Source organism: Pempheris klunzingeri, chromosome 19, assembly GCF_042242105.1.
Source record: "Pempheris klunzingeri isolate RE-2024b chromosome 19, fPemKlu1.hap1, whole genome shotgun sequence".
Taxonomy (NCBI): Eukaryota; Metazoa; Chordata; class Actinopteri; order Acropomatiformes; family Pempheridae; genus Pempheris; species Pempheris klunzingeri.
Window position 1 is genome coordinate 20,135,832 of NC_092030.1, and position 72,089 is coordinate 20,207,920.

General features: G+C 41.3%; 1 protein-coding gene across 1 annotated transcript; it reads left to right on the top strand.

Moving 5' to 3' along the window:
* Positions 1 to 243: 243 nt before the first annotated feature.
* On the top strand, positions 244 to 46,869 carry zswim6 (zinc finger, SWIM-type containing 6). The gene is made up of 14 exons (XM_070850861.1): positions 244 to 729; positions 26,654 to 27,010; positions 29,642 to 29,790; positions 29,880 to 30,030; positions 32,998 to 33,177; positions 34,227 to 34,403; positions 34,521 to 34,667; positions 35,347 to 35,493; positions 36,527 to 36,787; positions 39,042 to 39,177; positions 41,060 to 41,217; positions 41,781 to 41,944; positions 42,023 to 42,104; positions 43,975 to 46,869. The coding sequence occupies exons 1-14, from the start codon at positions 300 to 302 to the stop codon at positions 44,835 to 44,837; spliced, it is 3,402 nt and encodes a 1,133-aa protein (XP_070706962.1). The 5' UTR covers positions 244 to 299; the 3' UTR covers positions 44,838 to 46,869.
* Positions 46,870 to 72,089: the final 25,220 nt, after the last annotated feature.

The window sequence follows — 72,089 nt, forward strand, 5'->3', positions numbered from 1 at the left end:
CACAACCTGGACGCGGGGACGCCGGGCTCCCGCTTTTAAAGCTTTTTTTTTCCGGGTCTGACGAAGGATTTCCAGCCGCCCTCCGGTCCGCGCTCAGCGGGGAGCTAGCCTGGCGGACCCCGCCTTCCCTTAATTTGTCAACAAAGGGGTTTGACAAGCCAGCGGAGGCCCGGCCCCCATGTTTCCATAAAAGGATGATTTGGCCATAAACGGCCGACAGTCTCGCCGTGGGTCTTCCCTTCCCGGTCCCGTTCATATGGTGCGTTGACTTCCTCCGTCGCCGTTAAAGCGGAGCTATCATGGCGGAGCGCGTACAGCAGCCCCCGGCCAAGCGGCTCTGCTGTAGACCGGGCTACGGCGCGACATGTCGGCCAGGCCAGCGGGCCGCGGGGGCGACGTGTGGCGGCTCCTCGGCCACCCAGGGCGAATCCGGCAAAACCCAGAGCCCGGAAACCCTCCTGGACATCGCGGCGAGGAAAGTCGCGGAGAAGTGGCCGTTTCAGCGGGTGGAGGAGCGGTTCGAGCGGATCCCGGAGCCCGTTCAGAGGCGGATCGTTTACTGGTCTTTCCCGAGGAGCGAGCGGGAGATCTGCATGTACTCGTCGTTCAACACCGGCGGCGGGGAGGAGGTCGGGAGCTGCGGGGAGAGCAGCGACGAGACCCGGCTGCCGTTCCGCCGAGGCATCGCTCTGCTGGAGAGCGGCTGCGTGGACAACGTACTGCAAGTCGGTGAGTGCTGGGACTTGAGCGGGCATATCTGGCACAAATGTCACCAAATCTGAAAAATAACCACGCCGAATACAAGAAAACGACCTGAATTAACGATTTTGTGTGTAAATGAGTGGGATAATCCAGGTGGATAGAGTGACAGGGCTTGATAACAAAGGGGGAAGCGATCAGGCGACGCACACTCACACGGAGAGGCTACAATGGGACTTTAAATCTGCTGGGTGCATGAATGGGAATGTTTGACTGGGGCATTTAAATCCTGTTTTTTGCTCGGGGCAGTCTTGAATGTGAAATGTAGGCTACAAAAGCCTCAAAATCCGCTAATTGGGTTGAAAATCAAGCTGTGGCTTTATCTTAACAAAGAAGGAATCTCCTCATTTCCCCACCAGACTTCATTGAGAAACTTCACGGAATAAGAATTAGGCAACCGCGTCTACTGCCTGCAGCTGTTTTTTTGCTTTTTTTTTGGGAGGTGTCGATAATAAATTAGGCAAATGTGAAATTCAGCCGATTTGTTTTTGATGTGTGAAGCTGCTTTGGGGTCAGTGTCATGAGACTTTTCACCATCACATTAAAAAAAAAAAGCCTCTTAAAGTGCTTCATGTGTCCTAAATCTCAATGATAAATTTAATGAATTGATCTGATGGGACTTAAAGAGAACATTTGATGGCTTTAAAGCTCGTTTCTTTATAGTTAATATGGCAGTTTATGCTGGATGTGTCACATGAGGTCTGAGAAGACACTGAAAATAGAGTTTGACCTTTTTTTAAAATCACTTTTAACTGATTACATAAAAGTATTGAGTAATAAGGGAAGTGCTCAGTATTGGGTTGGGCCCCAACTGACACACATTGCATTTGAATGAGTTCTTCAGAATGGTTGTTGAATAATAATCGTACATGCATGATGTGTCTTTGTCAGCAGAAACATTGTGATAAATGTGAACTACTGAGTTGGAAAGCAGGCGAATATGCAGCCTCCCATTACTGTTGTCGTATATTTAGATCCAGTGTGTCCACGCTGTGTTATTACTGGGATGTTTTACTGCAGAATAAGCTTCGCAGGGGCAAATGTGCTCTGTTTTTTGAACTGGCAAAAATGAGAGTAGACCACCAGATATGTCTGCTTGACACATGTGAGCTGGACTGACAGCTGCTCGTGCAAGTTTTTCAGCGTGAATCATCGACAGTAACGTTTGATTTTATGTCATTTACTTTTATTATCTAAGTGGCTGGAGACATGGGCCTCTTTAGAGGGTTTAATCGCCCAGCATTCCCACTGTGAGTTTGGCACTTTGTCCCCATTTTCATGTTCATTTGTGTCTCTCAAGCTTCCCGTCGCCTCCAAAAGGAAGGCAAACAAAAGCATCTTTTCACTTCCTTGTTAAGTAGAGGAAATTTGGAAGGAGGAAGCGTATTGAGCATGGCGACTCTTTTAAAATGGGCAGTGATTCACACCGGTCCGCGGCCAGTTGGTTCAGTCTTTTGTGCGTATCTGTGATCGGAAAAGAAGTCGACTGTGAGCTCTGGGGGGAGGCGGGCGAGAGGTGTTGAGCTGAAGAGGCAGCGCGCTTTAATGAAGACGGTCTTCACTTTGCAGCCTTTATCAGCACGCAGTCAGGCAGGAGTCTGTCACCTGTGAGTTCACCAGGACCCGGGACGCCTTGGCGGGGAGCGCCGAGGACTGTAATCCCATTACTCTGCATGGTTAATTTGAATTGTAATGCAATCTGAACACTTGAGTTTCTGCATGACCCGTCCAGCTCCCCCCCCTCACACACACACACACACACACACACTTTTAAATGCAGGAGGTTCACGCTGGCTTTGTGAAGGGCCACAGAGAACACACACACACACACACACACACACACACTAGTCCCTGTCCTGCCAAAATAAGAAGCCTATATATTTCCAGATATTGGGAAATGTCTCTGTAGGGAAGAAACAGAATCTGGGTTGTTATGAGTGTGAGGGGGGGCTCGATCTGCTTACAAAGAGGAATAACAGTAACACACACATGCACACACACACACACACACATAAACACACACATGCACACATACACAGGGAGGGTTTCTTTCTTGGCTGATTGCACCCCAGCCTGGAATTTGCTGGAAAAATAGAGCCAAGAAGTGATAAATAAAAGATGTAATCTCCCGATGTGTGGGCTGTACCAGAGGAGGGAGGTTTTCTCGCAGCAGACCTTGAGGAAATGAATTGGCACACATTTGCTGTGGACCCTCGTACTCCACAACAAACCCTTGCTGTTAATCAGCAGAGCAAAGATAAAGGAAGCCATTTTTTTTTTCTTACGAGAACACAAACACTGCAGCCTCTCCAGTTTAGACTGGAGGGCTACTTTTATTCCCATGTCTGTAGCCAATATCATAGTTGGTGGTGATGTTATTGAGCTGCGGGCTGGACTACCAATGCCAGAGAAATAACTGAAGTGTGCTTCTGCTCCAAATACACTCTGGGCTGTAGGCAGCTTAATGGCAAACAATAAGAAAACAGTCTAGAGCTGAAATGATTAGTCCATAAGTCAACTATCTGGGCAAACAATTAATCTTTTAAGCTGTTTTTGAAGCAAAATGCCAATAATTTGATGGTGCCAGCGTCTCTAATGTCAGATTTCCTCGTGATAAAGATAATTAAGTGAGTATTTGGGTGTTTGTCAGACAAAATAAAGCTATTTTCTATTGATGGAAGCTTCTTACAATTGTTTTCTAAACCAAACTAGAGGATGATCCTCCGATTAATCAGTTATGATGATAATCTTTGGTTGCAGCGCTGAAAAATTCAATCCTCATTTCAGCTTGTTAACATGCACCAGCTCAAAAATCGTTAACAACATTAAAGATAGAAAAAATGCAAATGCAGGTTTTTGCAGTTTGAACTACTGCTGCGGCGCCAATACGGTAATTATTTCCTCATAACTGGTCATTAATTTGTTTGCTATGCTTGCCGTAAGCGATTCAATCACCTTAAACATTTCATCGAGTGTCTAATTGAAAGGAGGAAAGTCAAAGTCACGGCCCGTGCACATTGAATTTAAGGACCTTTACTGATTAATGCGTGGAATGAGATTAAAATCTGCCATTTTATGCAATCAATAAATAAAATATTTTTGGTAAATAAAACATGAGGCCCAGTGAAGATAGAAGTCATGCTGAATGTAGTTAAGTGCAAGTTCAAACTCAAAATTCATGATACGACCACTTGAATTAAAGCACTTCACAGGGTCCAAACCAAAGCAGACCTTCGGTAAACAACGTGCGGGCGGGCAGGCGGGCAGGCGGCCTCTTGTTGAACCTGACTCAACATCCTCCGCCGTCTTTTTACACTCAGAGGAAGACGAGCACCACTGGTGTGAAGTCATTTTGCAGAGAGTTTCATGCAGAGAAGCGGCTGAGAGCATGAAAGCCTTTTGTCTTAATTCAGTTTGCATTCAGGGTCAGAAAGCAGAAACAGAAGCTTTCTATGAAGATTTCTGGATATATTACACACAGAGTGGAGCAAAAAGGGGAAAATGTAACAGGCGACTACATCAGAGTGTATTATAATTAGCTTACAATGATAACAAGAGGGTAAAAATCTGGTCTGGGGTGCTAGGAAACGTCCAACTCTTGGTTTCCTTTAACTAAACCCACTATTTTAGGTCCATTTTCTCTAAAAAATAGCTGAAAACAGAGAAGCTAAATTAGTCTCATTGCCTTCGGTGGTGCATGATGTCATTTATCACCTTTTAATGCCACCTGTGTGTAATTCAGAACTGGTTTCAGTTGCACTAATGCACATAATTGTTGTTATGCACTAATTGTGCATGCTAACAGTCGCTAATTAGCACTAAACACAAAGTACAGCTAAGCATGATGGGTATTCTATCGTGTTTATTGGTAGTTTACAGCTAAATTATGTTCATAATTAAGTTTTGCTGACAAAGGTGATCGCTACCTGGATTATGCTCACAGATGAAGTGTGTTTGAGTGAATGAAGCTCCACATTTTTAATCCATGTGGATGATGAACGTAAAAAGACCAGGACACAGTCAGCACTTTGATTAAGGTTAGAAAGAGATCATCATTTTGGTTATTTTGGCAAATACAACATGTTTTCAGTGAGGATTTTACCGATTAGTTTAATATTTTAACATAATTTCCTCGTTATGTTAATAGAAAACTCGTCAGCATTACGTTTCCCTCAAAACAGACTATTTCAAATCGATCTTTAGGGGACGACTTTAGGGAAAGTGACCCAGCTGGTGGCGCTAAAGGAAAAGTCAGAGGCTCGCAAAACTCATTAGGGTTCATCATCTGGGGAACATGAAAGTCTGTGCAAAATTGATCAGCAATCCATTAAATGTTAAGTGGTCTACTGGCAGACATTAGCATCCCAAGAGCCAAGCTGCTAGCGTGGCTCAAAACAGCCTTTCACAATAAGACTTCCTGTATTTTAAAGACAACATTTCCATATAAAAGAGCCAAACTTCTTATTTAATCCAGTTTTATTTTGATTTTGACTCTAAAAAACCTTCATCTTCCTCTCGGGCCTCGCTGGACCCTAAATGTTTAACCATGACACACCAGTGGACGGGGAAGTATAGGCTTCGGTGGCATGCTAAAGTATAGGCTGCGGTGTTTATGTGCACGCTGAGGGCGGTTATCGTCAAAACAACTCCAAAATGGAGGTGGAGGGGAAAAAAAAATCAAAGACGTAAAGTAATGTACATCATTACAATTTACCCTACGTAAGGAAATAAGTGGTTTCTATATATGGTGGAAAAACATATGCTGTAATTTGTTTTCTGCTTGTTAAACCAGTGATTTGGTCACATTTAAGCTGTGTGCATTTCACAGGAGGTCAGGTTGACACCTCTGCACACTTCTCTCTCCGTCTGATCTCTTGTTGATGTGCTCCCATAGCAGCACGAGGTAAAAGGTCATTTAAACATCAATGCTGTTAATATGTAGAGTGTGTTGTTGGTGGGGGAGGGAGGGAAATCTCTTCCTTTTTGTCTTTCCTCTTGATACTCACCTGCTCAGTCAAGAGTTCAAGGAAACGGGCTGAAAACTGAATTCTCTGGTCTATAAAATGTCAGAAAATTGTGAAAGATGTCCCAGAAGCTCATGTTGGCATGTTCAGTCTGCTTGTTTTATCAATAATATTCAATTCACTACTGACAAAGACCAAGAAAACCATCAATATTCACATTTAAGAAACCAAAACCTGCAGTTTTTTTTGGCATTTTAGTTTAAAAATGTCTTCGCTCGTTACTCCAACGTGTAAATGTTCGTTAGTTGCTTTCTCTGTGATCAGAGCATGGTTTTTGTTTGATGTACTATTTTTGTAATCATCTAAAACTAGTTTTCACTTGTCAAAATTTGCCATCAAAAACTCTTAACATGTGTCAGAAGTCTATTATTAACAGACGTCCACAAATCCTCCTGGAAATTATAGCAAAACGACTCCTTGTACCTGCAGAACTTGCCTGAGAATCATCACATTTTAAAATTTTTTCTCAGCATAAAAGTAATCCACTGCTACTTATCTTTACATCAATGGGCACACAGCAAACAGGACCTGCTAATAACTGATTCGGCACACTTTTAATTGGTGCCAATTTGCCAAAATGTAAACAAATACAGGCTGAAATAGCAACGCTTCATTCCCTTTTTAAGTAAAAGACTTCACTGACTCAAACAGAGACACACTTCCTGTTTACCTCCCCCACAACCACCAATTCATGGAAACTATAGTCTCAAAACCAAGAATGAAATGGCAAAGAATAATGGTGACAAAATACTAATAAGTACTAAGTAATTGTTCCATTTTTAGGAGTAGGAAAACAGAAAATCCTGCCGTTTCACAGGGTTTCACAGAGGCCTTCTGTTTTCTCTGTCTGAGAGTGATTTGTTTATTTTTGTGTGTGTTTGCACAAATGATTAAAATTCACGGTTATAACCATAGTTAGTATACTTCAACATGACTGTCGTTTTGTGCACTGAAGTGCAGAATTTAAGACTCGGTCCTGAAGTCTGTCACAGACCTGTTGCTGCAGACACGGAGGGCCGAAGTCTGTTGGCAGCACCGAGTGTTGTGTGTCTGTGGTCAGGCCGAAACTTTGCCGGCTCTGCCCTGAATGTTACGTTCTGGCTTTAACGATAGTCCAGTGTTATTCCCTCTGCAGTCGTCAGTACGGACGTCACTCCTGGTGTGGTGTGGCAGTGATGAAGATGGTGGTCAGATCCTGAAGGAAAAGCACCACAATCTAGAAATACTCCACTACACCACACTTAAACGCCCTCTTCCTTAAGTGAAAGTTATTAAGATGAAGCTATCTGAGAGGTTTAGAGGGAAAGTCATAAACAAGTTGTATTTTATCACGTTTTAAGTTGATTTCTTGAACTTATTAGGAAGCAGTAGCTGATCACCTCGTCCAGCGGAAGCAGAGCAACATTATCATTCACGTGGCATCGTGTTTGCGTCCTTGTGATGAATCTGAAGTCCAGAATTAACTCTCTTTTGGCTCTGTTTTTGGTCTCCTCCTCCTCCTATCTGGCTCACTAGCTGTGAAATGCTCCAGTATAGTTCACCGGCTCCACCAAACGGTGTCTGTATGCTGTTCAGGTTGTGAGCAGGTCACGTGCTGTGTATTTTTACCGCTTTTTCACCATAAAACAACCACATGAGAGCCGTGAGAGTGAACCAGAACAGTAACACGGTCGCTATTAAACTGCAGATTTGGCTGATAATTCTCTGTAGTTTCATCACATTGACATTTGATACACCGTTATTATAAAAATACCAAGTATATAATCTTAAATACTGCGATGCAGTGTATAATCATGTGATTAACTGCTACATTGGTGCCACATATTGATTTTAAACTTGAGCTAAGACTGTTTGCTATCTCTCTCACACACACACACTGATGTGTACGTGAAGCCTCAGGTCTCCTCTATACACTGATTACTGGCAGCTAGCGCTCTCATCTGCAATTTTATGAAGAATCAATGAATTGGCGCACGCCTATTGAATGATGCAAAGCTTTGTGTGTGTGTGTGTGGTCCGTCTCAGCACACTTACAAACACACATCTACACACACACACACACACACACACACACACGATGCTTAGCCTTGTAGGTTGTTGATCAGCATTAATGGTGTATGCATAGCACCTCAATATGCCCCCGCTCTGCAAGATCAATTTTTATTGGAGCTACATGGGGCGCACGCTATCAAACGGACGCTCGGCTGGGTTTCACAGAGCGCGGCCACTGGAAAAACCTGCCATTTTGAAAAATGGTTTCACGCTACAGTGATCGTACTTGTATGAAATTAAGACATCCAGTCGGAGTGAGTGTTCAGCGAGGCCGCAGATGTTAACGTCCTGCAAGCAGAGTTCAGGCTCTCTGTTGTGGCTGGTGGAAGTCTTGGAGTTCTGCCCAGGTATTTTCCAGGTCAGTGTCAGACACCAAGAGGAATGTGGCCAAGTTTTTCATTTCTGTTTCACATGGATAGAAGAAGAAGAAGAAGAAGAAGAAGTGGGAGACACTTTTAATTGGCTTGTGCTGTTTTCATTCAAGCCCTTTTTAACCTATTTGTTCCCTCTGAGGACATAAATCCCAAATATTCACCGGATCAAACATCTCAGATGTGAAGATTTGTTCATTTTCTTTGTCATATTCGACTGTTAACTGAATATCTTTGAATTTTAGGCTGTTGGACGAATCAAACAAGCATTTTTAATACATTTTCTTCAACTGAGGGTCATAACATGCCATTTTTTTTACTACCTGCATAAGTTTTATTGACAAAATGACTAATTGATAATGAAAATTCTCATTAATTACAGCCCTGTTCGGGTTTACTAGCAAATAAGATAAAGAAAAGCAGCAAATACCCACAATTTAGAGTCAATAAGTGGGGAATGTTTGGTATTTCTGCTTAAATGATGAATTCATTATTAAAAAGTTGCTGTTTATTTGTCTGTTGAGTGACTAACTGATTAATAACTCTTGACCAAAGCTCATTTGTTCCTTCTTAAGTAAATAAATCTTGAAAAACAGCTCTTCAATATGTAGTTTTATATTTCTCAGAAAGGATGAATCATTTCCTAAAACAGCTTTTAGAAAATGTCACTCAAACAAGAAGAAATAGCGCATTTGTTGGGGACTATTTGCAGCGGCGGATATATACACATTTGGAGCTCTAGTGAATATTTGGGGCAGCAGGACATTGTGTGTGTGTGTGTGTGTGTGTGTGTGTGTGTGTGTGTGTGTGTGTGTGTGTGTGTGTGTGAATAAACACCACTGGGTGTATTCATGGTGATGAAGGAACATGTTTTTGGACAACAATGGCACAGAGGAATATGGTATATCAGGCTGCTCTGTGGTAACAAGATCAATTAATTTCAGATTTTGGTCTTTTCATGGAATTTATTGACTCCAAGAAAAATATGAAACATCACCAAGCTGCTCCTTTTTAGGTGTAGGTTGGTTAGTAGTTAAGATTTTGCCCTTAATCTCTGGCCACAGCGTCCTCAGACTGGTTTAGCACTCTCTCCACATCCATCCATGTCTCCCTGATCTGTATTCCTCTGCCGTATCCCTCCATCATTAACCTTCAACTGGAGGGAGAGGAGAGGCGGCGGGTGGAGGAGGGGAGGAACTAGTTTACCTCCGCCTGCCCTCGATCGGCTCAATAAATCCCGTTTTGTTCTGACCGTCTTCTTGGACGCCACGTGATGCTGCTGCTAATATAAACAACTAGAGCAGCTAAATACTGCTTTTAGTGTTCGATTTATCTGATTATCGATTATCATTTTCTCCATGAAATGTCAGAAAATGTGAAAGAAAATCACCATTTCCTGAAGTCCAAGGTGGCGTCTTGTCTCCAAATAGCTTCATTTGTCTGACTAATACTCAAAACCCCCAAATATTTAGGTTTTAGATGGCAACTCTTGTGATAAGTGATTAATAGTTTTAGGAATTCTTCAAGCAAAAATCCCAAATATTTGTTGGTGTTGGTTGAATAAAACAACCATTTGAATACATTATCTTGAGCTGATGGTGCTTTTCTTCCCATTATTAATTTGTTTTATAGACAAAATGATGAATCGACAATGAAAATTATCATTAGTTGAAGCCCTGTTCATGTTTAAATAAAGAAAAGCAGCAAATACACACAATTTAGACCAAATAATTGGGGAATGTTTTGGCTTTTTGACTTAAATGATCAAAAAACGTTGCTATTTATTCATCTGTTGCTTCATTGATTAATTGCTGGAGATGCTCCTTTGCCTCTCGGAGCTTGTTTAAAACAGCGGACTGGCTCTCCTCTCTCATCTTGTGGGAGTTTTATTCAACCGCACAGCGTCTCAGCAAGTCAAAGCCTGCCGCTGTCGCCAGCTCATGGGAGCCCTGGGCCTCACGGGGTGGTCTCTGAAGAGGAGCGCCCTTCGGACCTCTGCAGCTCTGCAAACAGAGCACCTCAGTTAATAACAGGTGAAGTGCTTCGAGCATTTCAAACATATTAGCGCCGTTCGCCATTTTCTGAGGTCATCGCCGCCACACTGCCTGTTCTTGATCTTTTCAGCTCTCATGAATAAAAGGCTGGAAGATGAAAACTACAGTGTTTGCCGAGGCGCAGACTGAACGAGGAGCACAAGCTTTTGTCTTTGTGGGGCAGGCAGCTCGTCAGAAGCTGCTCATGAGCAATGCTTACCGTTTTAATGGGAACTTAAAGGTGCCATCCATCAGAGGCTGTTACCTGAGCTCTCAGCCAGAGCAGGCTTAATGAAGACTGATGGTTATCCTCTCCTCTGCTCTCCTCCAGGCTAAAAAAAACATCATAGCAGTCGAAGGCGAGCTGAAATTGAAAAGAATTCTACATTTATACTGTATGTACTTTGTGTTTGTTTTGACTTGTGTACTCATTTGTCAGAATTGTAATTGATAAATTAGTAGTTATGGAAAGGATCCCCACAGAAATAGACCTCTAAGATCCTTTTTGTATAACCAGACACAGATGGTACATCGCTCTCTAGAAGCTCACCAGACTCCATTGACAAAATCAGGAATTTTAACTGGCAGAACACAGGAGTTGGTTATCTACTGCTGCCACTAGGTTGTTTTTTTTTTGTGTGACTTTGGTGTTTTAAATGGTTAGTTTACATCCAAAGCAGTATTTGTATAACACACAATAATGCAAACAAACTAACCAATGAAGACCTTAGTAGACCTGCAACTCATGTGTCCTGGGAAGTAAAATTACTGTTTTTGTCAATGGAGTCTGGTGACATTGAAGAGAGCGAAAATAACTGCTATTTCTGGTTAAACAAAAAGGAACTACAGGTAGTGATCCTTTCCATAATGTTGTCAGACACTTGCTTAGCTGCTGGCTGAGATGATCTACTAGACCAATTCCAAAACTTTTTGTACCTATCAGGCATGTCAGACCCAAAATATGTAGTAATAATAGGCCCCAGGTTTAAAAATGCTGGAGTTATCCTTTAAACACACAGGCCTCCCCCCTGCATGTGAACCTGCCCTGCCAGATAACGCTCCTGCCATCTGCTCCCAGTATCTATACGCCTGCGCTTGTTCAGCCCAGGGAGAGAAATCATCATAGTGTTTGTTTAGTCAAATTTATCAAGTGCCCAGACTGTGTGTCACATAATGTAAACCCATTGACTGTGAACCGACACACACAGGACTGATAACCATTCACTTCCTGCCCTCTGCTTCGGCTGCACACTCAGGGATCTCCTGTCTGGTTTCAGTTTATTATTCTGCCTCTTTGCATGCCTCACCTTTTGCACTGACGTCTGTATCTGAAATAACAAGCAAATGATCTCGTTCTCCTGGTCCAACTGTAGCTGCAGGCCTTTCCCCGGCCCTCAGCGCAGCAAACTGACTCACGCATGTGAGGCCGCTCTTGGGCGAGTGCCTCGAAGCTTCAACAGGTACGGCGTGTTGCAGTTTAGACAAGCAAAACCAGGTTTTAAGGCGCCTCCTGAAACTATTTGATCATATATCCATTGTCTAAACACTCAACAGGCAAACCGTTGAACAACTTTGTTGCCAAAACTCTAAATTTCCTCATGGTTTCATCGACTATTTCGACTTGAAGTCACTTTTTCTTCTGTTCCAGCTGCTTTTCTTTGTCTTCTGTGGTACTGAACTGAATAAATTTGGGTTTTGTCAGACAAAACTATCAAGATGAAGACATCACACTTTGGCTTTAGGTCGATTTGATGGATTTTATGCAAACATACTCTTACAGGAAGGCTTTTTTTTGCAGTTAATCTCGTTTGTCTACTTTCTATCCCCCATTTATCACTTAAATGTCTTTACAATACAGGATTTTATCAGGTTTTATGTTCTGTGTTTGTATTTATTGCCGTTTCTGTCTTGTTCTGTAAAGCACTTTGTGAATGTGTTTTGGAAAGTGCTTTACATGGGAACATTTTTGTAGTAACAGTTTTATTTTTTTGATATTGTGCAGAACATATGCTCAGTTGATCAGAGCAGTACTTCAGTGATTTCATACAAAGAAAATATTGAGACAAATATTGAAAAAAGAACCACAGTAGAGGCTGAGAGATATCCTGAAGTATTAATATTTTCATAACTGACGAACGTGATAAATTGTTTCCTCTATAAAACAAAAGAAACACCAAACCAAAGATATTAAATTTACTGAGAGCAAGCTGGAACAATCAAATATTTGGATTAATCCATTTTCAAAATAATTTACTTTCTGTTAAAATACTTTCTAAATACTTTTTTAAAAAACTTTAAATACTGCATTACTCATGAACCATGAGTCGTCCTCCATTGCTGTGGAGAAGAAGAAGAGATTGTTGCAGTTGCTATTGAACCAAAGGTTCCCCCAGTGTTTTTAAAATCAACACAAAATTGATCCAAAATCCCAAAAAGTTTTATCCACACTGTAAACTTTAGCCTTGTCTTACAGAGATGCACCATGGGGGATGTAGTTATAGTTCTCCTATGATGTTTTTAATGTACACAGACTTGTAACTTTAACAAAACAAACATCATTTCTATGCAGTTGTTCACCTGATAGTTGAACTGGGAGAGTTTCATGCCACACAGTTAGAATTGTCTATGGGGGAACATTAATAGGAGAAGCAGGAGCATCTGAGATAATTGCACCAGTTTTGCAACTCTATTAAACCTCCCTGCCTTTTCTATGCCCTCATCGTTCAAACTCTCTGCCCCCTGATGACAACACAGCTTCTATAAAACATTTGGCGTCTGACTAAGGATAACCAGGGACGTCTCCAGGGGTTATTTTCTCAGACTTCCCTCCCTCCAAAGTGTTTCCACTGGCTCTCTCTGCGGTGAGCAGACTGGCCTTTAGGTATAAAATCAGCAGAGTGCCTCGTTTAATGGAGAAAAAAACCAGAACGATGATTTGATGTAATGAAATGATTCACCTTGAGTATCTACTCCTTCAAAAAAACCGGTCACTCTACAAAACTCACACACCTGGGGGACGACACAAGCCACCACAAGCCCTGCAACCCCATCCGGTATGTTCCTGTACAAACAGGGTATGCCTGGCATGCGCCTACAAGTTGAGTCATTGTTTTCATCTGTTGGAGATGACTAATGTCAGCGCCAGTGATGGAGGCGAGTTACAGTTAAGATTGAATGCAATGTGTAGCAGGAAGGGCGGGTGAGAGAAACCACATGATTGTGTGCGAGTTCAGAAAGAGGGGGGTAAAAAGTCCTGCATTCAAACTCCTTCTTAGTGTGTAAATGTGCTGAAGTATTATCAGCAAAATTAAAGACTAAAGATGTAAAATTATCAAATATTTCACAGAAAAGGAAAAATTAAGAGAAAGCCCAAATACTTAACTTAGTTTTTTCTCCCATTAATCACCTCATGACCCTTTAGATTTATCTAATGACCCTTTTTGAAAAATGTCCGTCACATTACCCTAGAAGACAAGATGACTCCATTAAATGTCAATTAAAACTTTCAATTTATCACAATGTAAGATGAGGAAAAGCAGCAAATTCCCTCATTTGACACCTGAAACAATAATGTTTTGGGCAATTTTGCTTGAAAAATAAGACAAATTGTTGTAAAGCGTGGAGTAAACAGTGCAATATTTACCTCTGATATGTGGCGGAGTAGAAGTATAATTTAACATAAATGTAGAAATACACAAACAAAGTACCGTAAAGTTACACGTGAGTGCAGCAGTCGAGTAAATCTAACCCACCGAGGACAGATTTCAGTTTGATTCACCACCAGAGTGAAGGAGGCAGATTAATATCTGTGAGTTTCAGCTGCCAGTTGGTAAAAATCAAGATCACAGCCCTGCTTTGTTTGTGTGTGTGTGTGTGTGTGTGTGTGTGTGTGTGTGTGTGTGTGTGGTCATCATGGCGAGGACGGCTAGAAGCTGCGAGGTGACGTGACGAATCACGTCGCAGCTGAACAGGGAGGCGGCTCCAGCTGGACTCCGGCTGGTTGAAGGAACGGACAGATAACGTGAGACGACAGAAACCGAAATAACCGTGCACAGAGAGCGGACTGATTGATTGATTGATTGATTGATTGATGAAGAGGAAGAGGAGGAGGAGGAGGAGGAGGAGGAGGAGGAGGGCTGAACAAGGACCCAGTGTGATTGTAGGAGTGTTTATCTTCCAGCCCAGTCACACCTGCTGTTTGAGCAAGCTGCATTGTCTGTTCAGCCCAAACAGAAAGGAGGTTGAGGGTGTGTAATCCTGGTTTGATGCACTGCCATGATATGTGGCGACCTGCATCCTGTTTTGACAGCGAGGGGCCCCTCCTCTCCGGTGATGCCGAAGGAAAGTATTCCTTCCTCTTGCAGGCACGCCGTTGTGGCGTTACGCTGACAGTTAAACGGCTGCTCTCGCTCAGTCCAGCCCTGATAATGTTGTTGGGCTAGTTGTTCAACACGCGGCGCTCATACACGCTGGATGCTTCAGCTCTTTAAAAGCTGCTTTGTCTGGAGTCCTGAAACCTTTAAGTGCAGGTTTAAATCATTTAGTCAGCACAAATTTGTGGTTCCAGCTTCTCTAATATGAGAATTTGCTGCTTTGCTTGGTCGTACATTTAATATTTTAGGTTTTTTTAACTATTAATCGAGCAAATTAAGACATCAGAAGGCGTCAACTTCTTTATTTTTATATTTATTTTACAGTTATTTACCTGGAAGCCCTTTTGAGATGAAAAATGTAATATGGAAGAACTGGAAGTTTAACCAGTGTAGCTTTATAGATGAAAAATATACCAAATAGGATAATAATTTTTCAGTTTTCTGTTTGTTTTATAGACATATTATGAGAGGGTTAGAAGAGAATAACCGTGACAGGACAACAACAAATCAATCCTCTCGCTTTATTTGAATTAGTTGTGTGAGATTTATAGGATCATTTTAGTCTGAAACCAACATCTGGTTCATTTTACGCCACGTTTGAAGACCAAAACCCTCTTCAGGTCTTAATTATTCAGCCTGAGGCTCTGAGTCAGCATGGACGACGTTTAACCTTTTGGTTTCCACTTGATGAGTTTTATATGTGTATAAATAAATGTGTATGTAAATGTAGTGTAGTGTCGTCTTACTGGAAAGGCCCAGTCAGATCTGATCTAAGTTTTTAAAACCACAACTGCTGTAAAGTCATTTTTTATGGTACAGGCGCCGCTTGTGGCTTCACTGCAGTGACGGTTTTTAGGTCAACAGGCTACAAATGTTTCTAAAATTGAAAAAAGGCAGTGAAAACACGTTGATACCAAAAGGTTTTCATTTCGGATATGATTTGAATTTCCTACCATCTGTATCTGCCCTCATCTTCTGCTCCTGCAGGCTGCTGCACACACACACACACACACACACACTCTGGTATTAAACCCACACCCTGGTGTTTTCCGCCGGTTTGTGACCTCAAGGAAGCAACTGTTGTCAGTTCAGAGGTCAGAGGTCACAGTGGTGCTCCTGTTGGCTCGTACTGCGGTCTTCAGCAGGTGTGTTTGTTTGGACAGATGCAGAAAAGTGGACTGGCCTGCAGGATTTCCCCTCTCGGTTATCTTGAGTGATGTACATTTAGTCAAGCTCAACACCTCCTACATGTTTTCTAACCTCACGAGACTGAAAGGTGGTTGTCTGCGTTTTTGGTCTCCACCTTCTCTTGAGGGAAATATCCGCCTCTTTAGCTGCTGAATGCTCCACCATGTTCACCAGATGCTCTCAAACGGTGTCTGTCTGCTGTTTGGTGCTGAACAGGTCGTGTACAGCGGGTTTTGAGGGCTTTTACTCTGAAAGTGACGCTATGAAGGGGAACTAAACCAGAAAAGTTTGCAGCCGGACAGATTAATCATGAGCTGAAACTCAATATAAATCTCCTTCTACAAGCAGCACCTTAGATATGAAGTTTTAAGTTAACGAAAACATAATGGAAGGTATATTATATTAAATTTATGCCAATTGACGCCCCAAATCCTACTGACTGCCCCTTTTAAACATGGCTGCCTTGCTCAAGCACAACCCAGACAGCACATACTTAAAAATTTAAAAGCCTTGTAAGTTATTTCAGCTTTATTTCTATATTTCACTAGTTTCATCATCATAGCATGATAAAAACAACTACAACAGGTAATTATTGTTTGTGCATCCATGGGCGGAGTCACCTGCTGGATGAAACTGCCAACTCGTACCTACTGATGCAAACACTGAGTTGTTCTAGTGAGACTGTGGCCGAGCAGGAACGATGATCTCAGGAGATGGAGAGTGCTGATCCAGTGGAGGGAAATGATGGTGACATAGAAGTGCAGAAACAGCTGGAGCTGCACCACCACAACACCCCCACTTAGGAGGAGAGGCAACATTCAGGTTTCTCGGAGTTAACGTCACTCGGTGACCCAACGTTTCCCAACATCGTTTGTTCCCACAGAGCTCCAGCGCTCTGAGCGTGCTCCTCCCACCGGCCTTTTGTTGGCCCGCTTCACTGATGTGCTCCTATTCCCACTCCGACTTTTTCACTTTTCTCTGCTTTTGTTTTTTCCATTACTTTCTGGTTATTTTTGTCCGTATGTTCGCTGACGTGATCAAAGACGTGATGTAAATAATTTAGAGGATTGAGCAGACTTTCAATTTGATTTCTTTGTCTTTGTTCTGCTCCTGTTGGGGCTACCAGAGGTATCCAAGCTGCTTTAGCACAATGTGATCTTCAATTAATCACTGCTGTTTAAAGGAACATGGCACCATTTTAGGAGATGTTTGCCTTCTTGTCAAGCTTTAGATACGATGGACACAACTCTCATTGAGCCAGGACATAGTTAGCTAAGCTTAGAATAGAAACTGGCAGCAGGGGAATACACCTGCCCTGGCATATATAACCCCAATTAATCATAATTTATTGTTTTTACACTACAACATATAATGTGATTAATGCGCTTTACAGGTGTTGGACCTTAGACGGAGTCGGGCTAGCTGTGTCCCCCTGTTTCCAGTCTTTATGCTAAGCTAAGCTAACCCTTCCCTGGATACAGCTTCATAAATAAAGGAACTACAAGGAACTTTCATTTGGTGTTAATTTGTCCTGCAGACAAAAGGATGTGTCCTAAAGATCTTAAGGTGGACTGGTTTGTTATTAGCGTGTATTAATGTAAAACCACAATCAAATCCAGCAGCTCTCCCTTTTTAATCTGTTCTTTTCTCCTTGCTCATCCTGCCCCGGTTTTAGCCAAAATATCAAACACCAATTTAAGTTCTCTAAAGAAAGATCTCCTCCTGCCTCCTTTAAAGTGGCTGATGCATGACTCACTTTGCCTGGGAAATGTAGACACGAGCTCTTCTGGTTTGTGTGCTGCAAATCGTTAAGTCAGATTTTTTTCAGGGAATCCAACTAGTGACAGAAACCAACTGGTGTTCTGGTCTCTTTTGCTTATTTAGGTCATATCATTTGAGTTTTATATCCAGTTAAAATCTCCTTGCAGCTGCTTTAATGTACAGACATGAGCGTCGTATTGATCTTTCTTGTCAAACTCTTTGGCCAGAAATGTCCCCAAATGTCAAACTGATTCAGATAATATTCACATCAGCAGCCGACGCAGCTCACGTCTCGCAAAACAACATTTAATAAACTACAATCAGATCACCATGTAAGCAAACACTAAAAGCTTTTATTTGATTTTATTCGTGTCTTTATGGGATTGCTGCGCTCATTAGCAGCAGCAGCGCGGCTCTGCGGGGATCTCAGTGGAGACCGAGCCGTATCTCAGGAGTGGGAACAAATGCATTTGGAGAGGAGAGGCTCTGGCTGGCCCGCTGATGGTCCTCAGAGGCTAAACAAATGACTTTCACCGAGCACATCGGGAACAGACTGCACTCAAACAAATGCTTTTAAATGGTGAAAGACGGGGAGGGGGAAAATCCTCTTCTGTCCCTTTTAGACGCTTGTTGTGAAACCTCTGATGGCCGTTATTTGTCTTAGCAAAGACACACTGACGTAAATATGCTGGTGAGATTGCATGTTTATCTGCCCGTGATTCTCCACGGAGGAGCCGGTTCTATCAGGGAGCTGAAAGTGAACTGCTGGTTGTTTCCGGAGTTATTCTAAAAATGGAGCCCAATTCTCATGTGCAGTACTTAAGTACAAAATCGAGATACTTGTACTTTACTTGACTATTTCCATTTTATGTGACTCTTTCTTCAGCCCCACTCTCACTCACTATCTCACAGGCAAATACTGTACTTTTTCTGCACTGCATTTGCCTAAGAGCTTTAGTTATTTGTCACCTTGCAGTTCTTTAACATACAAAACATCTGATGAACTTATAAAGCTTAAAAACAACCCAGCGGTATCTAAAACAGTTCAAATTGGCCTCACCTCAACCAGCGACAACAGTATAATGTTAATTAAACATGAATGAATCAGTATTATTAATACAACATGTATAGTAAAACACTTCTCACTTCTCATAAGTATGACTGCTTTTACTTTTAAAGATAGAGAGATATTAAATATATTAATACTTTTGCTTAAGTAAAGGATCTGAGTACTTGTCCCACTGCTGCTGTGTGTTACTGATGTCTGTACTGACGTTAATCCATCTGTCTACACAGTGTGGTCACATGTACAGTATGTTCCCTATCTGTTTGTTCATTAAAGCCAAGGCTGAATTTCCAGGGGCCCTGAAGCTGCAGGCTCACTGTGTGTCAACATGTTAGCAGTAGTTTCTGGAGAATCAGCTGACATGATTATGGTTCTTTGGAACGGTCCTGCTTAAAGGGTAACTTTAAACCTGGGCCCTATTTTTTTTTTTTTTGTACATATTCTGGTGTCTAAATGACTAGTAGACACAAAAAGTGTTGGAATTGGTCCAGTAGATTGCTTCAGCCATCAGTCACGAAATGGGCTGCAGTGGCTGCAACGTAATCCTTTGGGGCAACTGGGCCTGTCAGTAGTAGTAGTAGTAGTCCTCTTCAAACACACCAGACTCCATTGACAAAAATGGCAATTTTAACTTGCATTTTAACACAGGAGTTGCCAGTCCACTGCTTCCTCAGTTGGTTAGTTTGTTTGTGTTTTTGTGTCACTTTGGTGTTTTTAAAGAGTCAGTTTGGATCCAGCTTAATACTTTTGTAACACACAATAACAAAATCAAGCTAACCAGTTGAGGAAACAGTAGACCAGCAACTCCGTGTTCTGCAAGGTAAAATTACTGTTTTTGTCAATGGAGTCTGGTGGCTTTGAAGAGAGCAATATAACAGCTGTTTGTGGTAAAACAAAAAGGATCTTACAGGTGTAGGGATCCTTTCTGAAATGACTGAATCAGTAATGAATAAAGTATAATACAGTCCTGGAGTTACAGCTCGCGCCCACTCAGTCCTTTTCCACTTGGCCTCATGTGACACCTGCCTTCACAGTCCTCATCTCACACTACATGTTAGCAGCAGCGTCTCTGAGTGCTTTGATTGTTGTTTTAGTCATTGATCCATGTGCCACCACCACTATCTGCTCTGATAAAAAGGTTACTACTCGTGTATTTGTGCTCTTAAAAGGCCCATCTCTCGCCGTCCTCTCACCGGCAGATTGAGTGATTCTCTGTGTGCGGTGGCTCTTTTCAGCAGGGTTTCCTCTGGGCGCTCGCTCTCAGGCCTCGCTGGAGCCCCAACGGCTGCAATTAGACACAAATTTCAACCAAGGTCTTGTTTTTTTTTTCTTGGGCGGTGAAATGATCGCCATAAAACGTCTGCTGCATTTGGAGTCGGTTTCTTGTCTGAGTGACGAGGCTGTTTGCAGTTTCTCGTGTGTTGTAAAGGCGGCCTCTTGCTTTTCTGACACAGCTGAGGAATTTCAGTCCACTCGGTCGAGGAGGACTCCTTCCTCCTCGTAGTATTTCAGTGCACTTTGCTATTTCTAAAGCGGTAGATTGGACGGGGGGGGAGGAGGTAACTAGCTAAAAAAAAAAATAATTAGTGCCAGGTATATTTATGGTCACATGCAAAGGCTATAAAGAGAGCATTGATTAGTGTGTTCATACTGCAAAGAGCTGTCGGCGATTGCTTCAGAGGGACACAGATTGATCCAGTTAACTCAAATCCTCTGTGACCTCATTTTGAGCCTGCATGGAGGTACATCCTCCTTACAAAACACACACACACACACTTACACACTTCAACCCCCCTTTCCTTTAACCCATTACCTTGTTAGCCGCTAGCTCTCAAACCCAGTTGACCTTTCACTAAACACTTTGTCCCTCTGTTTAAAATGGTAACGGTGGTGAAGATTTAGGCCCCCATCAGACGGAGCACTTTTTGCAGGTTGTAAAACACACTGCCTTTTTGTTGGAGCCTATAATTTTTAAAAAAGGAGCTACTGTGTCTTTATATATATATATATATATAAATATAAATATTCACCTCAACGACAAAAATAGACCTCTTCTAGTTCTAGTTTCTAATTCTAGTTTGTGACGACTGTTATTGTTTCTATGTATGTTTTAGTTTTAACATTTTAAGAGAAAAGTCTTGAAAGCCAAATGTCTTTGGCAAACATAGTAAATAGGTAATATCTCTACTTAAGAGTTAGCCCGGCGTCGCTGCTGTATTAACATCCCCAGATCTAATTAAGAGCAGGACAGAGCCGCTAACGTTAGCCTGATATATTAGCATCCTGGATCATCCTGGTGTTTAGTCTTTTTTATCAATAACTCCACAAAAAATCATGTAGTTAGCTAGCGGTATGCTAACTCTTGTAGGTAGTACGCTAGTTAGCTTAGCATGCTAAAGTTTACAGCTTATATTAGCACTGATAAACACACTGTTGGTTCAGTATGTGGAGAAATCCAAAGTGTGACAGGACTGCCGTGGCTAGCTTTGGTTGCTAACTGTTAGCAAACAAGCAATTGGCTAACCTGGCTCCTAGTTTCCATGGCGCTGGATGGACATATGTTTCAGCCTGATTCTTGTCTCATTATGCTGGAATCACAGGAATCGTTTAGCGTTTAGCAGCCACGCCATAAACTTCCATAAGGGCGAAGGGAAGCTGATGTGAGACCAGTCGCTAAGGACAGGTGCTAACCAGCGCACCGTGAGTATTGATTGGTTGTTTACTTCTCCTTCCTACAACCCCAGAGGTGCCTCTGCATCTCCACGGGTGACAGATTAGGTTCCCCATTGTCCTCAGAAGTACACACACTATTCACACACTCACACACACACACACACACACAAAGCACACCTTTGCTGAGAAGCTCTCACTTCCGCCTGAGCGGCCAGCTTTGGAGGCTGAGCTGACTGAATGGCTGACTGGTGTGTATGCATGTGTGTAATGGAGTGGTGGGGGTGGTCTATCTGGCCTTTGTGCGCTGAGAGTCCTGTTAAATGAAGGCTTTGGCCACATAGCTGAGAATGACCCCCTGCAGCCACAGTTTCAGCCTCTGGCATGAAGGTCTCCTCGGCTGAACTCTGTAGGGAGCTGAGCTACTGCTCTTTCACAGGCTAACGTCCTGGCCTTGTTTGCAACCACAAAAACACCCCCACCCCCCCGTCTTCCCTCCCTGTTTTTCCCTCCTCGCTGAGACTTCCTCCTCTCTGAATCCTATAGAGACAGCTTAAGTCAACTACCTCGGGCTTAATTGGGAGTGAAGTGTTAAACCTCCAGGTTTCCAGGCGAGTGTATTAAGGGTGTCTGCAGGTCTGCAAAAGCACTGAATGTAGTTCCTCTATTTAAAAAAACAAAAAAAAAAGGTCTTTAATTTATAAATAACCATAAACGGTAAATTTATTTATACAATGTTTTCGTATCCGTTTGCATGTGAACACTTGTAAACTAAAAGTGTTCCTGTTGAGACAGATCATGCAGCAAACACGTCACTACTGTAGCTGCAGTAGCTAAACAGCTGATCGTCAGTGATTGGAAATGTGTGTGATTTTTAGCAAAAGCTTAAATGAACTTTCATTTTCATTTGTGTAATTCATCCACACCTGTTCTGACCCTCCACTGTTAGCGACCTGTTAGCTTAGCTTAGCATAAACACTGGGAACATGGGGGGAAATAGTCTGTGTGTCACACCAGCAACTCTCTTTCCACCCAAAAGTATCTGTAACTTTTTGTCCCATGTTTTTTTTTCAAGGATCTAAAGAGTAAATGATATGCTAACGCTTGGTTATGGAAGTAAAGCTGGTTTTGGTTGGTTTAGCCGTTGGCTAACCTGGTTATCCTCCTTATTACCAGCTGCTCCAAAGCTGCCAAAGTGTCTGTGATTTGTTGTCCAACTAATTTTTTGCCAAGGAAAAAAGGTTCCTCCCTTCGGTCTTAAGAGCCGTGAAGATTTGGCAAATCAGTCCTCTGAAGTATGAAAAGTGGTGGCTGCCTGTTATTTTCCCACGTGACTATAAAACCAACTCCTTTCCTCTGTAACTTCACGTGTTGATGTGTCAGCATACGATCAACAAAAAACCAAACTGTGCTTTAGATCAGAAATGTGCAGCCCCACTCCCAACAGCTCCTGTGCAAGACACCCTGAGCAAGGACTTTGTGGGGGGTAAAATAAAGTCCTCAGAGCTAAATTTGGACCCTGGTCCCAGTGGTAGAAATACACTGCGTTCCTCCAAAGGTTCCCAGTTCCTGGGGGAAGTTCATGGGTTGGACACACGGCTTAATTAACACATCATGGCTCATTTATTTAATCTGTACAGAAAGTGTAAAAACAACAGTTTGGCCGGTCCTGACGTGGAGAAGCACATTTCTGGGAATGAACTCCTCACTTTTATTAGCTTATGCAGCCATGTTGGTTATGGTACCTGTCTGAACAGAACCTGGGGACTTACTAAGAGTTATGGGAGCTCGGGGGAAGTGCTGTGAACTCAAACTTTATTTGCTTAAATAAATAAAATATTATAATATTATATAAAGTGAAGTATTTGTTGCTATTTATTAACTGCTACTGACTCAAACTGTTTGCATAGGAGCAAGTAAAAACATCATACAAGTAGATTTCTGATGCATGACTGGAAAAAAAAAAAAGCCCTAAAGTTGAAGCCTAACTTCCAGTGTTTATGCTAAGCTACGCTAAGCTAGCTACTGACTCGAGAGTGGTGTTACTGTTTTACACTGCATCATCCCTGCTGGTTTTCCATTATTCTCCCATACTTTGATAAACAGGTATAAAACTGTGGTGTGTGATGACTCAGATTTAACTAAACTGTGGTGTTATGCTGCGCTGGGGGTGAAGGAGTTAAGTTTGGTTGCTATGCAGTGCACAGCGCTGTATTATGCAAGCTGTGAAGCGCAGACACAGAGAGAGGAAGTGCATTACAGAATGCTGAGCTCAGGGCTTTGGCCCGCCGCCAAGCATACACTCCTGCATGTGCACACACACACACACACACACCCAGCTGAGGGCATACCGATTTTTCCAGCAGCACAGCGGCCTCCTCCTCCTCCTCCTCCTCCTCCTCCTCTTCCTCGTCCTGGAGTCACTCTCTCTCTCTTTCTGTTACGTCAGTAGTTCAGCTGTGGGCCAGGCATGACTGGGGCAGGGCTGCGTAACGGAGAGCACCGCACATTTCTCTAAAAAAGACAGGATGTGGATTTGTGGTTGTGTGAAGTGTGATCCAGCGTGTGTGTGTGTGTGTGTGTGTCTGCAGGATAAGCAGCACAAAGAACTGACACGCCGTTTTTCTCTATTTCTGTACAAGTTTCACTCTCAGATATTGTCTCTGTGTCACACGGCTCCACCACAAATGCAGACAAACACCCACTCTGTTTACAGCGTTCTTCCACCCAGCAGGGGTGATATGTGTCATTGGTGTCAGCTCTGTGGTGTGTGTCACATGTATGAGAACATTTGAGCTAAGTGGAAATCCAATAAAAAAATGAAAAAAAAAAAACACGAAGCTGTTAGTCAGACTTGCATAACGTGAAAAAACTACAGTATAATGTCACTTTTGCCGCGCTCGAGCGCTCGCAGTATTTCAACAGCTGTTATCGTAAATAGTGATGTAGCAGGTCTGAAAGTATGTGGCCCCGTGTTGGTACTATAGATAGGGCTGCACATGTTGATAACTGGTGGCCCTCAGCGTGTCGATCTGACTCTAGCTACACTCAAACCAGGGACACTGCTGTTCTGTGCTGTGTTTCTTCACTATGAGCCTTCCAGGATGCCCAGTGTTAGCTTTTTTAAGCTAATTTCAAACCTAAACTGTAAAATTAAAGGGGAGTTTAAATCTTGGTTAATAGGTTAATTTGTGTAAATGCATGGTTGTTGTGTTTTTTTTTTTTTTTTTAAGGGTTAGTTTGGATTGTTACATAGCTGTTATATCGCTTTTTTCAAAGGCACCAGACTCCCTTGACAAAAACAGCAATTTTACCTGAGAGAAATCAGGAGTGATTGGGTAGTTTGTTTGCATTAGTGTGTTACACAAATATTGTGTTGGATCTAAATGAACCCTTTCAGGCTCTAAAGTCTCACAAAAACACAAACAAACTAACAAATCGAGGCAGCAGTAAAGCGGCAACTCCCATGGTCGGCGAGGTAAAATTTGTGTTTTTGTGAATGGAGTCTGGCGTCTTAAAAGAGAGGGATATAACAGCTGTTTGTGGTTCAATAACAATTATCTTCCAGGTCTCTCTCTGTAGGGATCCTTTCCATAATGTTATTAGACACTTAAAATAACAATCTGAGCCTGTCAGTGGCCAAAACAAGCACTTTTAGTGGACCTACTGTGATGAAACGCTCACCTCACATCCATTAACTTCCTAAACAATATAATACTTGAATCGGCAGCTTATTGGTAACACTGGTTTGTACAGTAGTTTATTTCCCCCCTGCTCCCAGTTAATTAATGCCCCCCATAGACAGGATCTGACTGAAGGTATTTTTCTTTGGATCAAACTACCATCTAATAATGCTGTTTGTCAGGCGTCACCGTCTGGCATCATGGCTTCATCAGCCTCTTTGTTTCTCAGTTTGCATGACAACATGATGCAAAAAGTACATCATGTTGCTCTGGTTGTGTTTCTCCTCCTTGTTAGACAAAAACAAAAAATAGCTGTATGTGTCAAAATGATTGTCAAACCTTTTGGAGTTAACCGAACATTCGTCTTTGTATCCGTTAATCTTGCATGTTGCAGCGTTGTAGATATAAAGAACTGTGTGTGGAACTCAAACAGTACTCGCTCTGCTAAATGTACCAACACACATGACAAACTCACTGTTTGCATCAGTTCTGGTCTGACCGAGCGTCTGACATCATCTGTTATCACCGGTAACCCACTAACCCTGTCAGATACACACTATTACACACTCCGATGGTCTACATCTTGTCCTGAAAGAAGAATCTTGGTCATACGGTATTTGCTGCGTAGTCAACACATCCCCATCTGCTCTGCCTCGGTATCTAAAGCTGCTGTAGCTCCCACGTGCAGCTGCTGTGTTTTCTATCCTGTATTAGTCACGGGGTTTTTGTTGAAATGGAAAATGACAGCACACTTGCCCGGTCATGTGTGGTATACTCTGCATCCTCCTCCTCCTCCAGCTAGAAGGCATTGGCATCAGGGTTTTATTTTCCTGTCAGAGACTCGAATACCTGAGATTCCAGGAAGATAAGTTCAAGAAGTTCGCATCCACGGTGAAATCTAAGCTTCTGCGTCTATGTTTACATGTGGAGACCTATAGGTTTTAGCCTGTGAGAGAGCCATAGGTTCACAGTACAATGGCAGGTCTCTGTGCCTGTGGTGAAATGATCCGTCGGAGGGTGGAGGTGCTCAGGGCAAGGTAAGCACTGGAGGTGTTGTGGAAGGGAAATGAAAAGGAAATGAGAATATTTGGGTGCGTTCGGCTTTTCTCTCCCGTCTCTGTCTGTGTCTTTCTTTTACTTTCTTCACCCTGCCAGCTCTTTCCTGACCTTTCCTGATCAAAGCCACACTGCTGCGAAGAAAAAAGTGGAATTTTTGTATAAAATTAGCCAGAACAAGATGCAAAAATAGTTTATGAGGCATTTAAAAGTATTTAACTGGTTTAACCAGAGACGGCCATCATATTGTTCTCTTCATCCGGACTCCACCAGACTCCATTGATAAAAAAAGTAATTTTACATCACAGAATATGAGCGTTGTTAGTCTACTGCTGCCTCAGTCGGTTAGTTTTGTGTTGTTTAGTGACTTTGGTGTTTTAAAAGGTTAGTTTGGATCCAACACAATAGTCCTGTAACACACAATAACACCAACAAACGCCACCAACAGCTCCAGTATTCTGTGACGTAAAATTACTGTTTTTGTCAATGGAGTCTGGTGGCTTTGAAGAGCATGATATAACAATTTATTTCATGTTATTTTTTTATTAAATCACAGTGTAGCTACTCATTACTTGCAGAAAATTAACAGTAGATATATTTTCTCTGTTTCTCTGCAGGGTTTCACCTCAGCGGCACCGTAAGGGAACCTGCCACGTCCTCGGAGCCCGAGCTGGTCTGTAACGTGAGCGTCAGCTTCGACCGCTGCAAAATCACAGCAGTAACGTGCAGCTGCGGCAACAAGGACATCTTCTACTGCGCCCACGTCGTGGCGCTCTCGCTGTACCGAGTACGGAAGCCCGAGCAGGTCAAACTGCGCCTGCCCATCTCAGAGACTCTTTTCCAAATGAATAGAGATCAACTGCAGAAGTTTGTTCAGTACCTGATCACAGTGCATCACACCGAGGTCCTGCCCACGGCACAGAAACTGGCAGACGAAATACTGTCGCAGAACTCCGAGATCAACCAGGTTCACGGTGAGTTGAGGGGCGGCAGTGATGGCGGCAATTTGATGGTAATTTCAGTGGAAGAACAAGCTTCAAAGGTGTAGTGTGTAGGATTTGGTGGCGTCTAGGAGTGAGATTGCAGACTGATATCAGCTGAATCCCCCTCGGCGTGTAGGAGAACCTGTGGTGACCGAAGGATTCACGCTCCCTTTGCTAAATAATAAGTAGTTTGTCTGTTCAGGGCTACCGTAGAAACATGGCGAATTTCATGATAGAGGATCTACTTCCTGTTTAGCTATAAAGGGCTCATTCTAAGCTAACAGAGACACAATGTCTCTTTTAAGTGTTTCTCCTAATAGATCCTCCTAAATCCTACACACTACACCTTTAACATGCAGTACAGGTACCAACACACACACACACACACACACACACACACACACACACAGAGGAGCAAATGCAGGTATGTACGTTAGATTTCCTCCATCTCGCACCAGTGGAGGTCCAGCTGGAAGCTGCCATCCTGAGAGACGACTTAGGAAAAACAAGCTGTTCAGGAAGGAACAGGAGGGAGACACTTTGAGAACACACACACACACACACACACACACACACACACACACACACTCACTCTCAAATCAGGCCTAGTTTGACTTGAGTGCGTTGCAGGAATGCATGAAGTGGGGAAAAGTTTGTTGTGTTATGTCTTGCTGTTTTGGGAGTCACAGAAACTTCAAGTTGCCTCAACGTGCACAATATTATATCTAGAAAAACTAAAAGTGCAAATACACTCAGCGTCCACTTCATCAGGTACACCTGTACGGTCTAATGCAGCTGTAAAAAACATACCTGTGACATTTTGAGGTGCTATTTTTTATTAGTTATTGGTGCCTACATGTTGATTGGTGCTCTTAATGAGATAAGATATTTCTTTATTGGCCCCATGATGGAGGTAATTTACAACATTACAGCAGCAAAAGTGGGTAGAAAAGTACAGAGTTCAATACACAATAAATAATAAACTGTGTGTGGACATAAAAAATATGTAAAATTGAAACCAGAAGTATAAAAAATAGAAGGGGAATGTAAAAAGTATTGCACATTGTGAAGTGAAGTGAGGCTCCTCTGAATAATGACACAGATTACAGGCGCAACTAACCATTAATTACATTATTGATTCATTGATTGATGTTTTGTGGATGAGTTGTCAGAAACTGTGAAAAGTGTGCATTATAATCTCCCCTGAACCAGCGCTCTGTCTTAAAATAGTTTTCTTCCAACCTGCGGAGGATTTTCTGTACTAATAATTATGACTAAGATCAATATAACATCTTTATGGTTCTTTGGCTTCACGCTGTGTTTTTGTGGTGTTTTTACGACACACTCTATGTTTTTGTGCTGTTTCATGATGCGTCTTGTGCCACTTTGCCTTGTTGTAGTAACCTGCAGCACCTTGTGTCACAGTGTATATATTTATACTGTATAATATTATATTCCTCCCTCCAGTTTGTTTACACGCACACTTGCAAGGACATAAATGATTCAGCATCTTAAATCGAGCCGTGTACAGTAGTTTAATAACTGTATGCATGTAAATATTATGTCTGTCTGAGGGACATTTGCTCTGCAGGTACTCTGGATTAGATTGCAGTTTTCCTGTATTCTCTTTAGTGCTTTCGGTGCTCTTGTGGCAAATAGAGGCGCCCATTTTGCTTGAGCCTCGTGGATTTAATCCTCCCCAGTGACACGCGTTAAGTGATGAAAATCTGGGATGTATTCTTCACTCATGCGGGCTGGTTATTGCTGCAGAGTTTATGGTATCGATCAGTGTTTAAGCTTAACCAGCAGTATGTTAATGCATTAATGCAAAAGGTGAATTATATGCTGAAGCTGGCAAATTCATATCAGCTCCTCCTGGAGGAAGCTCAGGTTCTTATTAAAGGACCTGTTTGTACTGAAGTTGTACACTTTTGAAGTACTTGTACTTGAGTATCGACTTTTCTGCTACCTACACATGGTTGTGTGGTGACTCAGCGATGTCGAGGCTTTCAAACATATGACGATCCTATATCCCATGATGCATTGCTGTGGATTAAACTACCCAACAGGATATAAAGTAGTTAAAATCAGCTCAATCTTAAACATCTACAGCAGCAAAATGCAACATACACATTGACGCAGCAGTGATTTTAAAGGTCCAATATTCTGCTAATTTTCAATCCATTCTTTCAGGTCTTACTGGAACAAGTTTACGTGGTTTATTGTTAAAAAAAAACCCAACCAAATCCTACTTAGAGCCTTCAAAAGTCCTGGAAAGTTATTATTATTCCTACTTTTTGTTAGAATGTTAACAAAGATTAATGCAATATTGTTGTCATATTATTGTTGTTGCTGTCATTCTTGTTGTCATTATTAATCCATACGCCATAGATTTACCTCCCCGGGATCAATACACACAAATTTTATTGCCTCTCATACAAACATCCACACACACATTAACCCACAAATACCCTCATATAATCTAATATCTCATCTCTGTCACCACATATATGTTGCAACTCTTTTGTTTTTTATTTCACCAATTTAAAAAAAAAAAAGAAAAAGAAAATTAAACTCTGTATCAGTGTGATGAGCTCCTGTAACGAGTTTCTGACTGCGCAGGAGCCCCGGATCCGACGGCGGGCGCCAGCGTGGACGATGAGAACTGCTGGCATCTGGACGAGGAGCAAGTTCAGGAACAGGTCAAGCTCTTTCTCTCCCAGGGCGGGTACCACGGCTCGGGAAAGCAGCTCAACTTACTGTTCAGCAAGGTAACCGATTCTTTTTCCAACCAACGTCGCGTTGCACCGCTCCGCTGTGGCAGCACTTTACCCACAATGCCCCCGCGGTCTCTGTGCAGGTGAGAGAGATGCTGAAGATGAGGGACTCCAACGGCGCTCGCATGTTGACGCTGATCACGGAGCAGTTCATGGGCGACCCCAGGCTGGCGCTGTGGAGGCAACAGGGGACCACCATGACTGACAAGTACAGGCAGCTGTGGGATGAACTGGGTAACACACACACACAGAAATACACCACAGTTTGTGCCTGCATGCGTCTGTTTTATATTCAGTTCAGAGTGTGAACAATGACCTGACAGCATTTCTGTAAATAGCTTCAGTTCAGCTCAAAAGTAGCTTTTGATTTAATTGTGTGTGTATTAAAGGCAACCGTGGTTTAATTCATGTGTTTTCCCCCGAAGAAGAAAGGAGAGGAAGTACAAAATACAGTCGTCATATCAGCTTAAAGGGTGAAATACAGGACTAATCCACAGTCAGCCGTTTCCTCTCCTTGAACAAAGAAAAACCTCCTCCCATCCACCTCTAACTATCTAGTAATTATCATTTAGGCTTTTTTGCTTGACTGTATTTGATAATATTAAAATAAAATCAGCATCAGTTTAAGTGTACGCTACATTAAGAATATTTATATCGCTTTATTTTGCCGTCAGACAGCCCTGTTTTGTTTGGGAACTGAAGCAGTCTCTTCAAACCCACCAAACTCCATTCACAAAAACAGTCATTTTACCAGGCAGAATACTGGAGTTGCTGGTCTACCGCTGCCTCAATCAGCAAACTAACACGTTAATTCAGATATGAATTAATCATTTAAAACTCTCAAAGTCACACAATAACACAAGAAAACTAACTGATCAAGGCAGCGGTAGACCAGCAACGACGGTATTCTGCCTGGTAAAATTACTGCTTTTGTCAATGGAATCTGGCGGCTTTGTGGGAAGTAAAACTAGAGTATAATAATATGTTTAAAAGTAGAGAAGGAACAATTTGATTAGTTGATTGACAGGAAGTTAAAAATCTGCTGACGTAATAATCAATTACATTAATAGTATATATTACTTGAATAGTATATAGTTTCTCTTGTATAGCTACTGTTTATTTAGCTCCTTTCTTTTTCTATTATCTATTTTTCTAATCCTGAAGGCAAAAGGGCAAAGCAAGAATTTTATTGTGCGGTGAAACTTTATGTGTACATGTGACAATAAAACGATTGAAATTGAAAAAGAAAATGCAGAAAATTCTCATCTTCAGCTTCTCTGTTGGGAACATTTGCTGCTTTTCGGTTTTATTTATATATATTTTAAATGGAATATCTATTGGTTCTGGGCTGTTTTTCTCATTTTCGCTCTTTTATGTCATTTTATAGACAATCAAAATAATGATTTTTTTTTGTCGCAGCCCTATCAAATTAAACGGCGACACTTTATGTGGCTTTCCTGGCTGTAAATGCTCTGTTTTAAAAGCACCAACGGAGCAGAATGAATATATATAAGCATGCACCTGCTATGTGATAGTGGCTGTGCCGTCTTTACAGCCTCTCTGCTGCAGGTACGAGATAAAACAGCCTGAAGAAACGACTTTTTCTTGTTATCCTGTGGTAGAAAATGATCAAAATCAGTGGGAATAAGTCAGACGTCCCCTTATAATCAACCTGCGACCGCCTGTAGGTTATAATCTTCTTCTTTCCCACCTTCCTCCTCCTCTGTTTTAGTTTTTCTTTACCCAATAAACCCCCCACACACTGCTGTTGTAGACTCTTGCCCTGCATTTCGTCACTCATGTCTGACATCACTCTCCTCGGCGCTCTGTTTTCCCTCCTCGTTGTTGTCCTTGAAGCAGCCCTAACAAAGAGACTGAGGATAAAGCCTCGCTCCTCCCGTCCCCTCCCCCCATCCTCGGCCTCCCTCCCCCCTTCCCTTCCTTCACCTCTCCTCCACCTCTCCCTTTTTTTTCCCTCCTCACTTCACCTCTTTTCTTGTCTTCTCCTGTTTCATTTTGTCATCTGTCACCCTTTATTTATCCCAAACATTCATTGTTCCCCTCCCTCCTTCTTTCTCCTCATGTGTTTTCCTCTGCGGCTTCTGTTTCCTCATCGCAGGTGATCTCGGCTCATTTCGGCACACAGAGCTGCAACAATTAGTGGACTGAAAATTAACTATTAAACTATCAAAATGATGGACAAATTCAAATATTCTCATTTTGCAGCTTCTCCAGTGTGATCATCTGCTGCTAAACTAAATATATTTGCTTTAAAATAACAAAACAAGATTCTTTTCTTCATTTTCTGACATTTTATAGCTCAGGAAAATATTCTGCAAATGAATCTGATAATGAGAATAATCATTAGTTGCCATCATACTTCTTTATGTGTGTGCAGATACAATATTTGGATCTAAATATGATATAATGAAAGCACTTTTTACAGTCATATCTACTGAAAAGTAGCTTTTTATTTAGGTTTAGGCATAAAAAACACGTTTAACCACCTTTACAAAGCTCTTTCACATTACTGAGGCTGAAACAAACCACTAATAATCTCACTAGTTTCTGGTTTTGCCTCATAAAAGTAATATTTTCATTCAAATTCAGGAGCTGCAATGAATTATTAAAGTACATCTAGTTCTCTTTTTAATAAGCTGCCAAAAACAGGTGGTCGTTCTCCCTCTAACTACAGATCGCTGAAGGTAGTTGTATTTTGTTTGTACCTGTTTTTTTTAGTAGAGTTTGAGCGATTAGTCGAGTAATTGATTGGCGGATCGACAGAAAATGAATCCACCAAGCCAAAATGACAAAAATTATGGTTTCAGGCTCTCAAATGTGAGAATTCAGTGTTTTTCTTTGTCTCACATTAGAGAATAAACTGAATATATTTGGAGTTTGGACTATTGGTCGCACAAAACAAGAAAACTGTGACATTTTTCCGTTTTTCTCAAAAGCTTTAGGGACCAAACAGTTAATACAAACAATGATGAAGATAATTATTAGCTGCAGCCCCACAAATCAGCTCCGGATAATTCAGCTGCTGCTTTAGATGATGAAGCACAGTAACTATGTTTGTGTTTTTACCCTCAAACTGGATTGATATTTGTTGCAGAAATCATCACCACACGTGTCTTTCTGCAGGACAACAGAGAGTACGGTGTGTGTTATATCTCTGGGTGTGTGTGTGTGTTTGTGCAGGAGCCCTGTGGATGTGCATTGTGCTGAACCCCCACTATAAGCCCGAGCAGAAGGGTTTCTGGCTCCGACAGCTTCGCAGGTGGAACAGCGTGGACGTGTGCCCCTTGGAGGACGGTAACCATGGCAGCGAGCTGACCAATCTGACCAACGCTCTGCCCCAAGGCCCTCCTGGCAACCCAGGTGAGATGACACCCTAAGAAGAGATGTCGCCTCCCCTTTTTTTTTCTAATTTTCATATCCCGAATCTGAAGCTTTCTCTCTCTCCTCCTCTTCTTGTATCACCACCGTTAAGTCCTCTCTCTCTCCACCCTCCCCCCTCTCTTTTAATCAACTCTCCTTCCTTCAATCTCTGTGCCTGTGAGCCTTATTACCTTTTTAGTGTGGCTAATAGAATGAGGCTAATAACACAGTTGAGGTCCTGCAGCTTTTTCCACTAAATCAGAGAAAATAGAGACACGTGAGCGTTTCTATCAGGTGGTAATAATATGCTGTGATTTCTGCAGCTGTTTTGTCTGTAATGGCTTCGCATTTCTTCTGATACAGAGCCATTATGTCAATAAGTCAGGGTTATCAACATTTTTAAAATCCTGCAGAATCCAGCAAACTGCCCCCCACATACTAATATTAACCTTTTGCATGTTGCACAATCAATATCTATGGATTTCCTATCACTTTTACTCTAATTTCCAGATTTAAAGTTCCCATAATTTGAGGGCTGTAAACAGGAAGTACAATGTTGCCATGGAGTCAGTGAGTTGCAGTGTGGGCTACAGCCTGAGCCCCGCTTTTAGCTCATATTTGGCTACACTGTGGTAAAGAGATGCCATAAAAAGCATCAGTAGCCTCTGTTTGCAGTAAACCCCATGGATGTACGGGAAACCATCCCTGAATTAATTTGATACTGAAGAAAACTTAAAAATATGATGATTCTTGGGTTCTGGAGTTAAAAAGAGCGTCTTTGTGTGTTTATTTGTGATGCACATTGGCGATAAAGACCCTGTTTGAAAGTGTAAGATTAGCTGAGAATAAAAATATATGTATCATGTCTGTGTGTTCATGTGTGACACAGAAATTGAGGCAGTCTGCGCTAATTGTTTAAAGTATTATAAAGTAATATCCTCCATGAGCTGCTGTTGCTGTAACAATGGCAGTGGGGCAAACTGTAATAATTAATGTTCCCAGCATGCACCTGGGTCTTTCACATCACGCCGTATCTTCTCCTCTCCCAGATTCACTGACTCGGCCTCACCGGACGGTGTTCACGCGAGCGATTGAGGCCTGCGACCTGCACTGGCAGGACCCCCATCTGCAGCACATCATTACCGAGGACCACTACACCAACTACTGTTACCATGACAACCTCGACAGCTCCCTCTTCGACACCCGAGGGTGGCCCCTGTGGCACGGTGAGAGAGCGGGGACACGTGGTTTGGAAGGAAGATGGATTTAATTAATAATAATAAAATATTTTTTAAAAAAAAGCTGGAGGACATCAACGTTTATCTTCCTCTCGTCTCCTGCAGAACACGTCCCGACGGCGTGCGCACGAGTGGACGCTCTGAGGTCACACGGTTACCCAAAGGAAGCACTCAGGCTCGCCATCGCTATCGTCAACACACTGCGGCGGCAGCAGCAGAAACAGATGGAGTTCTTCCGCACTCATAAAAAAGGTCCGTTTCTTCAGCGTTCACACAAACGATGCTTCTTATACAGTTTCTCTACTGATTGATTTTATCACTGATGAACGCATCACTGTTTTAGGATCCAAATTTATGATGAGCTTTTATTATTTGGTTGTTGTTTTTTATTTTACATTCAAAACTGCTTAGACATGAGTGCCATCAATGAGACTGAGCAGCCAGAAGCCACATTTTCTTAAGAAAAACACTCCACAGACCACTTTGTTGGCTATTGGGAGACGTCTTATATCAATAAATCAAAAGTGGGCTTGTTGTGACGGTGGTTTGTGCTGCTGTGCTGCTTTTTGGTCCTTTTTCAGTCGGCATCATCAGACCTGCAGCAAATACTGTCACTACAGCAGCTACAGCAGCCGGGAATAAAGTGTCCATTTTAGCATTTTTAGCATTAGCTGATTGACGAGGGGAAAGGAGGAAGTCAGGTGACATGTAGAGCGACAAAATCTGCGTTGAGAGGAAGTCTGGGTCTGACTGTTTGTGTCAGCGTTTTATTTTAACCAACTTATCTAACATATCTATTTTAATCCAAACAATCCTCTTTCCCCAAACCTAACCAAGCAGGTTTGGTGCCTAAACTTATAAATATAAATGTCAGCCTGTCGTGCTTTGACTCGTGTTAATTGTGTGCTTGTGTGTGTGTGTGTTACTGCAGAGCTGCTCCATAAAGGCATAACCTCAGTCACCAACCTGGAGGGTTGGGTGGGCCACCCTCTGGACCCCATCGGCACGCTGTTCAGCACCCTGATGGAGACGGGCCGGGGCGGCGAGGACGGAGCTGCGGCCCTGCTCGACCTCTCAGGTACGGCCACAGATCTGCAGAGGAGGAAGAGGCGCTCAGACCCTTTACTTAATGTGGAGTAATAGTTTATAGTTAAAATAAATGAAATTTGATAAACCTTTCTCTCTTTTATGGACTTAAAACAACTCATCTTAAACATGACAAGGACCCCCAACCAGACACTGCCTACTTTGAAACCATAAAATGTGTTTTATGTTATAAGCTTATCTTGTTTTTGATGTAAAATCTGTAAATTAGTAACTATAGCGACAAAACAAACTGCGGTGGAGAGACAAAGTACAATGGTTCCCTCCTAAATGTAGAGGAGTAGAAGTAGAAAGTAGCAGAAACACCTCAAAATGGCTCTAAAGTGCAGCACTTTGGTAAAAGCACTTCGTTATTTCCCTCCACTGACTGATACAGTAACAGCGTGTGACTCCAACATTTACACTGCGGTGATTGCGTCTTCCTGTCAGAGCTGCAGGCCCTCAGGTCGCAATCAGCAGTGATGACACAGACATGCTGATTGGCCTCCAGTCATCCTCCAATAACAGCTCATGAATAAGAGATGCAGCAGGAAAAACACCCCAATTAAAAGGCATTAATTATGCAGGGAGCTCAGCTAGACGGATTTCAGCACGCTGCAGAGAAAGGACAGTCACGTCGGGGCTCGGTCACAGTTTGTTTCTCTTCTACACTACAAGTTGAGAAAGTTTTCAATTAAGCCTTCTGGCACTCTGCTATTCATATATATGTGTGTGTGTGTGTGTGTGTGTGTGTGTGTGTGTGTGTGTGTGTGTGTGTGTGTGTTCATTAGGGAGTGTTAACCCTCCTGGGATGAACTGTGAGGTCTGCCAAGACATCATTAAGCCATTAAAACACATGATTACCATCCTCAGGAGAATACTCACTCTAAAAAAGAACACCAGAGTGAACAAATAGATCAATAGATTTATCAATACTCGGCTCAATCTGCAGCCCAAAGGGAACATTTTCCTCCCTAAGTCATCCCTCACCCCCCTCCCCTCTCTCTCTGTCTCTGCCTCACCCTCAGGCTCGCCGGCTTCAGGTCGGCGGACGGAGCGTCCCGTGTCCCCAGCGCAGCGCTTCCTGGAGGAAGGCGAGTCGTTCGTGTCGCTGGCGGTGGAGACGGCTCTGATCGGCTTGGGGCAGCAGAGGGTGATGCCGGACGGCCTCTACGCCCAGGAGAAGGTGTGCCGCAACGAAGAGCAGCTGTTGGCCAAGCTGCAAGAAGTCGACTTAGACGACACGTTGGTGAAGATCTTCCGGAAACAAGCTGTTTTCCTGCTAGAGGGTGAGAGAGACTCAAACACTGCTGTGGTCGTCTGTGTGTGGAGCGCTCGCTGGATTGTGAGGGTTTGCGGCCTTTTATCGTCCCGTAGGATATTAAACTGGGTGTCTCACTGTTGGTTGGACAAAATAACAAATCTGAAGACTTCACCTTTGAGTTTTGAGGCAGCATTTTTCACTATTTTGTGCATTTTATAGATTAGTTGATGCAGAAATGAGGTGCAGTCCTACATCAGAGCTAAAAACCACATTTACCAAAATGTCAAACTATTCCTTTAAAGATTTCCCCCACTGAACTCACGACAGGAAGATTCACACCCTTAACCACGACCAGCCTTTTGTCCTTTAATAGTGTGTTAAGTCAAGTGTGTGTGTGTGTGCGGTGGTGTGTTAACTGTGTGTGTGTGTGTGTGTGTGTGCTGTTCGTGTACATTAACACTCTGGATGTTTGTACTCATGTGTTCACTATTGTGTGAGTGTCATGTTTGCATTGTCAGTGTGTTTGCTGACGTTGTGTGAATGCATGTGTGTGTACAGAGGGGTATAATAAGCCTGTGTGTGTGTGTGTGTGTGTGTGTGTGTGTGTGTGTGTGTGTGTGTGTGGATCATCATGGTTCAAGGCCCTTTTCTCTTCAAACCCACTAATGACAGAGCCGCTCACATACGGCTTCTGCTGGTGATTATAACGTGGAGGAAGTCATTGTTCTCATCTTATCCAAGCACTTTTTATTTGTTATTGTCAACAAATCTCATGAATAATCATTATTCACATGCAAAGCTTGTGATGAAAACTTGCTGTGTATTTTCCCTCACAGCACTCGATCGAAAACATAAAGGAGCATTCTGGGATTTTTAAACCTAATGAGTGTTAGCCTACAAAAAAGGTTTGGAATTGGTCCAGTAGGTCGCCACAAAGTGGACTACGATGGCTGCCGCTGACAGGCTCAGTTTTTAGCCAGAAACAACTGTTGTATCGCTTTCTTCAAAGACACCAGACTCCATTGACAAAAACAGTAATTTTACTTGTCAGAACACAGGAGTTACTTGTCTGTGACTGCTTCCATTGGTTAGTTTGTCTGTGTTACTGTGTGACTTTGGTGTTTTGAGGAGTTCGTTTGGATTCAAACTGATACCAAAGTAAAACACAAAGTCACAGCAGCCAGACCTGTGACTCCTGTGTTCTGCAACGTAAAATTACTGTTTTTGTCAATGCAGTCTGGTGTGTGTGCAGAGAGCGATATAACGGCTGTTTGTGGTTAAACCACACCTTCCAGGTCTCTCTCCTTTCCATAATGCTGTCAGACACTTAGACCTAAACCTAAAACTAATCTGAGCCTGTTTGTAGCTAAAACAAGTTTAGTGTTTGAATAAGTTACCCCAAAGGATTATGCTGCAACCACTGCTGCCAATTTCATGGTGATCTACTCTGGACCAGTTCCAAAACTTTTTGTACCTACTTTAGACACCAAAATGTGTGGAAATATGGTTTATAAAATACCTGAATCTTCCTTTAATTTACTTGCTTAAATCACATATACTTCAGCTGCTCATCCGCCCTCCTTTCTCTACATCCTGAGTTCATTGTATTCTAATGTTTAAAAATAATATAGATATTTCTTACATTTGGACGTAAGCTGCCAGAAATTAATCCACCGCTGAAAATAGTCCCCACTTTTTCCTCCTGTTTGAGAAACATTGGCTAAAAACTTCAGTGACCAGCTGTTTAAGGAAAATATTTAGTGTAAATCTAACATTTGCGAATCATTTTTAAAGATTAACACCTTCAGTACGAAGCGGTAGACTACAGACAGGGAAGGCAGAAAGAAAAAAAAGCAGCAGCCATATCCTTCAAAAGGTTGATATCTGTGGAGATCAAATAACTGCTTTAATTTCATTGAATTATTATCTTGAAGAAGAGCAATAAAGAAACTAATCAAAGTCGTTTCTGTGCTGTTACACTCTCGGCACTGACTTTAACTTCTTCCACCTAACAAGGAAATTAAAAGGTGGTTTTTCCTAGAAGCTGTCAGCACTAAAACTCAGGTGTGATTTTCTCCAAAAGACAAAAGTCTCTGTGCATTTTGTGTCACTCTGACATCCGGCTGAGTCATACCGTCCAGAAGAGTTATCATCAGGCAGGAAAATAAAATAATCTCTCTCACAGTCACTGTCCAGTCACGCAGCTCTGCTCCTCACTGTGTTTTCACTGAACTGATCCCTGAACGTCGTGTCCTGTTTGCTTGCTGTGTTTCCTCCAGCTGGTCCTTACAGTGGTCTGGGGGAATTACTCTACAGAGAAAGTGTCCCCATGCACACGTTTGCCAAGTATCTCTTCACCTCCCTGCTACCTCATGACGCCGAACTGGCGTACAAAATTGCACTGAGGGCCATGCGGTGAGTAGACCCCCCCCTGTCACACCTCATTCATACCTGCTGTCCAACCACGAAGAACTCCTTCAGAGTCAGAAAGCCTTTATTGTCATTGTATAAAAATCAGATGCTTTTCCAACATAAAAACATAAAAACACAAGACACAGGACCTTCTGAGTCTCGCTGCATGTAAGGATGCCTGTAAAATTACTGTTTTTGTCAATGGAGTCTGGTGGCTTTAAAAAAACAACGATATAATGTCTGTTTTTGCTTAAACAAACAGGATCTTATGGTTTTGTTTCCACCAAATGCAAAGCAATTTTTTCCTGCAAGCAAATTAGATTCAATTCAAAGGTGTAAATAGACACGAATCAGGCCAATTTGTGGGTCACACACGTTGAAAATATTCAACCTGAGCAAAAAGAGCTCTGGTTTTCTCCAGTGAGCGTATCCTCAAGGGGAATCTAAGCGCCGATTGGCTGCTCTGACGTCCTGACGTTGAATCGAACTTTAACGCTCACAGACGCGGACAGAGGAGGAGGAAAGTCAGCGAGAAAGTTGGACTCCCTGTTAAATTCAGCATAAACCCGCCTGCTCCCCCGTCAGTAACGTGAATAAACAAAAAAGCTCTGACGATCAAACTCAAGTGAGTAACTTGAGGCAAATATTTGCTTTGCGCTTGTTGGAATCACACCTTCACAGGTCTGACTCTGCAGGGATCCTTTCCATGATGCTGTCACACACTCAGAATAACAATCTGAGCCCGTCAGTGGCTTTTTGTCGACCTACTGTGATCAGGTGCAGTCGTCCCAAATAAGAACATTACAGCATATTTGCAGCTGCAGCTTGAGACGATCTACTGGACCAATTCCAACACTTTTGGTCCCTATTAGTCATTTTCTAACCCCGGTTTGAAAATACCGGAGCTATGCGTTAAATTTACTGCACACTGTTTAACCTGCACTCACTGAAACACACGTCAGCATTTTAAGATTTACACACTTCCACATAAAATAACTGCTTTAGTGTAAAAAGTGAGCTGGAAAAGATGCCATTTCAGGTTTGTCCCACTTAGTGTGGACGTAGTTTAATGGGGGCTTCAGACCACACAATCTTCTTGTTTGTTGAAATGGTCATCGTGTCAGATTAGGCGATTACAGAGTCACACACACACTAAAACCACCATCAGCGCTCTGCGTTTTTTGTGTTGGTCTGTTATCAGCTGATATCGTGTAGCCTGAACCCAGAGGAACAGAAATAAAGACGGAGGGCAGCAGGGATTTACTGCCCTGGATTGGACGAAACCTTTAAATTCAACAGCTCCTCTGACTCCTTTTAGGTCTCGTTTGGTTTGTGTGCGTGAAGGCGGCTGATGGATACAGAGACGGAGAGAAAGAGGGAAAAGAGAGGCAGATTTAGGAGCTATCTGGGGCACTGCCTAATGACAAAACCTCCTTTTGCTGGAATATCCACTAAATAATTCAACGATGCTGAAAACGAGTTTTATAAAATGTGTGAATAATAAATACATGCTGTTGGTTTCCTCCCTGACCGCCACGGGTGTTACCAAACTTTATTTCCTCTCGTCCAAATTAAGCCCCTTTGATTTTTATGATATGTAAATCTTTATATTCCTTAAACTCCACACTTGAATCACAAAGGAGGAGCACTGGGCGGTAAAAACGTGGTATCACATGTAACAGGAGTGTGTTGGGAGGTGAAAGAGGAACGAAGCTGTTATTTTTAAACTCCTCCTTATTCTCGGCGTTCCTGGCCCGAGGCAAAGATGCACCTGAGTTGTGTGGAAGCAAAGTAAAACTATTGATCGACGCTATAAAGGGAAAATGTTCCTCTGAGTGGACAGTTCCTCCTGTGTTCTAATAATAAAGTTTTTCTCTGCGCTCAGGTTGCCGGTCCTGGAGTCCACGGCCCCCTCCGGTGACCTGTCTCAGCCTCACCATATCGTGTCGGTGGTGCCCAACCGCCTCCCTCGCTGGTTCACGCTCAGCCACATAGAGACCCAACAGTGTGAACTGGCCTCCACCATGCTCACTGCTGCTAAAGGTACTTTTTAGATGTTTTAGATGGTGGCAATGTGCACGTCTGAGGCTCAACGTGTTTATAAGCTTTCTCTTGCTGTGTGTGGACGTACGATCCTGCTAATGACAATATATATACAAGATACTAGATACAATACAAGATGGCGCCGGTGAGTGTGGCTGCCGTCGTACCTGCTCCTTTTTATTTTAGTTTTATTCAACTTTTTCTTAACTGTGTGTTTATTTTATATTTATATTAATATCTTTATTTTATTTTATTAATTTTTATATTATTTTATTTTATTTTATTTTATTTTATTTTATATTATTTTATTTGATATTTTATTTTATATTATATTATATTATATTATATTTTATTACATTATATTATATTTTATTATATTATATTATTTTATGTTATTTTATTTTATATTATTTTATTTTTATTTCATTGTTTCAGTCTGGAACAGGCACTCATAACATCTCACTGCGCATTATACTGTGTATAACTGTGTATGTGACAAATAAAGGTCGTGAGTCTTGAATAAAGTGGGTGAATGACTTCCTGTGTCTGTTTGCTGTCACCAGGTGATGCTCGTAAACTCGAAACAGTGTTAGAGTCCATCCAGAAGAACATCCACTCTGCATCCCACATCTTCAAACTGGCCCAGGATGCCTTCAAAATCGCCACCCTCATGGACAGCCTGCCGGACATCACGCTGCTCAAAGTCTCCCTGGAGCTGGGTCTTCAGGTAAACAGCCGTAACAAACACTCACAGAAACACACGTCGCATCCTGCAGATTCAGCGCTAACGCCGTGTTTCTTGCAGGTGATGAGAATGACGCTGTCGACCTTGAACTGGCGGCGGAGAGAGATGGTGCGGTGGCTCGTCACTTGTGCCACAGAGGCTGGTGAGTTTGTTTTTTCACCCGTCGCATGTGGTGATTTCATGCAGAAAAAAAATGAACATGAGCAGCCTCTCATTTCTAATCGATGACAGCTGTAGAATTTATCCGCTATCACCTGGTTTAATCTATAAAAATGTACCGTATTTATTTCACCAATTTGTCAATATAGTTTTTTTTAGAGTAAAATCTGCAGAACAAGGAGTAACTGTAGCTGTCAAATAGATATAGTGAAGTATAAACAGTAGATCGCTTCAGCTGTCGGCCATGAACGTTCGAAAGTAGGTCCAGTAAAAGTGCTTGTTTGATCCACTGACAGGCTCAGAGTGTTATTCTAAGTGTGTGACAGAGAGAGACCTGGAAGATCCTTTGGGTATAACCACAAACAGCTGTTTCAACTTTCTTCAAAGCCACCAGACTTCATTGACAAAAACAGTTATTTTACTTTGCCGAACGTGGGAGTTACTGGTTTAGTCGCTGTGACTTTGCAGTTGTACGTTGGCGTCAGTTTGAATCAGAACTAACTCCTCAAAACACCAAAGACACACAGTAACACAAACTTACTAACCAACAGGGGCAGTGGTAGACCAGCAACTCCTGTGTTCTGCAAGGCAAAATTACCATTTTTGTCAAAGGAGTCTGGTGGCTACAATCTGATTTATGTGATGGTTAAACCAAAAGGATCTTCCAGGTCTCTCTCTGTAGGGATCCTTTCTATAGTGTTATCAGACACTTAAATAACAATCTGAGCCTGTCAGTTGCAAAAAGAAGCACTTCTAGTTGCATTACAGCTGTTGTAGCTCATTCAGTGCTTGTTTACAGATGCTGGCTGAACTAATCTGCTTGTGTTTGTACCTACTAGTTATTTTGAAAATGCATAAACATTGGGCCCATGTTTAAAAATAGTGCAGTTCTCCTTTAAAAGTGGATTTCATGGGAGGGAGGGAGGGCAGGGGAAAGGAATGAATGGCTTGGTAGTAATTATCAAAGATTGTGGGCTCTTGCCCGATTAAGTGGGCCTCGTGTTTGGCCTTGAATACTGAAACCCAGTGGCTGATTTCCCTGAAGTGGACAGGAAGCTGTGTCCAGAGGGACTGAGCTCTGTAGGGGGAAACCCTCCTCCCAGATGATTTCTTGTGAATGTGAAGTAATGACAAGGAGTCCCTGTTTCTGTGAGCAGAGTTTGAATGGACTCATTGAGAACATGCCAGTCCGTGATGTAGAGTGGGGCCAGGCCATATAATGTCAGAGAATTAGAAATGGAATATCCAATTAGATGGTAAAACGCCATTGTAAGCCGAGTGGCGCATTTGTTTGGGTAGAGATACTCGAAGGCTGTAGCTGGAGTCCTGTAGACATGTTCTTGAATAAGAATATGCTGTTTTAGACCTTGTTTCATTTAATGGTTTCACGGCTAAAAAGGAGGGTGATAATTTTCTTTTTAATGCATTTTATAGGAATTACAGAAGTTTCCCTTTTTTGGCAACACATAAAGCTCATAAATATACAGCTGCTCACTGTAGTTTTTATCAAACAGTATTCAAACTGGAGGAAATTGTCCATTTGTTGAGGGCTGTTTTCACTGTTTTCATCCAAGTGTGGTTTATTTTAAGTGTCACCAGATTTGACCTCTAAGTACTCAACTATGATGTTTCACTAGGATTTATGTAATGTAAGACCTTGTCATATATGAAATGGTATATTTATTGGAAATGGTACCAAAAAATGGATCCTAATGGAAGCATCTACAGTTGAAAAAGAAGAGGACCTAAGATTGAACCTTGCGGAACACCAAAATGAACTTTAAAACAGGCAGAAAGACTTCCGCGAGTAAGGTCTAAATCTTAATCTCACATTTCTTTCCTTTCTTGTTCAGGTGTGTTTGCGCTGGACAGCATCATGCAGAGCTGGTTCACCCTCTTCACCCCGACCGAAGCCACCAGCGTCGTGGCGAGCACCGTCATGTCCAACAGCACCATCGTCCGCCTGCATCTGGACTGCCATCAGCAGGAGAACCTGGCCAACTCCGCCCGCACCTTGGCCCTGCAGTGTGCCATGAAGGACCCCCAAAACTGTGCCCTCTCAGCTCTGACGCTCTGCGAGAAGGACCACATTGCCTTCGAGACAGCCTACCAGATTGTACTGGACGCAGCCGCCACGGGAATGAACTACACGCAGCTGTTTACAATAGCACGCTACATGGAGCACCGCGGTTACCCTATGAGGGCGTACAAACTAGCAACGTTAGCCATGACTCACCTGAACCTCAGCTACAACCAAGACACACATCCAGCGATCAACGACGTGCTGTGGGCGTGCGCCCTCAGCCACTCGCTGGGGAAAAACGAACTGGCATCCGTCATCCCCCTGGTGGTGAAGAGCGTGAAATGTGCCACCGTCTTGTCGGACATTTTGCGGCGGTGCACGTTAACGACACCGGGCATGGTGGCGCTGCACAGTCGCAGGAACTCTGGGAAGCTGATGCCTCTCGACAAGGCCCCACTCAGGCAGCTACTGGACGCTACGATCGGGGCCTACATCAACACGACGCACTCTCGGCTGACGCACATCAGCCCGCGCCACTACAGCGAGTTCATCGAGTTCCTCAGCAAAGCCAGAGAGACGTTCCTCATGGCGCACGACGGACACATCCAGTTCACACAGTTCATAGACAACCTGAAACAGATCTACAAGGGCAAGAAGAAACTCATGATGCTTGTTCGAGAGAGATTTGGCTGAGAGAGGATCGAATGACCAAACCGCCCTTTTTACTTGACTCTCCTTTTTTTAATCCTTTCTGACTTGAAGTGAAAATCCTCCTGAAACAACATTCATGCAAATCTTATTCCTATGATTTGGCACCGCGGGGTCGAATGTGATAATGAACACTATTTCCTGAGGGCAAATAATTCGACTGTGTGTGTAGAAAAAGTCATTCACAGTGAATATTGCCTTTTTCATTATGAGCTGCACCAAGCATGAGCACAGACGGATTCCTGGCTGGTTTTAGTGTTGGAGTAGTGATTGGACAAGCCCAGGGATGATAGGAATAAGATGTGAAACATGTTTTAGGGCAAAATGTTCTCCTTTAAGTGACAAGTTTGAAATTGAAGGACAAAAAAAACACTGTAGACCACACAAGCAACAGCCGGTATCGATGTGTATAAACTGTTCGGTTTGAAGAAGGAGAGAACTGTCGGTTCGTGGACGTTTGTGTGTTTCCCTTTATATGTATGAACGCGAGAGAGTAAGAGTTTTACACTGAGTATATACTGTATTGTCCAGTGGCAAAATGTCCACCTTGCACTCCTCCTACTTCCCTCAGCTAACGCTCTCAGCCTCAAAGAGAAGACAAACGGCTTTAAACCAAATGGAGCAACTCCATCTGAAGTGATAAGTACCTCTTTTTAAAGGATCCAGCTTTACTCTTTTCCCCTCTCCGCTCCCAAGTCCTCGTCCAACAAAACCTCCAAATTCACAATCCGAATTCATTCACCGGGTCGATATTCGTTTTCCGCCATTTTCTCGCTGGTTGTTTTGGCTTTGCAGTGTCGTCTCAAACATTCAGTATGCCTATTTTACCGACACAGGAACACGGCAACAAACCCTCACAGTGCTCGCTCTCGTGGGAAACTTGGCAACATACATTCTCAGGGATTTCTTTAAATAAAAAAAAAAAAAAAAAAAGCAGACGAAATAAAGAAAACAAAAGAGAGAACAAAAGCATTTTATTGTCCTGTATATATGAAAGTATATGTCTGAATATTGATAAAAAAATGTATATGTTAACTAATTTATGACAGAATATTCTATGTAAGGCACAATACTTGAAGCTGCAGTACTTTTGGTTTTTGAAATAAGAGAAAAAAAAAACATATCAGAAGGACTTCAAAGCGTTCGCCTTGCATTGCCAGTCCAAACAGTGGAGGCTGGTTTGGCTCTGCAGACATGTAATGGACTGCAGAAGCTGGCCGGTTGCGGGGACAGGAAGTGGACATGCAAAGTGTGTATTCTCCTGAACACAGAAGTGTATTGAGGATTGTAGGAGTCGGAGAAAGAGACGACTGTGCAGGCAAGGGCGACTGCTGCGATATTCCAAGCGGAGTGAAATCTGCCCTCGTGTCTCCTTCTGCAGCGATTCGATCGTGAAACAAAGCTCCGTTTTTAGCGTCCACGCCTCCTCCTCTTCTGACATCTCGACTTTGTGCAGGACAGAAAGTTGCTCTATACTGTAGGTCTAGACTGTTCCACTTTTTTAAAAACTTATTTTTGTGTTTTCATTTTTTCATTTAGGTTTAATTTCTCCTCCTCTTCAGTCTGTTTTTTTTTTTTTTTTTTTTTTTTTTTTTAAATTTCTCTCTCTCGAAATCCTCACACAAGAACAGCCTTCTTTCTTGCCTTGTCTTAATGCTTTAAAATAACCAAATGGGAGTTCTGACTACCAAACCTTTTTCATACGCCAACCGACTTTGGTTACAACCTTTTTAGTGTCTTTAATTTGTTTTAGCTGAACTGGCTCTATATTCTGTGCTTTAAAAGCTCATTTCATCTGTTTCTCAGTGTCGTTTCTTGTCCGTTTCCCTCATTAGAGGTCTGTTAGTAGCTCCTTTTTTGTTTAGAGACAAAATATGCTCCTTTTTATTTATTAGGTAAATGATTGTACAACCATGTCAACATGCTCATGAAGTTGAAACTAAGATTTGATACACTGATCGATTTATTTATGTAACTAAATCACTGTTTTATAAACTTGTTAATGAATCAACATTTTGTTTTTGATTAAATTTGTTTTTTGAGAGGAAGAAGTCTCTGTGTTCTGAATTATTTAAGCGCCAACAGAAGTTAATTCTTGGAAATGAAGTATTTTGACAAAAAGTAAAAGTTGCTCTAAAATACTCTGGTACAAGTTAAAGTCATTCAAAATCTTACTTAAGTAAAAGTACACACATGTATTAGCATCAAAATATACTTTTGAAAAGTACTCATTTTGTAGAATGACCAATATATACAACGTTATTGGATTATAATTATTGGTGTATTAATTTTTCACTTACTTAAAAGCAGCAGCTGGTAAAGGTTAAGCCTAATCTATCATAACTTATTAGTATTTTATATGCCATATTCAATATCTAAACCTGCAAATTAATTAAAGTTATTCCTCATAATATCCCTTTTTTTTCTTACTTTACTGATTAAATGGTGAAAGTTTCTGAAAAAACAGTTTGCAGTAGCTTAAAATACTCCACTGCTCTGAAATTTGTCGATTCATGGTTTTGGCTGGACGGTTCAAGTCTCATCATGACTTGTGAAATTGTCCGAAAAAAAAAAAAAAAGAAGAAGAAGCTGATTGATTCTCGATACTTTTACTGTTTCGTTTCCCCCAAAGTCTTTAAAGCTGAATTTGCTCTTTGGGCGATCAGCCAGCGGAGCACCAGCATAGATGATCAGCAGATTAATGCCCTGAAGGGGAAGTCATAATTTCTCCATGTGCTCATTTCACTTCCTGCAAAGATAATTTAGGAATTTTAAGCTTTCCTTATCCCACTTCCTGTCTCTTGACAGGGGCCTGAACAAGCAGGAGACTCTTACAAAGAGGAAGTTAAGTTAAGAGGAAACAAAGGACCATAAAACCATAAGAATATGGTCCAAAGTGCAGACTTCAGTGTCAAGTTTGGGGTCATTTAGGAGTTTGATACGGAAACTATCACTCTGTTTCTACACATCTTTATTTCTAGGTTTTACAAACATTTTCAAAATTTTACAAAACATTTATAAAAGTTTTAGGAGCAGGAGGTGATTTTGTGATTCACATTAAAAATGGCCGCCTCCACACACACACACGTATATCATGTTGTACCTGTGTGCACTTCGCCCTGCATGCCATTACCACTTCAGGCTATTTCTTTGGCCCACACTCGCACCAGAATTGTGTGTACGTCAATCACAGCGTATCCTGTAACCAGGCAGCCGCTTATTTCTGCAACCCCATCTGTGTAACCACCACCAAAGATAAATCTTATCACCCGTAATCACACGGTACCCTGAGTGGACCGGCCTGTTATTCCACTCCTGCTGCCACATTAGTGAAGCCATCGACTCTGTATTATCTCCCCGTGATGGGAACTGAAAACTAGGTTTGTCTCACGGTGTCAGATCTCACATTTTCAGATCTACAGTGAATTTATTCTTTATTTTATACTGTTACACACAGTCTGGTTTTTCTATAAAACAGGCTAATTCTTCTGTAGCGTGCTAAATATTTTAAATTATATTAGCAAGAAAACTCACACAGTATTACCTAGTTTGATGAAATGTTGATAAATAACCGACTAATGCTGAAAATCGTCAGGTTTAGTTGTGGCAACTGCAAATAATGGTATTTGGAAGCTAGTTTAGCTAGTTACAAGCTAGTTTAGCTAATGTTAGTTGGCTAGTCATAGTTGCAAGTTATAGGCTGGTCGTATGCTAGTTGTTGGCTAGCTGGTAGATACATGCTAGTTCAGCCAGATGTTGGATAGTTATAAGCTAGTTGAGCTTGTTGTTAGATAAATTTAAGCTAGTTATAAAACATAGGTTAGTTGCAGGCTAGTTATAGGCTAGTTGTGAGCTAGTTGTAGGCTAGTTTTAGCCTATTTTAGTTACTTCGAGCAAGTTGTAGACTTGTAGTAAACTGATTGTAAGCTTGTTGTGAGCTAGTTGTAAGCTAGTTGAGCTAGATGCTAGTTATCAAGTAGATATAAGACAGGTGTATGCTAGTTTTAGGCTAGTTATGCTAGTTGTTAGCTAGTTGAGCTTGTTGTTAGATAAATTTAAGCTAGTTATAAAACATTGGTTAGTTGCAGGCTAGTTATAGGCTAGTTGTAGGCTAGTTGTGAGCTAGTTTTAGCCTATTTTAGTTACTTGCGAGCAAGTTGTAGACTTGTGGTAAACTGATTGTAAGCTTGTTGTGAGCTAGTTGAGCTAGATGCTAGTTATCAACTAGCTATAAGACAGATGTATGCTAGATTTAGGCTAGTTATGCTAGTTGTTAGCTAGTTGTAAGCTAGTTGAGCTAGATGCTAGTTATCAACTAGCTATAAGACAAATGTATGCTAGTTTTAGGCTAGTTATGCTAGTTGTTAGCTAGTTGTAATGTGACGTGGATTTGTAATCCCAGTTTTGACATGTTTAACAGGCTATGTTAACCCATCAGGACCAAGACTTTTAATTTGACAGTTTCAATTTGACTATTGATTTTAAGATATGTGTATTTGGAAACCTATATGTTTTAAAATTATATTTCATGGTGCATCAAAAGTTGATTTGACAAACACACACTGACAGTTTTCTCCAGGCGAAGTGTGAGTGTGAACATATATACAAACACACACAGCAATCTATATGCTAAAATAATGACATTAAATCAAGAATAGCGCTCGAGGATCTCTGTTTTAAACACAGGTATCTGTGAAGTGAGAGTCTGACCCTGGAGCAGCAGAGCTTTAGATCACTGCTGCTCGGTTTCGAGGCAGAAATACGAGGGTGGACAAAGCACCTTGGTGAATATTACTAGACTGCACCAATCATCCATCACACTCTAGGCTTGTCCTTGGAATACATAATGTAATGATAATCTGATCCAGGATGCAAATGAAGGCTGAGTGGGGTGACTGCAGGCGGAGCAGTCCACCTGCCCCCCAACGCCAGTGGCCCCAAACTACAGATCTGCTGTCAGATTACAGCCCTCAGTGGCTTTGAAGCGCACAGGAATGTAAACTGGAACAATTGAGTTTAAAAGGCGTTTCACGGCGGTGTTTGTGCACTCAAATTAGTTTAGCAACACTACCTGTAGGTTGGTAACATGTGATTTATCCTCCTCATGAGATTACCGGTGGGTTTCTTTTGGCGGAGCATCAGTTTGTCAGTTTGTTGGTGAGAGATGTTTTAGCTTCTGTTTCTCATCCATCACAGCGGGATGGAGAATGCACGATCCCAATGATTTAATGCGCCAAGACCGTCACGCCAATTTAGCTAATTAGACTGTGAGTCTGGAGCTGGTAAAACCATTTCAACACATGCAGAGGTGTTCGTGTTGTGATGGGAGATCCTCATGTGGGCGATGGTTGGAAGCCATTTTGTGAGGTTTCCCTTCATCAGCTGTGTTCGCATCTGATGTTAAGTAAAAAGAAAAAAAAAAGAAAATTAGGTGTGTTTCCATCAGCTGATTTGTTGTGAATAAAGTTGTAGCTTGCTGAGAAAATAAGGACTGGTTACACTTTCAAAATAAAGCTTGCTGGGAAAAAAACCCATCTAGTTACACTTTCAAAATAAAGCTTACTAGGAAAAAACATCTAGTTACACTTCCAAAATTAAGTTTACTGGGAAAACAAAGCTTGCTGGGAAAAAAAAGTCCACTTACACTTGTGCTTTTAAAATTAAGCCTGCTGACAAACATTTCAGGTGATGGTGAGCACAATATGCACACATTTTGTCATAAACTGTGAGATTTGTGCATAAGATGACAGGTCCTCTCTGCACGTGGGGACGTGACAGGAGAAAAGTCCTTCAAATGACATGCTATTTGCCATTGAATTGATTTACAAAGAAAATAAATCAACAATGAAAATAATCAATAGCCGCAGCCCCATAAAACATCAAAACAAGCTCCTCCACAGAGGTTGGATCCTTGCAAAATCTTTGATTATCTCATTGGAGTGTAACTGATATAAAGCCCACCGCACTGGAACTGATGTCTTTTCACACATCAAACATCAGCTGAGTAGCATCACACGTCCCTGACGCTGGTGCATCTTTACTAGAACTGGGACATGCGTTCATTATTTCATCATTTCAACCGTCTGCAGAGTTCAAAAACCTGTGAAAAGATTTCAGTCTCGAACCAAACAAGACCTTTATCTCTACCTGGGTGCTTTATGTTTATGACCTTTTCTTACAGGATGAAAACACTGTCGCTCTCTTTTCTCTTTTCTTTCATCTGTGCCGACCAGGCTCGGATGTGGGAGCTGCTGTTGTGTTCATTTCGAGTCCCGTGGCCCGTAAAGTAGAAAACCGTCATATTCGCAGCTTTAAAGGGAATCCAAAATGTCACAAGCTGGAGCTATTGCTGTCCATAAAGTTTTCATAAATGTCACGGCGAACCAAACAGCCAATAGCAATTAGGTGTTTCCTGAAAGTCAACGGCTTCACAATAAAATCCATCTTACTGGAGAGAGAGAGCATCTTAATTAATCTAATTATTTAGATCATTTCCATCTCAATAAATAGCATAATTATGTTAAAATCTTCTCTGTTGAAATACAGCTTTTAATTGATTCAATTTTTGTTTAGTGGAGTACAGATTAGCTCTATGTTATTGACACTTATTGATCACCACATTAAGTCCAATAGCTGTTTTGATCAATTAGCGGAGAAAAAAAAAAATAGCTTTATTAAAAATGGTTAATCTCAAGTCTCTGGATGAAACTTGAGTAAAAGCACTCATGGTCAGTTACACCGGTAATGACAGGCCGATTGAAAATATCCTCTCCAGTCTCCTAGCAACAGAGCGGGGCCTCTCCGCCTGTTGATTGGCAATAACGAGTGCTGCTGATAGTGAAGCTCTTTAGCTCCAGTGTTAAATATCATCAGAGACGGTTTAGGAAAAGAGACGAACCCCCCTGAAGAGTCTCTACCTGTATCTGAGTCACATGCTTTCTGCCACTGCAGGTGACCAGCAGGACACATATCTTCTTCACGCTCTAATATTTTTTTTCAGACAGACAAATTGGGAGAAAATGTACTTTATTTGAGGCTGTTTAAGCATAATTAGCACTTTTTGCTAACTGTAAAAACTACCAATGTGTGTTTTAACATTAACAAAAGATGAGCAAATGTGCTCAGTGGACTTTGAAGCTGTTTCTAATAGAAAGCTGCTCAGCTGGGTTATTTTTCACTTATTCTATCTATTTTCCAAAACTAGTTAGCATATAAGCTAACTACAGCGACAGGCTAACAGTTGTTTCTAGACACTATTTAAGTATTAAAGAGCTAAAATAGTTAGCTAAAAGTAAACAGTCGAAACGTCTAATCAGATAAATTGTTGAAATTGTTAGCTACAAGTATTAAACTATTAACAATAAAAAAAAAAACATTATTACTTTTAATGATTAAAAGTGTTTATTAATAGTAAAGAACAACAGTGGCTGGAAAAAGCTTTCTTCTAGTGTAATGTGGTGAAATTATAGAGATCACTTAATTTTTCTGTTAATTTCTAACATTTCCAGTGTCATGATCCTCTTCTGTGTTTATTTAAAGACTCTTCAGACATTATTTTGACTTTTAAGTAGCTTTTAATTCTCTTCTCTCCTGTTGTGTTTTGTATTTTGTGGTCTGGTGCAGTGATTGTTTCCTGTTTTATTTTGTAGTCGTCCTGTAGTGTGTTTTCCCGCCCTTGTGTTTGCTCCTCGTTTGCCACACCTGTCTTGTATCACCTTCATCAGTCCTCCCAACCTATCGGCTCCTTCGCTTATCAGCTGCTCCTCGTTCCCTCGTTAGCTCAGCTTGTATTTCAGTGCTGGTTTTCAGGTTGTTGTTAGATTCTCTGTCTGGTTTGGTGCGGTCAGTGTCTTAACTCCTGTTTATTTATGCGTGACGTAGTTAATAAAGTTAATCAGGGTCCATCTCCTGCAGCCTGTCGTGACATTCAGGTACGAAATACCTCAGAGATTTTGTATGCGTCTGTTCTCACGTGAAAATATGTGAAAGCTTTTATTGATATTTATGACCTGCTTTATAATTAAACACTAATTAATACCTTGTGAGCTTACGCCTGAGCGGTGTCTTCCACATCATCCCTGTCAGGTGATTAACTGTCACCATTTATTCACTGACCTAACAAGCCCGCGAACGCAGCTTTCAGTTGAATTAAGCGATCATTTCGCTCAGACCCATTACCACCTGAAAAGAAGCAGCATGAATTTAATATCACAATTGCCCCTCTTGATAACGTTCGACCTTCCTGCAATAATTCCTCGCCACACGGTGTAACTGTGTAACGTAAATCCCCCTGTGAGATTTACGATAAAGAAAAAAAATAAAAGGAAATTAATGCATTAAAGTTAATTTATATGCCTTTGTTACATTTAGCTGGAGGGCGTCTAATACCTTTAAAAGTGTGGGGAGCAGTTAATTAATGTGTTTTACCAGACTGCTATACATGCTATCTCAAACTTAGTGGGCTGTTCAATAATTAGTGCTAATGCTTGTAATTAAGGTGATTTTTCCTCTTCACTGCACAGTAGGTTTATTCTCAAGGAAACTGTAAAGAAAAAAGGGTCATAACATAATGTTAACACTCTGAGTTTAGTTATATTGAAGCTTTTGTTTGAAGAATCATACTAAAATATAACATGTTTACGCTGAAATGATGCTTTATTTCAAGACTTTCACCCAAGAGAAGATTATTAGTTGGTTAAAACCAACCATAAAATACATTATTTTAACTGTACGCTTAATTAATTTGTATATTTCAGTTTTCAGGCGCAGGTTGGTTAGGTTTAGGCACCAAAACTACTTGGTTATGTTTAGGAAAAGATCAGAGTTTGGATTAGAATAATAAGTTAAATATGAACACAAAAAGCAGAATACATTAAGTACACAATATACTCTGTCCAACAAACACCCACATTGGCTAATTACACCTGGGTACAAATTGCATCTGCTTTATTTTTAACATTGCATCATATTTTATAAGGTCTTTGCATGTTTTTCTGTGTAAAAATCTTAATCTGTAAGTAACTTGAGCTGTCAGATAAATGTAGTGGAGTAAAAAGTATAGAGTGACGTGAGGAAAATACTCTTTCTCTAACTTCCTGTAAGTTTAGTACTTGAGTGAATTTACTACCACTGGATAAGACAAGAGATCCTCCCGACGGTCGACTCTGCTGAACGTTCACAGTGTAATTCCTGCTTGTGTGACTGCCCGTCTGATCTCTCTATCTCCCCTGAGCCCCGTCCCTGCCTCAGGATGAGGTATCACGAATGTACGAGACTATAACTCCGTCTGTTCGTCAGCAGTGATGTGTCACTCAGCTGCACGTTTCTCTACCTGAGCGAAGTGTCATCTGCAGCATGAGGAGTCGAGATAAAACGAGGCTTTTGTGTCAGCCTGTCAGATGTGAGGAATTGAGGCAGAGACGGAGGCAAAAGGTGACGGGAGGAAGACCGAAATATAAAAAAAGAAGACTCTTCTTCATGAGCGATTCAAACCCCCTCGGAGCGTCTCGACAGCGGACACTCGACACGAACCTGAGGGCTGCAGCCATGTGACATGAAAGGGAAACATGGTGGATGGAAGCATGGACGACTTCCTGCAGACTCTCTGTGCATTATTTCATGTCTTTGATTAGCAACTTTCCTTCACACCATTGGTGTCACTCCAATTCTGTATCACGCCACGAAATCTAATCTATAGATTTAAGTACCTGGATACGAATCTTCTTTCTTTTAATATTTTTTTTTTTGTGGAATTATCTTTCGTACTTTCACCATATATTTCTTTGGGTTTTGTTTTCGTGCTGCCAAAATACAAGAGAAGTTACAAAGGCTCATATAAAAAAATATACACATATTTAGTGATAATCATTCAAAATGATCATTTTAGAACAGTTCAGTGTCACTTAATCCAAGCAAACAAAACCGGAAATGTGAAGAAATGAAATGTGATTCATCTGGATTTCATGCTTTTTTCAGTCTTTCATACCCCAGAGGAAGCATTTCAGTTTAACACAGCTGATTAGCTAAGATTTAATTGCTTCTACCATATGTAAGCACGCCACAATGTTAATTAGTTTATTGTCTGTCTGTTAAAATTGTGTTTATTGTTGTTATTTCCTAGATTGTTGTGCCGTGGCCACAGACAAAGTGTTTCTCCACTTCCAAGATGAACCTCTCATCAGCGGTTGACTGTTTGAGGTAATGTTGACGTAGTGATATGATTGGATGTCTGCACAGGCTGTCTTATTTTGAAAAGCGACGATGCTCTGTATCCTGCTCCTGTATCTGACTTCCTGCCTGCTTCATCTGCTCTCTGCAGCTCGTCTACTATCTAATTAAGAAGAAAAGTGTTTACTTGAGTGTATTTCTGCGTATAGATGCTCCGTCTTCTACTCTCACTGACCTCACAGTGCCGTTTTTTGGTTAAAAAGCTCTAAAACCCCACTGTTAACTACCTGCTCAGCACCAAACTGCACTGCAGACACAGTAGAAGTTAACTGTATTTTTCCTTTTGCTCAGTTTTCATGCTTGTGTGGGCATCTGTGCCTGTTATTCATGTGTGAACTATATATATGTATCGCCATCTGTATGTGTGTATTTGCCCATGAATGGGGCGAATGCAGTGTTGCAGTCTATACGTAAATTACTGTAATTATCTCTCAAGCTGCAAGCAACTCAGGCATGTTTTAGTCTCCATCTGGACCCAGACTGCACGCAGCAGTGATGATTTTCTCCTCCCTTTGTTTGTGGCTCTCCCTCCATCCATCCAGCCCGGAGGTTTTCGAGCTGAGAGGTGCCTCCCCAGGGGGACGTGAAGGGGGAATGAGGCCGGTGCGTGCAGGTGGTCTAAAAAAAACAACAGGAAGTAAGTTATTGTAGTTTGGCTCACTTGTTTGGCTTCTTTGGTTGAAGCAGTAACGGCGGTTTGTGACTCACAACTCATGGAGGCAATTAAGCTGCTTTTAAACCTGATGATTGCTGCAATTTGCGCCTAAAATGGCACCACTTCTCTGAGTCATAACTCAGTCAAACATGACCACACCGACACAATACACATGTTTTCAACTTCAGTGAGACCTGCACTTTCCAAGATATCATTGTCGCTGACGTCCATCGCAAATGAAATTATAGAAATCCATTTGGAAGTCGTACAAAAACAGGAGAGAGACAAGAGAAGAATTTGCCTGAGAATTATCATGTTTTTAAAGTTTCTTCAGTATCAAAGCAAACCAGCGATAGTTGTGTGTATTTTGATGGGTATATTACAAGCAGGAGCTGCTAATAGATGATTCGGCACCAAAATAACCAGGATTCATCCTCTGAGGACCATGAACGTCCAAAGTGGTCAAACTGACATTCCCTTCCCAAGAATCATGTCTCCAGGATGGTTAAAGCTTTTTTTTTTATCATTACAGTGCAGGTAATTCAAGGATTCAATCATAAAATTGAATTCAAGTAATACAATTCAATTAATAGCAAAGGCAAATGAACATTGATCAACTTTTCTCCATGTTGATGTCCAAAATATTTGGGCATTTTTTTTGTATGAGAAAACAATTTTAACAGTTTAATACTGGAGTCAGACATTCAGGGCTACTTGTACGAGCTAGAACACAATGCGGAGGAATGAATGGAGGAGGAAGGGGCCACCAGGTGGTGAGGACAGCAGTGCAGTGCATTCTGGGTGTTGTAGGTTTTCTACTGTTTGACCAAAATGGGAATAAGACATCCCTTTTTTTTCCCCAGTTTTCTCTGGTCATGCTGAGTTTTATGAAAAGACCATCTTTCCAGTGGTGAAAAACAAATCTGTTTATATTCCCCGAAATATCCAGTCCCTGTTACCACAAATGAGAAAGTCCTGGACCTTTCTCCAGATCTACCCCTCTGTCTTTGTGCTGATGTGTTTGTGTGTACCCTGCATAATGTATTTGCACCCCAAGTGTGTGTGTGTGGGTCTAAACGCACACGAACAATGGCGACCATGTGGCTGCAGTGGTGGTAATTGATGAATGGGATGTTTAAAGAGCAGAATATGAATGAAGAAGAGAGGCCCCTGAGGGAACTCTCCACACTGTTGTAATCAAAGCCTTGATAGTGTCCCCGCCTTTGACTAATGGTCCCAAAAAGGAGCCTCTTACAGCCTGCCTATTCAATTCCCGCACCTCTGTGTGACACGGACCTCCAGGGAGGGGCTGGCAGGGAGGGGGCGGCAACGTATGTCTGATCTTTTACGTCAACCCAACCCTGCTGTCACTTGTACAGGTGAGATACCTGCGTGTGAGCACTTTGGGAATGATATTTTCAACCAGAAGTCTTTTTTTTTTCATTCCCTTTGCATCCATTTCACCTTTAGTTACCACGTGTCTCCGTAAAGCGTTCTCATTTGGAGGTGTGTACCTGTTCGGCTGTTGATTTATGTAGTTAATATGAAGCCATTCTTCACGGGCAGGTGAAGGAGGAGGTGGAGAACACGGCCCTGATGAGGGATGGAGGGCAGGAAAGTGCTAACACAAAGAAAGCAATTCACAAACACACATTAATTAATGATGCTGTACGAAATCAAATGACTCTCATTCATAGGTTATTAGAGCGACTAATACGATGACATTCACGCCGACCTCCAGAGGAGGTTCTTTTATGTTGAGGAACGATGATAAAAAGGTGTTGGAGTTATTCAGATCCTATACTTAAGTAAGAGTGCTAATACCACACTGCGGAAATACCAGCCTGTACTCATACTGACAAAAACATCAACAGTATTTACGTGGGCGACCTCTAGTGACCGTAGTAACCATGACGGGAGGAAGCAGGAAGTCAGGTGACGAAGTAGAAAGAGCGATTAAGTCTGCAGATTGAGGAGGTCGGGGTGGACGGACGGGTCAAACAGGACGTTCAGCCAGTGAACTGCTGTTCGTGTCCCGTGTGAAACCAAAAAATCAACGTGGACTTTATCGCACTGAAAAATATTTTTACTTTTTTCTTCACTACATTTCATTTAAGCAAAATAAGTAAATGAGTAAAAATAAATTTAGTTACTTTACAGGGTTCAATCAGGGTTCTTGGCTACCCAGCAGTATATAGAGCTAGTTTAGCACACCAAACCGATGTACACGTAAATATATCAGTAATTGTAATTCTTAAATGCAAAATTAATTCTTTTAGTTTTGGTACTTTAAGTTTATTTTGATGCTAATAATACTTGTGTGGTATTGCTACTGAATTAGAGTACTTTTTCCACCACTGTTCACCTTATACATTTTAACATTACTCACCTGGCTACCATGGTATTATATCTTATTTTACTTACATTTTATTCCTACATTGTAGCTGCTGCACTATTCTATGTCTTCTGTGGTTTTTCTTTATAAATATTTACCATACATATTTCTTTAAGTTTCTACACATTAAGACTCCTAAAGCCTTACTTCCTTTTCCATGTCTATTTATCCTTTTTATCTTATACTTCTACTGTTTTTATATTTCATACTCTGTAGCTTGGTTCTGCACGCTGAATCTCATTGTACATGCCCAATGACGATAAAGGTATTTTTTTATTTTGTATTGTAAAGAACTTGAACATTAATTGAGCTGATAATAAAACAGTTTGCTGACGACACACCGCTAACTTTATTACATTTTAAAGTTCACCAAGCTGTGCACTTTATGCTGTTGTGTGCAGCCCCAGAGCCACAATATAAACACAAGTCTGAACACATAGTTGCTCGGTCACCTTTTTCCTCTTAAATGTCACAGCGGTGCAGGCGAGAATATACAACCCAAAACACACACACACATACACACACACACACATTATTACAAATGTATGGCATTACTCCTGCACACAGTGTGTTCGTGTGGCCTTTTGCAGGCGTCCTCAGAGACGTGGCATTGACAAACCTACAAACAGTAATTGGGCCATTATGACTCCCTGCGATGGTATTGATTCCACTGTTTTAGGTGCAGGCGGGTAATGGGTGTCTAGACAGAGGGGTTCATATTGCAGGCAGTAGGGCCGGTGCAGTATTGGATACAGTAATCTTGATGTTGCTCATGACTCAGGTGTGTTGTTTTTGTGCATCTCAGCTTATTGGAAGTGATGTAATTTAGTAGCAGATTTGAACACTGATTTTGCAGCATTTCTACGCTCTGAGAGCCGTTTCCTTGCACATATAGACAAAGAGGAGCTCCATATGGAAAAGGGAAGGGGGGAAACATGGAGACGGAGTCCTCTTTTCCCCAGTCCAATTATCACCAGAGTTAAAACTAATCCCAGCAGCCACGAGAGATGAACGACTACAATCTGTTCCCAGCTTTGAAAAAAAGAAAATCCAGTCACCTGGAGAGCAGAAAGCAGGTGAGAGCGATCCCATCAGAGCCTTACTGCTGATCAAAATCAAATGCTACTGAAGCTGGGTTTCCATGGCAATAATGTGCCACCCCCTCCGTGACATTTGGGGGTTCAGCTGTGCAGAAGGTGCCCCCCCACCACCTCGTCTGTCTGCCTTCTTGGTCCAGAGCGTGAGCAGAATAGATGTGTAAGCAGCATCTTGACCACCTTTTCACCTTGTGTGAAGCCACGGACTTGTGTGCACAGCTCTCCCAGCGGGCCGCACGGGAACAGGATGTGTGGCGAAACGCACTCTCCTGTACTGCAGAGCACCGTCGGTCCGCAGAGAAATGCTGAGGCCATCGATTGCTTTCTCCACGGGGGGACAATGTGCAACCCGTGAGCCCACAAAATGTCAATGGATATGAAATGTGCAAAGAACTCTTGATCCCCTAATTCAATATTGTAAAGCTTCACAAAAGGTCGTTCACTAAAGTAAAATAACAACAATACCTCACACAGACGCTTTATTTTCAGGGGTGGTATTAGATTACGTATTAGATACACAGAAATAATGTTAGATTTCTCACTTTCAGTCCTGATTTCTTTATATTTTTAGTGTGTTGCAGTGTTACATGAGGCAGAACAACAAAAACTACATGCAAAGTCTTTTACATAATGTGCTTATTAATATACAATTCACTTAAATTAATCATGTATATTTTTCAAACGTTAAATGTTTTGGTCTTTAGAAATAATGTTCACTTCAAAATTAAAGCTGTATATTTGTTTTGCTTGGGAAAAGGATCAGAACACATTAAAACAGGATTACCACTAACTGCACCAGTGGAGGTATCTCATGTGTTTGCGGCCCTGCGTTTACAGATGACGTTACGTATTATGACTTTACGATTGGACGTGTTAAAATACCATTAATTTGTGTCGCAGACGACCATTTAAATGAGCAAATTTTGATTACAGAGAGAGTTCTACATTTATTAAAATAAAAAATGGCTCAAATTAATGTTACAGCATTTAATTCACATTAGCTTGTCTATATGTTTGTACGTTATGTTTTTTATTTCTAGGAAAACATCCCTCACATATCATTGAGAAAAAATGAAACAAGAAGCAATCAGAGAAGGGCACCAAAGATCTAATGTGAAATAAACACATTAAATAGAAACAAAGACAAGAGTGTATGACAATAAATAAACTTTAGGAATAATGCCTACGTGCATCACGTCATCCCTTTGTTGGAGCTCAGTCAATGACTCGGCTGTCGTCAGATTTCTGTTGCTAATTTGACTGTTTTCTGTTTGCAGCCCATGTGATTATGCTGAAGTCAAATTGGTGGAGATGTTTCAACCATTTGCATGTTTTATTATTATAATTTTTCTTTTTTAAATTGCAGTGCATTGAGCTCCCAAGGCCACCGTACAGAACACGTTCCCTCCTCATGCACCAGCCGTCGTTTCTAACATCAGATCCTGCCGCCTTCCCACCTTCTGCCTGCAATATTCATCTGGGAGAGTGCTGTCATGATGAAACACACATTTTAATGCTTACAAGAGCGCTGCCCCGGGCTCTTTTCACAGCATCAGTCAGCTAGCATCAAATCAAAGCTGCTTCTTAACGGGTGAAAGTGGGAACAGGCCCCATTTATATACGACACACTGCACCGAGAGAGACTAAACAACAGCAAACATTTAGAGATGGCGGCTCGGCTGTGAGCAAACATGCAGGTATCAGCTCCGGTTTTGACTCCCGGCTCTCTGGTTCTTTGTTTGGTCTGTCGCAGATGTTTCTGCCTCCGTGCGCATGTGTGCGAGGGAGGGAGGGAGGGAGGGAGCGTGCGGGATGATTTTCACCGTGGTCTACTGATCTCCTCGCTACATTAGGCCAGGTCATTCCAGCGATTGCTGCCGAAGCTGCCAGAGGACCAAATGAATGTCTGAGGAGGAGACGGGGAGCCGCCGCATGCATATGTTTACGGGCCAGGAGCAAAAACAACACAAAGCTTGAGCGTGACTCCGAGTTTAAAAGCTTTTTATAGATGCAGTGGAACAAAAGTTTGAGCTTTTATTGTTTGTGTCTGATTGTAACTGAGCCTAAATTCCCACAATCGTGATGCACAAGGCTGCGTTATTACCTTATAAAACTGATATTTCTATAATATTGTGCGAATGTGTAGTCCTTTTGTTGACCTTTAGTGCAATGAAAAGAGATTCTTTTCCACTTTATCCCTTAAAGTTTTCTCAATTGAGGAGTGTTGTGAGAAATAGGGTTACTTCTCCAGAAGGTCTGCGCTTTTATTTCCTCTCGGCTAGATTATGTTGTATAACTCGTCGTGTTCAGGGTCACGCCAGAAAATAATCTCACGCTTTCAGCTGATACCAAACACAGGTGCTCGATAAACACCAGAAAACAGCACCACATCAGCCTCTGTTTCAGCCTCTCTTTTGTGGTTACCAGGCTGCTTTAGAATTGATTTTAAGATATTACCGATCACTTTGTTAGTTTGTCGTCAATGCGTGGTTGTTTTTTGTCCTTGTGGTTAATGCCTGTGTTTTTTTTTTTTTGGTACCTGTTCTTGGATTTTCACCTGCACCTTATTTTCTGCTATGAGGCTCCTAGAAGATTAGCCAACATCTCTGCTTGGGTACTTTCTCTGTGAACCTGGCTAGGACAAACTATACCAGGACAAAGACAACTACAGTGTCTGATAATATGCTGCACATGATTACTGCACGTTTGTTAATGATGTATTTGCCAAAATATAGATAACAGACATAAGTACCGTAGCAGCAGCAGTAGATAGATAATAGATTTTTTTTGTAGTCACTTTTTTTGGAGCAACAAAACAAGCTGTAAAGAAAATATCACCTCATTAAGTTGTTAATAATTGCAGCTTTACACTTGAAGCAGACATGGAGTATCTTACATTTATCTTTAGCCGTGTTTCCGCCTCCCAACGAGTGTACGTGCAGTATTTACAGTCTTTTATCTCAGTTTTTGGTCTCCTCCACCTCCTGAGGGATATATCTGTCTCTTCAGAAGCTTAATGCTCCGCCATGTTCACCAGCTAGTCTTTGTGTGACAGACACACTGCTGGAGACATGTTTATTTATGTCCAATTGTAATTCAGCGTAAATGCATAGAAAAAATAGCTGAAAGCAGCACCTCCTGTTCCTGTAACACAGTTTCCATTTATTGCATTTTTTAAGTAATATTCTGCAACTTTAGAGACAGAGTCATTCCTCTCGACTTTATTCTAATTCTTTTTTAAAGATGATGAGTGGGATGAAGACAAAACGACGAGGGATGAATGGCTCTATTTTTGATGGTTAAACAGATGAAATGAATGAAAAGGATTATGGGTTGGAGGGCTGTGTGTGTGTGTGTGTGTTGTGTGTGATGTGTTGGCAGGGAAATATAAATTAATACACAGAGGACCTCATTCTGTCTGGTCCAGTGTCTTAATTGTCATATATTCTGTGTTGTGCACACTCTGTCCTGTGATCACTGAAGCCGTGTAAACTCCCAGAGATCATGCATGTGCAGCGGCTGGCAGCACCGCTCGCAGGTTTACGACTGTAAACGCAGCGTGTAGACGTGCATCTCAAATATTTACCTGCTTTGTCAGGCTGTGTGGAAGTTCTGCACACAAGAAAGAGGAAAAGCGGCATTATTTCGTGTATTTCATGTATCAGGAGCTGGTGGGCTCAGGGTCTTGGAGGTGCGGTTGTCCATCAGTGTCCAAAAGTTTCCCCAGAAACAAATGTGACTGGCTGCTTTAAATTCCCTGAGGTTTATGGTTATTAATTACAGCAATTGAGGCATCCTTAATCCAGGTGTAGGTGATTAATAGTTGTCTGAGAGGTGGAGGACGAGGCCTTCAGCAGGTCTAATACTATAAATCTACACTTCTCAAGGAAAGACGGACAGCCGCAGCGCTCAGATGCATCTCTGCCTAAAGTTAAATCAATCAATCACTGCAAAGTATGTGTTTTTACTTTATGCAGCTCTTTTGCAAACTTTTTATCCCTTAGCTGTGTGTTGTAATTATTGATTTATTAGTGTGTTTTCAGGATCAGTGCCACAGACTTCTTCACAGAGGGAGATTTATTGTAGCTCGTGGCTGTGTTTTTGTGTATCCTCAAGCCGAAGCTGCGCATGCTGGAGAGGAATCCTCCACTCTCCACTTTTATTCAGCGTCATGTAAGGTTTTGGAGACCAAGTGCATCTCACAGAGGATGAATTATTCCTCACTGAAGATCCTCGCTTTGATTTCCCCCTAATCGAACTGAAGTTTGGCTGCGCAGAAGTTCTCAGGCACAACAACACATGCATTTTTCATAAAAGACAGATCATGGAAAGCACTTCGGAGTAAGATAGCAGTGACATATTTTGTGCTGAATACACCATGCATATTTCATGACGAAAAATGTTTTCTCTCCACCAGCTTTGTCGATGCACAGACTCAGAGGATTCGAGATGGATTGAGCGCTGTTTTGTTCTCCCACCGAGAAAGTGGAGGTGTTCATCTGAAGCCTTATTGTTAACAATTTTGTTTTTGTACATAAATCATAAACTTAATAACAGTCGTCTTGAATCACACAGCCAGAAAGAATATCCCATTACTGCTAACAGTGTTTTATTTTTTATTATAGGCTGCCCACATTTCCATAATCTGTAATCAGCAGAAAACCATCCTGCCCAATAAAGACAGTTACTACAAAGAAAAGCCTGGCCAGCAAAACACGTTAGACTATGGTGGAAGGTGTGAAACATGCAGCATCATTGTGCTAAAGACTCTGTTATCATCTTCTTTTAGGCCTCTTCCTCACTATAACATTTGTTGAAACACTCGCCAATTGTTAACCTCTACAGAGAGATCTTCACCACCCTCCCTCATGAAAGAATACAGACTGTTTCTCAGCTGTTTTTTCACTTGCTTGCAAAAAAACCCTACTTTTTAGGGATGTAAGAGCTTGTTTGAACACTACATGATACCTATGAACCTGACCCGGAACTCAGACTCTATAAAGACTACATATACATTTACATTTTATTCATTATCTATATATCTTTTTGCTTTTATTTTCATCTTGTTACGCTGTATAATGCACCGTGATGATAACGACGTGCCGACTGACTGACAGGATGGAGATCGGGGGAGGGTTTAAGGTTTGTTTTCTGTTTTAATTTGATAGAAATTTGCTATTTATAAAAGACAGATGTCTAAAAGTCGGATCCACATCTTACTTAAATGTAGCCAGTTGCTGTGTCTTGGCTTTATAGGGCAGCATAATCACATGCACACATTCATATGTATGTCAAATGCGATGTAATGGTAAATTACCATCTGCAAGCAGTGCAGCACAATCACTCCCCGCCATCTTTCAACTGTCATCTGCTGCAGTTTGTCACAATCCATAGCATCCCACTGGCTCTCCGGCTGACAGCTCTGGGGCCCCACTGAGGGGAATCAAATGGATTGTGAGCGCAGCTATGTGTGCCAATTGAACGGCGCACACCCGTTTGTTAAAATATACATTTTCAAATAAAAAATTGACAAAGAAATGTAATCTCAATTCAAGGAGCAGCTGAAGGCATTGTCACGGGAGAAAATTAATTGTTACCCGCTCAGCGGCGGCGTGTGACAGTTTTTGAATAGGCTAGATAATGGCTTTATCATCTCGCCATGAAGCCACAGCCATATTGAAATAAGTGACAAGCGGTGCAACGGGAAGGGCACACGAGCTACAGATAACAGACGGGTTGGCAGAGACGAATCAATGGAATCGCGTTTAAAACGGTGCGAACATAATCTGACAAGACATCAATTTTCAGCGTGTTGACAAATCTCAGACGTTAGAACGATAAGATTTCAGAGAGAAACACAAGACTCCACTAAATTTAACCCAGCTCATGGCCTGGTTGGTAGTGGATTGGTGGAAAGAGAGAGGATGACTGGGAGTATTGGATTTCTGTGCCACACGGCTCTAATGCATCTCATTACAGAGCTAGTCCACATAGATTTGGTTTAGAGTGAGTATGGGGTCAGAAAGAAAGTCACTCATCAGCTGCCAGCGTGTCTGCTCCCCACATTTGAACAATTGTTTTTCTTTTACTCATAATAACTCAGTTTACATGCTGTCATGTTGATTTATTGCATTTCAGCTACAAGGAAGTGCTCCGACACCTTTACGGTCTCACAAAATCAGTTGAGACTCCATTCATGTATTTGTTTTTCTATGACATTAGCTAATTATTGTGTAACAAGTCCTAAAGTTACAGTATATTCTGAATAAAATAAAAAAATCTCTGATTTAGTGGCTGTTTGTGAAGAATGTGAATAATGTTATTAAGTTCTTCATAACCTGCATTATTACAATAAAGTAAGCTAGTCTGACACAAAGTTAGCTACTTGTGAGCTAGTTAATGCCAAAAGTATCTTAGTGCCAATGTTTAAATTGACCATAAAACATCAAAAACATCCCTGAATTTTCATCTCAATTGGAAAATGTAGTGGTTTTTATGTTGTCTGGTCAATTTTTCAGGGGTTTCTACCCATTAGCAACCCCCTAATCCATGCATAAAATCCATTAGAAACACCTTAATGCAGGTGTATATTACATCCCATTAATTTATCCATTAATTATCCCCTTAAATCCCATTAGAATACCCCAATTTCATCTTTATCAATGGAATCTGAAAGTAGATTATTAAAGGATTTGGTTTCATAGTGATATGAGTTTCTGATGTTCTCTAATTACTGTGCATTACCAAATGATCTTGTATCTTATGACATTTTTGTGTCTCATTACGCTCTCCATATGCTGAAGTTGATGGATATTAAAGTGAACAAAGACAAAGATTTAAAGACAACGAATCAAGACCGCATCCAAAATTGTTGGAGAACGTCAGATGTCTGCTTAGCATCATTAAAAAAGACTTCACTGATCCTGTCTTTGTCATTTGCTTGACATAATTTGAACAAAAGGCAGGGCTAGACGAGGAGGCAGGAGTTCTCGGTCAAGACCAAAGAAGAAATATTTAACGCGAGCAAATTAGCATGAAGAAATATAATGTGGTTCAAGGTCGTTATGAGGCTTAAAGAGAGCAGACTGGCTTTAGGTGGCTTGCTCCATATAAGCTAACTCACTATGACTTGTCAATCAGAGAGTCACAAAAACACATTCTTAGCATGTCAAGGTATCAGCTAGATTCAAAGGGGTATTTTTGATGTCAGCCACATCAATCTACGTCGACAGCTGCCCTGAAAATATACGAGCAGCTCTGCCTCATTCCTATTCCCCCGGAGTTTGTCTCTCCTGGGCCAGAAGATTTGACTCAGGCGTCTAGAATCAGCCCATGAAAACATAATGAGCAAACATGGCAGTGAAGAAAGCCTGATAGGCAAAGGATTGGGGGGATTTTGTGCTGCACACAGTCCCATCACACACTTCAAAGTAAAGCACCCTATCCCTGGAGAAGTCTCCTGCTCCTCTCACCCTTAAATACTGCAGCAGCATCCTCCCCCTCCTGCCTTCCTCTTCTTCTTCTTCTTCTTCTTCTTCTTCTTCCACCTCTCAGTTTCAGTTTCTGCCCCTCCAATTAAAGGTCTCTGGCCTGTTCCCTGACAATCACTGTAATGTCCTGCAGCTTTTCAGTTTATTCCTAGCCTAAATAAAGACATAGCTTTCATATGTGACTTCTAAATTATCTCATTTTACGTCCGATTGACCTCCGCAGTCACACAAGGACATTGTTTAGCTGAGTGGACGTACAATAGCCCGGATTTTCTTATGCATAAAAGAGCCGTGCGTGAGGTTAATGACAAGCATAACTTTTTTTCTTTTTCATTAAATGACATCAAGAGAAGAGAAACGATAGCTCTAACTGCCAATGAAACCCTGGGGGGATGTTGCAGCTCCAGTGAACAGGACTAAGGGCCCCATCGTTGCCAGAAACCATTACCCCCTGAAGCCGCTCTACTGCCACGGCCTCCACCATGGAAATGAAATCAGTAAAATGGACGGTAATTCGATTGCCTCCTTTGTCCTCGCAGAGCACCGCTCAGACCTCTCAGTCCTGCTTCTTCAGATTTGACAGTGATTATTAATTAGCAGCCATTACAGTGTATGCAGAGGATGGCATGTGCTCGCAAGGGTCATCTCGGAGTCAACAAAGTGCCCACCGCTGACAAGGCAAGCCTGCACGTCTCAGTGTCTGAAATCAAGTCTTACTTAATTTCCACGTGTGCACATAATAACAGAGAGCGTGCATGCATGCTGTAATGAGCTTCTTAATGTTGGCTATCTGATGACTTTAAATACACTTGGAACTAACTTTGCATATATACTGTATTAATAATATTTAAATTACTAAATACAATATATATACTTATATTATACTTGGGATTATATGAAAACAGGGCATAATGTGGTGAAAGTACAGCTGTCAGATCAATAAAGTCCATCTAATCTAATCTATCTGAAAACTAGCCTACAACTAGCATTACTATTACAATCTTACAATTAGCTCAACTAGTTTACAACAAGCCTACAAATAGCTTTTAATTAGCATACAGCTAGCCTAGCTATACAACTAGCCTACAACAAGGTAACAAGTAGCTCAAATATCGTATAACTAGCATACAGCTAGCCTAGCTATACAACTAGCCTACAACAAGCCTACAAATATCTTATAACTAGCATACAGCTAGCCTAGCTATACAACTAGCCTACAACAAGCTAACAAGTAGCTCAACTTGCTTACAACTAGCTTATAACAAGCCTACAAATAGCTTATAACTGGTCTAAAACTAGTACAACTAGCTTAAAAGTGGTCTACAACTAGCGCACAGCTAAGTCAACCAGCTTGCTGTGAGCTGTTGCGTAAAATTAGATTAATGCTTTTATGGTGAATCTGATGCTCAATACAACGATGTTGGTTGTTGTTAATCACTCTAAAATAACAGCTTTTATTATTATTATTAATGTTATTTGCAGTTGCCACAATCGATCACTAAACCTGCTGATGTTTTTGCTTTAGTGGTCTGGAATCTGATTTATCAACATGAATTTAAATATGTAGGCTAATACATACATATATATTCACTGACAGCATAATTTGGATTGTTACACAGAAAGAAGCCAGTGTCACAGTATAAGTAGACCGTGTGCACATGTTTTAGATTAAAAAATATTAGCCTTTCCGATAAAGTAGTCATATCATATTGTAGTAAACGCATAATAAAACACATTGTTAACACATGCACAGACACGACCCTTTGATTCTGTCTGTAGGAGAGCTTGTAAAGCCGTCGATAATGGACAGGTCGTTACATGTCTGAATTAAAGTAGTGCAGCAGAAGGCTGTAAATGTAATACAGGCAGCTGATATTACCTTCTGCACCACAGGTGAGTCATATTGCCTGACTGAAAAGAAGCATTACCTCACAGAGTGAATTTACAGGCGCTGAAACAGAAGAAGCACAGCCTTTACAAAGTGAAGGCAAGTGGAAGAAAGGGGAATTTCCCAGTCCCAAGCCGCCTTCAAAGGATTTTCATATGCAGTGTCTGTGCAGATCATGAATTATCCATGATTGCAAAATAGATCCCTTGCAGTATCTGCACTACATGGCATATTGGTATGTAAAATAATGCGAATGATCCCCAGAAATATGTATGCATGCAGAACTGGTCTGGATTCAGTCTGTATTTTCTTCCAAATTAACTCAGGAGCATGTTTCCTGTGACGGTAAAATGTCACGAGTAGGTTGGTTAAATGAAAGGAGTTTGCAACCTTTTATAGAAGCATAATTGCACACAAAATGCAAATCACCGTGTCACATGTTCATTGCATGACGTGCTTCGGCGTGTCCTGTTTTAGCCCCCATATTCATGCGCACGCCCAGACACAACACCAGCACAATGATGCGCGTCCATTAATCCTCTAGAAACCAAAGCAAACAGAAAAAAGCACTATCTCAAGTCTGACAAGGGAGGCTGTGGTTGCTGGGGAAACGCCTATGAGAGACAGTGATGGCCGACACCTCGGGGACCAGACGGACTGACGGGCAGCGGGGAGGAGACGTGTCAGTGTTTGTGTGTCTGTCCGTCTGTGAATGTTGTTAATGAAAGAGCGAAACAGTGGAAGGTGTGAATAAGTTTAGGAGGCGGTCATCAGTCAGTGTAGACGGACGGATGGTTGGTCCTCAGGGGGAGTGACAGCTACAGTTTAGGGCTTCGTTAGGGTTGTTGGTGGGTGAAGAGGCTTTGGGGGGTCGACAGACAGATGTTTGTCGTGGGTGGGTCTAAATCTTCCTGCTCCCTCTGAACACACACTTAAGAGTTCTGAGTTTGTTTCACTGATGTTAGAAGTTCTCCAGCAGAGGTCGTTTTTTTCAAGGCGGTTAAAGTGACCTTTATGTATTTACGTAGGCGACCCCTAGTGGCTGTTGTGATTATTTGAGCAAAAGAGGAAGTCACGTGACGTAGTAAAGAGAGATAAAGTCGGTGTCCTTCGCCCAGGAAACAGCTGGTTTTGTTTCAGGACACAAAGTCAATGTGGAGTTATTGTTAATTACCTGACGTACGAAACATTTAGTGTAACTTGTGTTAAGCTCCTAACTATTACAGGAACTTCACCCAAGACACCGCTGCCTATGTCCTGTGTTCATGTCAACGTTGAGTTCTTCAACTACACGTCACATATGTAGTATAACTTTTCCTCTATGACTAAAGTACTTATTTTAAAGCAAAGTATGATCTTTTTCTAGACCTAACTAAGTAGTTTTGGTGCCTAAACCTAACCGAACTGCTACACAATGCAACTTCACTTCTGTATCTGACCAAATACTGTTGGCGCCAGAACCTAATCAAACTGCGACTGTCATAACCTAACAAAACATAACCTCCGGAATTAATATTCTTATTTTAACCCAAACATTATCTGTCCCTAAACCTAACCAAAGTGTACATTAATGTACTTAACCTCACTTCTGTAACTGATGCACTTACTTTAACTCAAACTTTAATCTTTTCCAAAACTCAAACTAGTAGTTTTGGTGCATAAACCTAACCAAACTGCAACCATTTACCAACACTATTGTACAATGAGTATGTAATGTAACTTGGGTTAATTGCTTGAGTGTGGTGCTAAAAATGTTTGTTGTTTGGGAGTCAACCTGAAAAATGCCGTTTAAGTGTTGAGTTAGGTTCAGTTTTCAAATCTTTTCCTAAAGTCCTTTACAAAAACAGGACATAGAACCAGGACACTGCTGTTAGTGTACCAACGCTGACACATTTTGACAAATATGTAAATAATGTACTGATTTGAATCTTTTCCCTAAACCTAACCAAGCCGTTTTGGTGCCTAAACCTAACCAAACTGTGGCCATTAAATAACATCATAACATTATTTGTTTGCTTGTCCTTATTTCCCCTTTTTGTCTTAAGGGAGGATTTTAATTTTCTCATAATTGAAAACATAAAATGGGTCTTATTGTTTTGTATTTTCATTTGCTTTTAATTTCATGTCGGTTTTGGTTTTTGTTTTCAGTTCAGTTTAGTGTCGGGTACTTTCCAGAGTGGATTTGCTGGTTTCAGTTTAGGTTTTTATTGTCTAAAGCTGTTTAATTTAGTTTTTAATAGTTTCAATATTGGTTTTAGTTCTTTTTATCATAATATGAAGGGTATTTGTCAGGGGCAGATTTAAGTAGTTCAGAATTGGTAATAAAATACAAACACAACACTTCATAAAGGTGATTGACTCCCAGCCATTTAGATATCCCAATCTCAATTAACAGAGCACCTCCTCAGGCTGGTTGTGTCAACTAATTTGACTGAATTAGATTAAGACTAAAGACATTTGCTGCATATTTTAATTCACTCTTAGTTAGTTTTGTGAGTGCATATATATATATATATATATATATATATATATATATAGTGAATATCGTTTCAGTTCCTAGTATTTATTGTTATGTCAGTTAACTAAGTTTTTTTTTTCCACATCTAATTTAAACTGTAATAACTGTGGTTGACACAAATACTCCAGAAGTCAGAAAATAAATGGCAATAAATTACAATAGAAAACTGACAGAACAGCACAAAGCACTCAGTGACCCAGACTGTGTGTGATTCACTCTATTGTTCGCTGGTGCTGTAACAGACCTCTGCTGCCACTCTGTGTTCAATGGGAGGAAGTTACGACCCTTTAGCTCATATTTCTCTACACTGTGTGAATATAATCTGACTATTTATGTGCAAATTATGATTTAAAAATGAACATTTAATAACAGCAGCTCCGTTGAGCCTGCTGTTGATCTTAATGATGCTGCTTTAATTTAACATTAAAGTCAAGAAAATGGAAAAATAGCCTATTTATTCATCATTTAAAGACAAAATATAATTGTTTTTAAGGGGAGACACGAGAGGTGAATAAGTCCTACCAGTTCATTTAACAAAAAAAAAGAAGAAAATAGTTAAAAGTAGCAGTCAGTATGAGTCATACCAGGTAATTTAACAAGAAAAGAAAAAAACATGAGTAAAAAATACATAAACACTTTTTTTTGAAACAAATGTACAAATAATCAGTTGGTTCATTTAATATAGTTAAAAATAAATAATAGTCTTTAAGTAGAGGAGTGTACAAACAATCAGTTGTACCAGTTCATTCAACAAGAAAAGAAAAAATAGTCCCAAATAACTAAAAACAAATAATTGACAATTGAAAAACACTCCAACCAGTTAATTTAACAAACAAACAAACAAATCAATAAAAGATCATTTATTTTATTATCATTATCCAGAGGAAGAAGAAAACTGTACAATCATTCGAAGAAAAAAATCAGTTAAAAATAAAAATAAAGGCTTCTTAAGAAGAGGAATTCACTT

Excerpts from the sequence above, each read along its gene's own strand:
- zswim6 (XM_070850861.1), top strand. The coding sequence starts at position 300 with ATGGCGGAGCGCGTACAGCAGCCCCCGGCCAAGCGGCTCTGCTGTAGA. Across the intron at positions 730-26,653 it reads GGACAACGTACTGCAAGTCG|GGTTTCACCTCAGCGGCACC; the intron begins GTGAGTGCTGGG and ends GTTTCTCTGCAG. Across the intron at positions 41,945-42,022 it reads CCCTGGAGCTGGGTCTTCAG|GTGATGAGAATGACGCTGTC; the intron begins GTAAACAGCCGT and ends TGTTTCTTGCAG.